This window comes from Protopterus annectens, chromosome 2.part2 (assembly GCF_019279795.1).
Source record: "Protopterus annectens isolate FY-2018-M chromosome 2.part2, PAN1.0, whole genome shotgun sequence".
Classification (NCBI taxonomy): domain Eukaryota; kingdom Metazoa; phylum Chordata; order Ceratodontiformes; family Protopteridae; genus Protopterus; species Protopterus annectens.
The window spans coordinates 183,438,806-183,510,894 of record NC_056730.1 but is presented as its reverse complement, the minus strand read 5'-3'; positions in this window follow the sequence as shown (position 1 = coordinate 183,510,894).

Below are 72,089 nucleotides of genomic sequence, written 5' to 3'. Positions count from 1 at the left end.
ATCCATCTGGCACAGTCAACCAATATACACCCATGAAGCAATGTACCCATGCATGTCAGTACTGACACCCTGTGTCTGTGTGTGCGGTGTATGATGCCTATGACCACATTCACACTCACTACAGCCCCCATTGGCATACAAAAGTATGCTGTCTGATGTCAGACACCTCAACATGCCCTTTGCCCATATAACCTCTGTATAACCCCTATGGTGCATGTGATACCTGCACAGTACTGTGTTGTGGCAATCTCACTAGTGATGAGTTATATCCCTAGCCCTGCCAAGTGTGTCAATGTGTGTGTGTCCCTATGAGAGTGTGGCTGTGTTGACACTGACATCTGTTCATGTGGACAGGCACGTGTACTAGACCTACCATGTAGCTACCATATCACTGTTGCAGATGTCACTCACCATCACATATATGTTTGGAGGACTCCTCAACATGTGACGTATGTGGCGCATCCAATGACTGCTTAAACATGTGATAGCAGTACATAGTCAGTCAGGGATTTGATACCCTGGACTGGTAGCTGTGTGACACAACCATGCTTAAGTTTTACTCTCCCACCCCTCCCTGACATATCTTTGCCTCTGTCTGCCTCTCTCACTCCCTCTTTGGTGGATGTGGAGACTTGCACCTGCTTTGCTTAGGCAGAAACATGTGTACTGTTAGTGATGCTCATGATCAGCTGATGGCCTCTGCACAAATTGCAGCCCTCCTCTAGCTGATTGCATGTGGAACAGCTGTGGTAACATTCCCATAGCCAATTGCATGGCAACATACTCCAATATCTAGGAACATCATGTTGGTGTTGGGCCTTTGCATTCACTGTGAGTAGGAACTAGATCTGTTGTTTGGCAAACAGCATCACAGATGGATTGGGGACTTACCTCTGACAACATACACTGTGGAAAGGAAACAGGCCAACACACAGGAGGGGGGTGCCTGTCTTGACTACAGACTGTAAGTGCTGCTATACTGCAGTTGGGGGTAATGTTGGTTTAACAGGGTGTGTGTGGATATGGCTGTCCTACATGTTTTAATACTTGTCATGTCAGTGCTGTGTTTATGAGGAATCCCCATCTGTAGGGTCATCTACAGACTGGGCAGTGTGTGGTGCCTTGTGTTCCTTGTGTTACCCACAGAGCACCTATCTGTCAACTGCAGAAGGTAGTGTGAGGATTGCAGTCAGTAGATGGTGACAGCCGAGAGAGTTATTGACTTCATATCCCTCATAGGACATATGTTGCAATAAACCCTGTTACGACAGTAAATGTATGAGGTTATCACAGCAACATGTCAATATTGGCCCTGTGTTTGTACCTCCAGCCACAACTCTGTCAACCTTTGTACATATGTCATGCAGTAGGGGGTGCATATGTTCTGTAAACCATATTCATTGACAGCATATCTGATAACAGGTCAGTGAGCTATCACACTGCTACACATGTTATGTATAGTAGGGGTTATATATGAGGACATAGCCTGGGCATTCTGTGGCTGTGTGTACAGCATTGAGGTAGGTGTAATTCTGGTAATTGTCGACAGTGTGTGTATAGTGAATATGTACCTTGGCCTGTGCAGAGACTGTGGTAGATGTCATTGTTCTTGTTCCTGTTCTATCTGATGTTAAATGCTGCTCCACTGTATGTTACTCTATCAGCTTACATGTTTGTAGTGGCATACACACACATGTCCCATACTATAGACAGGCATCAGACCACACTGTGTAGCGGCCCAATATATGTAGGGTTGGTGTGTGAGTGGCACATATGAGGATGGTGTTGATTAGATTTTATTCTAGCTTACCATATGTGGCTGTGGCTGTGTTCACATTGGTTGTGGTTATGCACTTTCACACAGGTGTCTGTTACTCTGTGATATGACATGCCTGTAGAGCCTGCTATCTATGCAGGACATGTGTATTCCCACATAGGAGATGTAGGCCAGTGTTGAGTCAGTCTGCCAGTAGCCTGCACTGTGCTTTGTTACACGCCTAGCAGCTTACTGTACTTACCCAGTGAGATGTCATGTCAACATACTTGCCAGATGTACTACTGCCGGGCCACTATAACAGTCATGTATGTCAGACAAAGCAGTCTGATGCTGTACATATGTCTGTCACTAACTAGTGGGTAGTATGTGGCCATGGCACCACTGTACCAGCAGTTATTATGTGTCAGGACAGACAGGAGTGTATGAATGCATAACCTATGGGGGCAAATGTATACCAGTATTTACATGATATACCCATCTACATGGCTGTTAACATCCACATTGTCAGGCTTGGTCCACATGTCTTGTATGCAGGGGTTTAGTGTATACCCCTGGACTGACCAAAGTGTGCCAGACTGTACACATATATTGGCCATATCTCAGCTGTAGTCCACAGGGGTATTACTGTGCTAGCAGTGGTACTGTACTATGATGTCCTCAGGATGTCTGTCAGTAGTCCAATGGCGCACATGTTAACAGCAGATGTGGCCTCCCACACACACCATTTCTGTGAAGACAATCCCTATTACAGTAGCAATAATCTACAAATATACCTGCAATACATACCTGACATCCCCTTGCACTGAGAGGTTGGGACTACTGGGGCTGAGGTAGGGTTTCACTCCATGTTCAGGACATGGGGCGAACATATATGTATATATAATTATACATATATCCCTATAGATATATACACTTATACATATCTTGCTTAGTGTATGACAACAATTTTACACATATGTGCCTGTGTTCCAGCCTCTGTCCTCCACCTACATACCAGGCTTTGAACATATGACATGCTGTCAGGGGTTGTTATGTAGTGGGCTGTATGTATGTCATGCTGTCATTCCTGCCATAACTCCACTACTATTGTGTCCCCCATATATACTGGGGTGTTGGAGCTATATACGTGTGGGCTTCACCTACACAATACATGTGTGCCCTAATTCACTTCAGAGGCCAGTGTATGTAACAGTGGTATATGGCCCAGTATTATTGAGTCTAGGGGGAGGTGCACCATAACTAACATAAGCTTGTTACAACATGTGTGGGTATCAGGGGTAAGCTGCCTTAAGGTATCTGGATGTACATTACCATACAATCCACCTTGGGTAAATGCAGGCCTACGGCCTCCTGCCATACATAATGTTCTGTTTGTCATTGTGATTGTGATGATGTCAGTTATGCCTTGTTATGTAACAGATACATCCCATTGTGTCAACTGGGGTCTTTACCCCCTAGGGATTGTGTACAGAGTGTAGATAGAGGCTGCTGAACTATACATCTGCATTACGTACTGTTGATTGTTATGTATGCTGTGTCCCAGTCTGTCTTTACTATTGTACTACTTGACAGTCTCGGCCTGGACAGCAACATATGTCAACCTTTCCAGACTACTGTATTAGTACAACTGTTTCACAGTTGCATTACTCTGTTCATATGGATGTCAGTGTCTAAACAGCTATATGACATGGCATATAGAACTGTCATAGTACACACATAAAGCTTTCCCAATTATGCACACCCGTGTGTGGTGTTATATCCTTTGATATATCTGTGGGTATATTTTGCAGGCAATAAATGTCATTTGTATGGGTGGCTCATATAGTCTCCAGTTGGTAAGGTGGTAACTGTAGGAATACTGGCTGCTCCATATTGTGCGCACATACTACATATGTATCTTATTGTACATATCTGTGTGTGTGTATATGTGTAGTTACATAAATATATATATATATATATATATATATATATATATATATATATATATATATGTATATATGTATAGATATATATGTATAACTGTACCTGCATATATATGTCTGTGTATATGTATCCTAGAGATAGTCATGTCGTGTCTGGTCCTGGTTATGGGATCTGCAACACTTAGTAGTGTATTGCAGGGGGGACGTGTTTGGCTGTGGGGGGTATACCTATTTGTACAAGACGTATATCGTTTGGGGCCTCTCAATCCCATTAACGTTGCATGAGGACATATATGTTTTTGTTATTTCCCCATTGTTATCTACAGATGCATGTCCGTATATATATATATATATATATATATATATATATATATATATATATATATATATATATATATCTGCTGACAGAAATATATATCTATAGATATAGGGATTTGCATGTATATATGTTCATATATATTTATATATGTATATATTTCTACAGATATATATATATATATATATATATATATATATATATATATGTATATGTTGTATCTGTTTAGACATTAATATATTTACTCATACACATACAGCTACATGTTGGAATACATTCTCTGTACTGTTGAATGACTGGGCTGGTTGATATGTTTTGAATACATCAGGGCTATGTATATTTGACATGGCTTAGTGGTAAATCACTTTGGCTATGGTGTGCAGAGTCCTAGGTTCAAGCCTAGCAGAGGCTGTTTATTTTGTTGCTAGGCAGAACAAGGTCCGTTGGATACAGAGTGGTTAAGGCACTTTTAAGCAGTTGTAAGCAGGTTTTCACGGGTTTGCGTGATGGTAATCACTGCTAACTTCCAGTTACTGTTTCTTATACTCAGTTAGCTCTTGAATTGCTTAACCTGCGTAGGCATTGCTTACCCCTGTGCAAACAGGCTAAAACCCTCTTACTGCTGCTTAAAAGTGCTTACACCTGCTTACCCCCGCGCTAATTTCTTTAAAAGAAAAGAAAAAGGGGTTGATAGGAAAGTAGCGAAAAAAGGGGCACAGAGAAGGAAAGACAGTAGGGAAAATAGCCAGGGATGTGCAGGAAGGGTGTAGGGAAGGTCCATAGCTGCCCATTTCTTCTACAGCAAAGGCTGTGCATATGCACTGAATTTGGAGGTAGATTTGGACACTCCAACCCCTGGGAGTGGACGAGGACAACAATAATTCATTATGATGCCAATTAGACCAGATCAAATGTGTCCAGTGGACACGTGTGTGAAATGGACAGCTATGTATGGGGCAAGATTTTTCTGTGGGAACAGATTGCCCTTTTTGTTTTTTCAGGTGAGAGTGGGATGTTGGGGAGGGGTAGTAGGTATATTTGGGGAGGTGGGTTGGGTAGGTTAACAGACAAGACAAACAAGATGCATACAGGGGCAGTATATGACACATGTGGGGGGTAAACACCTTGGACGGGGAGGGGTGTTTGGAAGTCGCAAGCCCATGAGCCCCCAAATGGAAACAGTGGGACTGAGGTCCCCACCCATGGGCAGTCACCACTGCACCTTCATGGCCCCAAAGGTGGCCATGCTGGGGGCTGGGTAGGAGGGGCAGGCTCACCCTCTAATTGTGCCACTTGGCCCTCAAGCTGGCGTAGCTGGTCTCAAAATGCCTTACTGATCTCCCTACACACCATGGCTCGGACCTGATGATGGGTGACAGGTTCCTCTCCACCCCCGCTCCCAGGGGAGGCCGTGCTCCATCCCCTGTGGTGGTTCCACCCTAAGGTGGTGCAGGGCCTATGGAGGAGGAGGTCCCAGGCTGGGCCCCAGATGTGCTGGTGCCCTGACCAGCTGAGGTGGGACAGGTGGGTTCACTGGGACCGGCCTTCCCATACGAGCTGTGATGTTGCAATTTAAGGACAGATATGGGCTAGTAATTCATTCAGGATTAGTTATAACAGCATGCATAGGTATATCCATTAACCCAAGACACCAAATTTAAACCAGTTGCATAGCGAGCAGAACACATGCATATATGGAACAGCAGTGGCCATTACAACAGCATGCAGGTTTTATTGATGGCAACAGGCCACCAATATGGGTGTATTTTAACATGGCACATGCAAAGAACCAAATGTGGATATTTATGAACCAATAGGAAATATGTCCCAACATAAGTTTGGACAGTAAACATACCCATTGAGGTGTATAATTGGGTTAATGTTGCAGATATGATGGGGGCAAGAGAGAGAGTTCAGTTAACTGATATATCCCTGTAGTTTTCACAACTTTCTTAGTCACTGCAATGATCTGTCCCTTACATGTATTATTACACTACCCATTGGCCTTACTTTATACAATGGTATGTTTGTAGATTAGTATATATGTGGACTGTGTCTAATGTATAGTCTACACCTTTTACTTGTTATAGCTGTTGAGAAGATCTTTGTTAACAGTACCTGGCAATTTCTACACATACTCCCAGATTCCATGTTGATGTTATACACATACCCCGCAAGCTGTTATTGCACTCACTCTGGTTGAAGCTTGACAGGATGCAGGTGTTAATGCGACATATTATGCAAATTGTTCTCATAGACCTTGGGTGTGATGCTATAATGACAGGATTGTTTTCATATACATTCTCTGACTATGTACAGGTGTGACTATCGGTTATATGTCATCATAGGCTGCCTACATTTCTTGGATCATCACACTGATTTCTCAGGGGAACAGGGTGCCAGGCAGCAGATTTGGGCTATTTATCTGCACATGCTGGGCAGATCGGAACAGTTGAGGGGTATGACTATGCACACAGCTTACTATCTGAACATTCTGATGCAGTCTGTACAGTTGATGGTTATGATTATGCTTACAGCTTATTATCTGAACATTCTAGCAAAATCTGTACAGTTGTTGGGTCTAATTATACATACAGCTTTCTATCTGGACATTCTCACAAATTCTGTACAGCTGTGGGGTATGATTATGCATACAACTTACTACCACTGCCAGGATTCAAACCCCTGCTGTGTGTGGTAAAAATATTACAGTTAACATCACAGTACACTGTGCTGTCAGGGAATTGGTGTAAAGTTTTCCAATACTTTTTCTCTAAGTCTCCCTCAGTTGTACAATATGATTAACCTCTTGTTATACAGACTTCCTACACGTTTTATCTGTGTACCACAGTGTGGGTAACACTGCTTAATACAACAGTACTATTTTTAGCAAGCAACACTACAACATATTAAATTAGAGTATACACACGCACTCCAGAAGTTATACCTTTATTCACAGGATATGACAGTTCATGCAAGATTCTTACTAACCTGCCTCGCAACGCAGCCTTTGCAGCCTAGTGGCATGGGCTTGCTGGTTCACAGCCCACTCATCTGCAGCTGTCAGAGAAATACAGTGACACTTAGCCATAACTATCCATAGTATACATAAGCGAGGCAATTATTATATACTTAGTAGAATGGGTACTTAGTCAGTACTGGGGCATCAGCCATCTGCCTGGTCTCTTGGATCCATTGTTCCAGTAGCTACCCCCTACACCGCTTCAGATCAGCATGGTGATGCCTGACCTGCTCTCCAGTCTGGGGGATACGTGTGGCACTAGTGAGGTCACAGGCGAGACTGTCCCAGGCCTCCGCTTTATACTGGGAGCTCTGGTAATGGCCCTGCAGGAGTCTCTGCTCATGGTGTTTGACCAGGAGCCACACCATGTATTTCGACTCATTAATGCTGCAACGCTGCACTCTAAATCGAGTGCCTTCTCCAACTTCAGCCATTCCCCGCCTGTGGGGTTTAAATATGCCTGATTTCCTGCACTTTCCGTGATTGGATGGTTTTGAAAAAGCTAAGCTATGGCACACCTGCTTACCTAAGGTTGGCATTGTTTAAAGGGGCATACCACTGAGCAGATTGAGTTAGCTGGCCTACACATTGCTTACACCATGTAAGCTGACCTGTGCAATGCTTAGCATTGCTTAATATCTAATTAGCATTATATTTTCCTTTTGATATTGATTTATTATTTGTTACATGTTGTATCTGTGTCTGGTATCTGTGATTCATGTGTACGTATACTGTATGGGGTCCTGGGCAATTCAACACTTTATTACAATAACACCTCACATCTGGCCTTACTGCAGTACTCCAATTCACATATTTATGTTATGTAGCAGGTTATACAACATCACACTGTACATAGTTTCATTTCACATGTTCAGTTTGATTTTACTATGGTGAAGATTTGTTTGTTGAAACCTAACTCCTATGTGTTGCTATGATGGCTTAGTGGTTAGCTACTGTGACTGTAGTGTACAGGTTCCTGGGTTTGAGTCCTGTAGAGGCTGTTTATTTTGTTGCCGGATAGAACACGGGCCATTGGGTACAGAGTGATTAAGGCACTTTAAAGCAGTTCTAAGCGGGTGTGCAGGGGTTTGCATGGAGCTAAGCAATGCTAACCTCCGTTTACGGTTTCTTACACTCATTTAGCTTCTACTTTGCTTAATCTGTGTAGGCAATGCTTACCCCCATGCAAACGCACTTAAACACATTTACTAGTGCTTATATATGATTACTACTGCTTATTTGTGCTTAAACCTGCTTACTAGTGCCTTATTCATTATGACACTGACACTTCACATGTGCACTGAATGCAGTACTCCAGTTCACATTTAAATGTTATTTAGTAGGTTATACAACAAAATAATGTTCATATACAGATTTCACATGGAAAATATGTATTGCAGTGGGAGTCGAACCAAGAATGCCTGCTCGTGAGGTGGATGCTCTGCCCACTACACTATTGCTATGTTGCTTCATCTGCATATATCTTCCTTGTTATCCTCTTTAGCCTTTTAAGCTGCTTTAACCGTAGCTAAGCGATGGGCACACCCACGCATCTACGGTTAGCTGTACCGGATTTAAAAAAAAAATAAAGGGGTTTCTTCAATTTATTTATATGTACTGTTGCTGCTCTACACATGGGAGACTGTTGGTGGGGAAATGTGGGCAACTATGAGTGGTCTCGCTCATTTATTTCCACTTTCTGCTGTTCTACATTGAAGGGCACATTTATTCTGAGAGCTCTGCTCTCAGACATGCCCCCTGCACTTGTACATGCTCTGTGTAAGCCTAGGAGGTTGGGCAGTGTGCCTTCATTAATATGCATGGCGCGCTGCCATCCTCCTCTTACACGGGCACTTCCATGCAGGACTAAGCTAGTCCTGCATGGAAGATTAGTGAATCCAGGGGTTGATCTTTTAAATTATCCCCTCTGGCTTACAAAAGATACTTGTTCCCTTATGCATCAGGCAGATTCTGCCTGGAAAACATCCCTTACTCAACATCAAAGTTTCAAAAAACTTGGAAACTGTACAAAAAACAGATCTACAATGACAAGAAATAAATTTTACTATAAAGCCAAAACCAGCCATCACTCTAATCCTAAAAAACCTCTAGAGAACTAACATCTCTATCCTTCAACCCAGAAGCCCTCAAACTCCTAATCCATACCAATTCAGCACAGGACACTGCCATCCTCCTCAACCATTACTTCATTGATACTATCCATAAACTGACCAATACTGACCAGAAGTCCCACTCCACTATCTCTCCCCAAACACCTTCCAACCAAACCCTCTTCTCTCTTAAACCTATCCTCACCGCTTATATAAAATCTCTCCTCCAAAAACTAAAATCATGTTCTCCTTCTACTGATAATCTACCCCTTTTTCTCAAACTTGCAGATGACTCTATAACCTATCCAGTCTCTATACTTATCAATAGATAAATTCATGAAGTCACTGTTCCTGATGTCTGGAAATCTTTCTATGCAATACCTCTACACAAAGGAGGCAACTCCACTGATCCATCTAACTTTAGATCCATAGCTATTCTCTCCCCTCTATCAAAAATCCTTGAAAAATGTACACACTCACAGATGCTCAAATTTCTTATCCAAGAAAACCTTCTTCCACCTACCCAACATGGTTTCCATCCAAACCATAGTACTGCTATAGCCTTTTTATCTTTCACTTATACAATAGCTGAAGCCCATGATAATAACAAACTTGTCTCATGTCTATTCTTAGACCTGTCAAAAACCTTTGATGCAGCATCCCATCCTAAACCCTTAAACAAATTAGCCAATCTATATCTCTCAGCTTCCACTCTTGAAAGGTTCTCCAGCTACTTCTCAAACAGATTGCAATCTGTCAGAATGCAGTCCTCCTGATCCCCCTTCTTACTCAACCATACAGTTGTTCGCCAGGGCGCTATCCTGGGACCCCTTCTTTTCAACATCTTCACTAACGTCCTCTATACATCTTGTTTTCACTCCACTCTCATTCAGTATGCTGATAATTCTACACTCATCTCCACTTCTGAAAGTATCTCTCAACTTCACACACTTACCCAAAACTCTTTTCTCTCTGTAGAAAACTGTCTCACCGAAAATCAGCTAATTTAAATCCTAAAAAGACTAAACTTTTATTATTTCTCCCCAAATCACTATCACATCTCAAACACACTTTTACCATGTCATCCTTAAATAAGACCATCATGAATGCAGAATCCTACACAAAGCCACTTGGAATGATAAAAGATGATCAATTAAAATTTGACCTCCATGTCCAACAATCCATTAAAAAACAAACCAAAAACTGGGTCTCCTTTATAGCAACAAAAAATTCCTGACTCTAGACTCTCCTTGGCTCAAGCTTATCTACTCCCAAGCCTTCTTTATGCTGCTCCAATCCTTACAAACCTTCAGTGTTCCTTAATTACTAAGCTGGAACAGGCATACAATAAAATTGCAAAATTTGCTGCAAACCTACCACATACCCCTCACCACTGCTCGGCACTAAAGAATCTACAGTGGCTTGAATTTCCCCATCAACTTCAACTTTCACAACTCTGCATAACTCACTTCTTACTCAACAAATCCTCAGCCTACCCCTCCCTATCCAATCTTGTGTCATACTACACCCCTACACGCCCACTCCTTAGTACAGACAAACTTCTTCTACGAATGTATAAACCCAATAAAACTATTGGTAAACTGAAATTTACCTGCAAACAATTTCATAATGTTAAGGCTTAAAAAGATCTCAAGACAACTTGCTAGAAGTCTAAGTGGGGAAGAGGTAAATAGCATGGTTGAAGGTTAAATGGGGGAAGAGGTGTGATATTTGTGTTCAAATTTGCTACTTTTTTGGTTAAGCAATAGCAAATCTATGAGCTGCACATAAACAGTTCAAAATCTTTAATATTTTATTCAGGGATAAGGCATCAGAGCTGTCAAATGTGAACTGTATGTATGTGACTGAAAAGATGTTTAAGATGTGCTTGTTTTTCTGTACAATGTATGCAAGAATTATATCTATATCTTATATATAAGATATCTAAATCTATCTATCTATAAATATACCTATATGCATATCTCTCTCTGTCTCTAAGGTCTTCACCTCCTATGCACAAGGTACAAGGTTCAATCCTGACTTCTGGTCAATTCATGTGTGGAGTTTACATGCTCTCCCTGTGTCTCTTTGGGGTTCCTCACATCTCCCAAAAACATACTGGGTGTTTCCACTTCATACTCACCCAACAATGGAGTTGTGGGCAGCAGTATACACTCTAGGTGGTGCCTATTGAGGTAATAGATCAACCGCTTTGGAGCATCAACTGTGGTACACAGCATCCTCTGGGTAGCAGAACACGGATCACAGGCTGTGTGCCATGTTAGGGCTGTCCATTTGATGGTGTAAAAACTGGCTCTGCATGATTTGGTTGCTTTAACTATTGTTGCCAAAATGGGCATTGGTATTTGCTGCTATGCCAGGGAGAAATGCTAATGGCAGGAGGGGTCTATGTGCCCCTATTGGCCTGCCATAAAACCCCAAGTCAATATGCTACTGGCTTGTGATATCTCTGTTGAGCAGTTGCATAGCAAACAACAAGTCATCACAGGTACTCTACCAGTCTCTGGAAATTAACTCAGTAGACAATACAAAGAAACTATGTCAGTTTACAAGGCAAAGACAGAAAGATAAAAGGATGCCGGCAACAACCTGCTCATCTGTCCACAGGACATTAAAGACATACTCTCTAGCCTCGTTACACCTTATAATAATCTCAAGAATCTACGCTCTTCAAACAAACTTCTGATCAATACTACCAAATCCAACAACTTAGCAGGTGACTCCCTGTTCTGGAATAAACTACCCTCTGAAACCACATCTCAGACTTCTCTCTCACTTTTTAAAAACTATTTCTCAATAAACACTGGCTGTGCTCCTGTACTAACCCTGACTAACTTTTTTCCTTTACACTAATTTTCAACCTACATCCTTTATAATCTTCCCTTTAAAGTTTCAATAGACTATATTATTGCATATAAAATGTATGTATATATGTATATTGTACCTTCTCACGTAATCACTATGAGTATTATAATTTGTACTTCTTAAAAAAAAATACACACTAATGTTTTTATGTAACTATTGCTGTTTTTTATAATATCTGTCATAACTTCTATATTAATTTTGCATGTTTTTCTTGGAGCTTTTCTCCCCGGGCCTCTTCTGAAAATGGACATGTATCCAGCTAGACTAGCCCGGTCAACAAATGTAAAATAAAAATAAAATAAATAAATAAAATAAAATAAATAAAATATGGAAGGAGCATTTACAGCAACTTCTGAATGAAGACAACCCCAAAGAAGCTGCACTTCCCCAGCCACAGCCTACAGTGAAACAAAAAGAGGGACCCACCCTAGAAGAAGTAAGAATAGTATTTAAAAAAAAGAAAATTAAAGCAGCAGGCTCAGAAGAGGTCACAGTAGCTATGAAGACGGTACTGAGTAAGTTAGGGAAGAAATAGCTCTAGAGGGTACTCATAGCAGTTTGGAAAGCAAGGTGTATTCCAGATTAGTGGAAGTAAACATTCCAGTGCCAGTGTATAAGAATGAAGAGGGCATTCACATCTATGGTCAGTACAAAGGCATTAAACTCCTGTCACACTGCATGAAAGTTCTGGAGAGGGGGAGTTCCATCTGTGTCCCTATTGGACATGGGCATTAGGTGCTGATCATGGAAATAAGGGTTGAATTTGGCTAGGCTTGCATTAGCCTAGTAACTTCCTATGACTGATAAATAAATACACATAGTAGTAGAAAGTAAGATATAAGATGAGCAATTTGCATTCAGATTGTGATGCTGCACAACTGACGTGATGGCTTACAGTGAGACAGATAGTTGAGGAGAAGCTAGAAATGATCAGAGTCCAACTGGACATTCCTAGACTTGGAGAAAGTATATGCTGAGGTACCAAGAAAGTTGATTTTGGAAATCCCAGAAACACTGGTAGAATTAGTGCAGGCTATGTAAAAGGACCCAGTAATGCAAGTACAAACAGTGTTTATTCTCACAGAGGGGTTCTAAATGGGAGTGGGTGTGAACAAGGTTTCAGCTCTGAGATTACTGCTGCTCATGTGGGTGGTCTACTATATTAACAAACAGGTCAGAGGAGACAGCTCAACAAAGCTGCTGTATGCAGATGATGTGGTATTACAGGCAGACTCTGAACAATTAAATCAGCAAATTATAGGGGAATGGAGTATAAAGCTGAAGGCACATGGAATGAAACTGAATAAAGATAAAACTGTTGTAATGGCAGCAAATGGGTGAAATCAGAAGAAGATCAGAAATGAGACAGAAGGGAAGATAGTGGAGCAGGTTAACAGCTGCTGGGAAGAGTGGTTGACGAGAAGGAAGTCTGAATGAGAAGATTAAAGTTAGACTTGAGGCTGCAGCCAAGTGGCAGAGTTACAGGGGTTGTGTATGACAGAAGAACACTGAAAAGTAAGGTATATAAAACAGTAGTGTGACCAGTACTGCTGTATGGTACAGACAGCTGGGCAGTGAAGGCCAAGCAGTTGAGGAAGCTAGAGGTGAAGAAGATGAAGTGCATGAGACAGGTGGTAGGAAGCACACTGTGAGACAGATGAAGAAATGGTGACATCAGAGCAGAAGCCCAAGTAGCTCCTATCGCAGAGAAGGACAAAGAGAACAGATTATGGTGATTTGGGCAGATGTGCATGAAAGCAGAAAACAATTTGGTAAAAAAAACTTGGGACAGACAGGAAGAAAGCAAGAGGAATTGTGGGTGTCCAGCAAAGGGATGGATGGATTGTATGAAAGAAGAAGTCAGACATAACTGTTGAAGAAAGTATGAGCATGCCATTGAATCGAGAGAGATGGTGAGAGTTGGCACAACATCCCGACTCCATGCAGAAAGCGGGAAAAAGGGGGCTTTATGATAATGATGATGATGATGACGATGATGTATAAAAGATACACACGCACACACGCTCACACGCGCATGTGTGTGTGTGTGTGTGTGTGTGTGTGTGTGTGTAAATAAGGTTTGCAACTGTATTCTTCTGTGAAGTAACTATTTGTACAATGCAACATATGCAGTAAGTACATAAGAATGTATGAAAGAAAATGTAACTATTTTACTGATCTTCACTGTTAAACGTAAATGGAAAGACTTTTTGAGCTAGAAGGGCAGCTATGCTGAGAAAATAATTGATTAGTCCGAATCTATATAATTTCATCTTTTATTTCTGTGAGTGGGTTGTTAGCCAGAAGAAAAAATGCACTCATTATGTAAAAATGGACAGAAATTGTTTCTCCAAGACATTCCATGGAACGTATCATGAACTGTGATTCAGTGAGGGGAGAGGGGTTTGGAAGTCCAGTGTTAATGCCATGCCTCCATTTGTAGATATATTGCAAGACATCCCTGCAGAGGTAAATTGGAATGACCCTCTCTCCAGATATGGTAGCCATTGATTCACTGTTTTCAGGAGTTTTCCCAAGACTTTGCAGAGAGTGGTCTGGTTTGCTACTCTGTATTAGTGAGTTTATTTCTGCATTTGTTCTTCTGCTTGCTGTATGCTGAAAATTCAAATATTATAGATAGGGTTCAGTAACTCTTTCCAAGAGAAGAGAAAGAGAGTGAGAAAGTTAGGAAATATATAACTGACTAGACAGATTCATCTTTCAAGCATCCTATCTTCTCAAACTGGTTATTTTTCAATTTTTATTCTGCAATGAGATAGAAGGGAAAATAGTGTAACAGTTAACAGCTTCACGTATCTGTTTGAGGAGAAGGTATACCTGAATGAGAAGGTCAAAGCTAGAATTAGTGGGGCTGCAACTAAATGACATAGAGTGTCAGGGGTAGTGTTTGACAGAAGAATGCCAAAGAAGCTGAAAAGTCAAGTGTACAAAACAGTGGTGTGATACTGTATGAGTCTGAAACCTTGGGAATGAAGGCAGAGCAATTGAGGAAGTTAGAGGCAATGGAGAAGAAGAAGTGCCTGAGATGAGTGGTAGGATGCACACTGTGGGACAGAAGTCTTAATGAAGACATCAAATAGAAGCCCAAATAGCTCCAATTCCAGAAAAAGGTCAAAGAACAGTTTACAGTGGTTTGGGCACGTGCAGGAAAGCAGAAGACAATCTGGTGATGAAGATTTGGGACAGACAGGAAGAAGGCAAGAGGAATTGAGGGCATCTGGCAAAGAGATGGATGGATTGTGTGAGAGAAGACCTGTGACAGTCAGGTATGACTGCTAAAGAATGTAGAAGAGTGGCACTGAATTGAGAGAGATGGTAACAGTTAACAAAACACCCTGACCTCATGTAGAAAATGGGAAAAAGAGCGCTGATGATGAATGGTAATGCTAACTGTGAATGGTGTGAGTTTTATTTTACACACTTCTAATATTAGTATGAGCAATTTTCAGTCCATTAGTCTCTGAACACTCATTCCTTGAAGGATCCATGGTAATGTTAATCATCTGTATTAATTAATTATTATGTATAATTATCTGGTTTAGGCCATATAGATAGTATGTTACAGTTCTGACTGCAGCCAGAGACAAAACGTCTGTGAAAACCAGGACTAGGAATCCTACTGTATTGTCCTTAAGAGTGAAATAGTTCCTACTCTGGAAGGAGAGAAGTTTTGGAAATGGTTTTATAGCTTCCAGAAGCTATGACACATCTTAGCAAAACTGTGTGTGTGTGTGTGTGTGTGTGTGTGTGTGTGTGTGTGTGTGTGTGTGTGTGTGTGTGTGTGTGTGTGTGTGTGTGTGTGTGTGTGTGTGTGTGTGTGTGTGTGTGATAACACATATGTGCAAGATTCTTGTTCAGTTTCTAGTAAAGGGGATAGTGTGGGCACTAGAAGTCAGATGACCAGCTATATGTGATGTCATTCTGTAATCCAGCACTGAAATTATGTTTTAATACTAGATGAGACAGAAGTCTCAGGGCAGTCTGTTTGTGAAATCTGACAAAGAAGGACCACTAACCCACTTCATCTTGCCTTGCTTTAGTAAGTAACCAGGCAATAGTAATTCTTTAGATCAGTCGAAAAATATTGTGAGACTAGTTAAGTACTGTTTTCTTTGTACCTATATGGATCTATCTATCTGTGTTACTTTTAATATTCCTGTGATTGATACAGTAGGATTTCTAGTCCTGGTTTTCATAGACATTTTGTCTCTGGTTGCAATCAGAACTGTAAGATACCATCTATATGGCCTAAACCAGGTAATTTAATTTCAGACTATTTTTCAAACTTAGCTGGACTGAGATTAACCTCTTCTCTTCCAGCATCCTTTGTTACAAGATATTCATTTCAATGGTACAATACAGTCCAACATACAGGTGTATTTCTTTTCTATCCAGCAGGATTCATTGTTGGTACATTTTTAACACAAGCGGCTTTACAAAGACATTTTCAACACCAGTACCTGTACAACTCAGTTTGATATACAAATGACAAATAATTCTCTACAAAACTCCAGCTAAGTTAACCATACTGGCATATGTTATACATCCACTGCCCTACTCCTCCTGTCATAGCTGGCACTACCTCATTGTCACAGATGTATCCATGGCTGGTGCGTTTTGTTCATGTTGGCAAAGACTGCGTGATCAGACAAAGCTACCTATGGGTAAATCCTGCATTACCCACAGTTGAAATTGAGTTATTACTAGTATACAATGACATTATTGAAGGAAAAACTTACTTCTTGTAATTAATGGCATTGTATAAAGAAAACCGAATTCACATCTGTGGCTTCTTGGCCCCCCCTGTTATAGAAGGAATTAGCAGTCTACAAAAAGACAAAAAATGATTGGCCAAAGAAGAGCCATAAAGATGATAGAGTGGACTATTGAGGATAAGAAAGAAATTATATATTGTTACTATTATGCAAAAAGCCAGGAATTTCCAGACACAAGATATACAAAATGATTAACAGAGAAATTAGAGGAAAGAAAAATACTTCCACAGGAAAAACTGTCAGAAGCTTCAAATAAAAATTTACTTTCATTAATACAACAGATTTTTGAAAAACAATATATAGATCAAGAAATTTTGATCTGTTTGGAAAAAGAAGCATCTGAGGAAGTGAGTAAATATAAACAACAAAACCTAGAGATATTTGAAAAATATAAAAAAGAAATATGGACATGGGAAAGAGAGATTTGATATGGTGCAATATTTATGCAAATGAGAAAGCCAAGTTAACTCATATATATAAAAGGCAGTCTCAAAGATATTTGAAAAGAAATACAGGCAAAGGCATCCTGATATGGAAAATTTCACAATAAAAAGATTAAGAGCACAACGATATAATGTAGAAAAGGTGATTAGTAAAGCAGAAGTTAAAGAAATAGAAGTTGAAGTTATGGAGTGCCTGCAAAGTGAAGGATTTAATGTAGAAGGTCCAAAACAGACTATATGACAGCATGATGGAGTGAGTTCCCAGAATAAGGAAAAGCAAGAAGATTAGGAGACATGTGAAGAAGAAATATGGACAGGGGAAAGGAAAAGAGATTTAATATGGTGTAATATTTATGCAAAGGAGAAACCAGAACTAACTAATACAAAAAGAGCAGCACCAAAGATATTTGAAGAAAAATATAGGCAAAGCAATCCAGATATTGAAAACTTTACAATACAAAAAATAAGAAGACTAAGAGAAAAAGTAGAAAAAGAAATTAGCAATGGAGAAGTCAAAGAAATAGAAATTGAGGTTATGGAACAGCTGCAAAGAGAAGGATTCAGTGTAGTAAATCGAGCACAGAAAGCACCACAACAGGATAGAGCAATGGATATCCAAATTAAGGGAAAATCAGTGGAACAGGAAGCAATTGGTCAGGTGCCATATCAAGATATTTTGCAGCCTTCCACAGGAAACCAGTATAAACATTCATTTGAAGCTAAACAGCAAGGAAAGGAACAGGAAACTGTGGAAACTCTGATGCAGTCAATGTTGAGGAGTCATAGGCCAGTGAGTTCCCATATGACAGAACAACAGATGACACAGGATGAAATTGAAGAAAATGTGCCACAGGAAAATGCTATAGCACTTTCTATAGAATGTCTGCAGGAAACAGAAAACAAAGGATGTGCCCTCAGTATGGAAGAAAATGAGTTAAAAGAAGAGTTGTTTGATTTAATAGACAAAGATAGGTATATCAAGATCAATGAGCGAAATAGACCGCAGAAGGTTAATAAAACCCCAAAAGTCAGAAGCTTGATCAAACAAATGAACACAGTAATTAGGACTGTCCATAGAGAGCCATGCAATATAACAGAAGTAAACAGAATATATTACTGTGCTGCTAAATTAATAACTGTTAAAGTTCTACCACAGGAACACAGGGCAGCAAAGGAAAAGAGGGGGCGAAAGCGAATACCATCATGGAAATATCGAATAGACAAAACTATAAAGCAGCTAAGACAAGAAGTGTCATTGTTAGAAGATTACAGAAGAGGGAATAGATCAAGAAAAATACTAAGAAAGATAGATGTGATAAAAGCAATGTGCAGTATTAGAACAGACCAGGATCTATTATATACTATTGGAGATAAACTAAAAATTTCAAAACTGGCAGAAAGACTTAGAAGATACGAAGATAAATATAAGGGAAAAGCACAAAATAAACAATTTATTGATAACCCAAAAAAGTTTTATAGGGAATTGGGAAATAAGGTAAAAGGAATTGAAAGACTGCCTAAAAAAAGAGGAAGTAGATACATTTTGGAGAAGTATCTATGAAGATCCTGTGGAACATAACAAAGATGCTAAATGGATAGAAGAAGTAAAAGAAAGAATACGAAGTTTAAAGGTACAGGATATGAACTGGGATGAAATAACAGCCAGCAAGATTGAAACAAAGTTGAGAAAAGCCGCTAACTGGAAAATCCCAGGCCCAGATGCAGTACCTAACTTTTGGCTTAAAGTATTAACTTCTTTGCACGAGGACTTAGCCATGAATAAGAACTATTTATATGCATACCCCAAACACACACCGCACTGGTTAACAACAGGGAAAAACAATGCTCTTACTTAAGAGTGAACCTGCAAGCTACCCTAAACATTATAGACCAATAACTTGTCTTCCAATGATGTACAAACTATACACGGGAATTGATGCTGACAGAGTTTATAGTCATTTAGAAGAAAACTCAACTATGGCAGTAGAACAAAAGGGCAATAAAAGAAAGTCATATGGAACAAAGGACATTTATTGTTACACAACGTTATAGTAGAGAAGTGTAAGAAGGGGAAGAATCTAAGTATGGCATGGATTGACTACAAAAAAGCATTTGATAGTATTCCACATTCATAGATAAAAGAGTGCTTAAAAATGTATAAGATACACCCTACACTGATTGACTACATTACAATAACCATGAAACAGTGGCAGACCACTTTGCAATTAAGCCATGATAAAGGAGAGATTATTATCCCAGGGATAAAAATTCAAAGGGGGATATTCCAGGGTGACTCTCTGTCACCGCTGCTATTCTGCCTTGCCATTAATCCATTAAGCTGTTTACTTAACAGTTTAGGCCATGGCTACAATTTGGCTTCTAGAAAACAACAAAGTCTAATGACTTCTCATCTTCTCTTTGCCAATGATTTAAATCTATATAGCTCATCAGACGAGGAACTGAAAGCACAGCTGCAGGTTGTCAAAACTTTTTCAGATGATATTGGAATGTCATTTAGTCTTGATAAATCTGCAAAAGCAACCTTTAAAAAAGGAAAACTGCAGCACCAGGAAAACATAAGTTTGGGACAAGAATGCAATATAAAAGAACTTGAGCATGAGGGAGTGTATACATACTTGGGAAATGATGAAGGATCATCAATAAAACATGAACAAATGTGAATAAAGCTCAGTAAGGAGTACTTTAGAAGACTTAAATTAATCCTGAAAACAGCACTGACATTTAGGAACAAGATCCAAGCCATAAATCAATTTGTTCTTCCTGTTCTAACTTATAGTTTTGGAGTGATTGACTGGCCCCAAAAAGTGTTGGATAGATTGGATATTAAAACAAGAAGGAGGCTTCATGCTTACCAAATGATTTATAAAAATCAGTGTATACCAAGATTATATATTCCCCGCTCCGAAGAAGGGATAGGCCTCCCTGAAACTGATTACATGTATAGATCTGCAATCGTGGGACTCCACACCTATCTGCTGACCTCACAGGATCCAAATGTAATGAAAGTTTTGAAACATGAGGAGAATAAATCTAAGATGACATCTCTGCTTAATTTAGCAGAAGCATATCGATGTCAAGCAGGAATGGAAATTATACCAGAAAAGTAGATAAACTCCAGGCAGCAAATGAATGTGCTAAAAAACAAAAGAAAGAATATAAGGTGAAGAACCAGATGAGAAGGCAAGAAATGTGGAATAAACATAAATATAGTTGCAAGTATAGAAAACTTCTGGAAGAGCCTTATGTTGATCAAGAATGAACACAGGAATGGTTAAGGAGAGGTGAATTCACATCAAGAAATGAAAGGTTAATATTGGCAGCCCAAGATGGTGGGCTACGTACACACTGGTTTACAAGGTCTATTGAACATGTGGGAGAAACAGACATGTGCAAGTTTTGTAAAACCGAATTGGAAACAGTCACACACCTTGTTGCTGGTTGCAATGCACTAATAGCAGAGGGACTGTATACTGAAAGGCATAATAATGTGGCGAGACTGTTACACTGCAGATTGTGCAAACATTATGGTACTGAAGTGGCTGAGAAACACTGGAAACATTTGCCACAAAGAATCATAGAAAATAATGAAGTTTATATCATATTGGATCACCTAATACCAACAGTTCAAAAGATAGATGCTAGAAAACCGGGTATGGTGGTTCAAGAAAAGAAGACAAAAGTAGCACTGATCATTGAAATCGCCACACCTAGTGACTACACGCGTGCAGAAACACACTAAGTTATAAAATACCTTGATCTGCAGGCAGAAATGAGAGTCATGTGGAAGAAAGATACCCAGACAGTTTCAATAGTAGTAGGAGCAACTGGTCTTATAAAAAAGAATTTACAATCATATTTAGATATGTTACCAATTCACTTAACACCATACAAATTGCAGGAGGAGTCATTACTGGGCACATTGCGGGTGCTGTGAAGAGCACTACTGGCTAACATCAAAGATTGAAACAGTATTAATTTCATGAATTTTAATCATACTTTGACTTAGGAATGGGGTCCATTCCTGCCATGGTATTAGAAACCCAGCAGATTTGGAGAAATTAAAACAGGTAGATGATACCTGAAGCATGTATTGCACATGCACTGGCCATGTAAGTATTATGACTGTACAGTAGGTAGTTTTTCTGCCTATTTTAAAAGAGTCAACAGGGTGTATTTGTGGTGCTGTTTAACTGAACACTACTGACATCTTGATGTGTGAGTTCTTTTCTTTTTTAATTTTATGTATTATTCTACTATAAGGAGCAGATGAGGTAGATAGGAAGATGGGTTACTAATTTTTAGATTGAATATGTTTTCTGTTTAGTGGCAAGAAGAGAATGAATTTACTAACAGGATTGCTCCCTGTTGACAATGCACAGTTTTCAATGGGCCCACTGAATGCTCTGTCCAATTAGTGTGGACATTTTTAATTATAAATGAGTTTTAATTGTAGAACCAAGGATCGATAAGGCCACCTAGCTTATCAAGGGAGTGGCTGGAATAGGTGAGGTTAATAGGTATGATGTGTCCAAACTTTAACACCTTGGCACGGATGTCCCACTGTATTTTTTCTCTGTCTCAGGACCCAGTGAACAGGTGCGGTACTGAAAAGGGCATGCTAGGGGTAATGTGTATTGTATGTATGTGATGGTTGGTGTTCAGGAAAGGAACAGGTAGGAAGGAAGTGCTCTGTGAGCCAGAATAGAAGAATATTAACCAGAGATCCAAAGTGGTTTACAGGTACTGATTATTAAATTATCCAGGCATCTCACACCAAGTTATGTGGTTTGGGTCCCATGTTTATATATGTTTATTGCAGAGATCTTTATTGGTCTCACTAGGCATATCTAATGAACTTTTATCAAGGATGCTGCTATAAACTTAAGAGAAGGCAGCTTTAGTTATTAGGTATGTATATGCTTTAGAGAATCAACCTACTGTTGAACTATATAGTGGGATACATAAATAATTCAAGAGAACTTTTTTTTAATCCTAAATTGCTGACATATAGTGCATAGTGCAGTACTGAGTAGCATGTATATCAGCCATGCTCAGAGTATAGATGATTTTAAGACAATGCTAATACTTATTTTTTAACTGTAAACTGCCTCATGCAGTGAACAGCTTGAACATTCACACTGTTGGCACACACAGCCCTCATCTGTGAGTCCAAGCCCATGTTAAGAATTTCCTAAAAACAGCAGAATTTTAACAACTGTCTAGTGAGAAAGTGATGTATAACAGATTGCAGAGGAATATTTCTATAAGTTCATATACCAAGAATAAAGTTTCCTTTATGCTCATTATGTGAACATAAACACAAAGAGGTATAATGCTAAATTCTAATATAATCTGTGTGCTACATACATAAATATTGGAACTGCGGACAGAAGACTGTAAATGACTAAACGTAATATTATAAAAATATGAAGGATAACACTAACTAACAAGGATGAAACTGTTTACATTAAAATGGAAAAAAGGAGTTGGTGCACCTCAAAATAGTATAATGCCTTTCTTAAAATAAAACAGTGAATTACAAAAGTGACAATATAATTAATATTGCATTACAACAGGGCTATATGGAGTAATCTATATAATTTTAGCATAAAATATTGTTATATGTCTTGTTGATAACCTCCTCTTCTTGTATACCAACCGAGTTCCATGACAGAAGAAAGAGAACCCCTCAGAATGAGGAGACCTCCAATCATAAACAGTGCCATCCACTCTATCTGCAGTTAGCCAGGGTAGCTAACACCAGTGATGCTACCACAGAATCCTGGTGGCCCCGCATGACTACTTGAATGAAGTTAGTTCTCTGAGTTTGCCCCAGTTTGGATAGCTATAACCAGGGATAAGTGTGTTCTGGACATGTCAGCTGCTGCTCCAGAAGGAGCTCTGCTAAGATGGCAGGCAGTCTCCACAGAGCTCTTGGAGCAGGCCCAGACTTTACCTCTCAAATGGGCTATAGAGCCTGCTTCTCTTTCAGAGAGAAAAAGACAGATGGTTCTTTTCTTTTTTCTCTTTCAGAAGTGGAACTGGAGGGTTCTACCCATCTTGACCCTTTTAATTTCAAATAGCACATCTTGTATTTCAGATTGTGGATGGTAACTTTCTAAGGCAGTCACAGTCCTACTACTGTAGGACAGCAGGATGGTGTCGATATGAAGGATGTCTTCTAACACATCAGTGTTTGTGGTTCATATGGGACATTCTTTTCATTCTGAGTTGACATGACAACTTTCACTGCACCACTGCTGTTTGGGCTGTTCTTTTCATGAGTGTTTAACAAAGTACTTGTCATAGTGGTGATGACCTTGTGGAAGTGATTTATTTTGCTCTGTTACATTAACAAATGGTTTCTGATGGCATTGACAAAGGTGTTCCTGGTACAGCCTCTTACCTGGACTCTTCTATAGTTGCAGACATAGAAGGGGAACCATAAACTGGAAAAAGGATTCTCTCTTATCTCAGGCCAGATGATTTCCTTCCTCCCTCCCTCCCTCTCTCTCTCTTTGAAACTGGACACTGTTCAGTATCAGACTATAGCTCTCTTAGCCTTCATAGCCTGGATCAGGTTAAAGGCCTAGGAATACACAGCTTTGGCAACTTGGTGAGGATGCAAAGGTGGCTGAAGCATGGACAGCTCTTTTCCTCTTGGGACTTAAAGGAGCTACTATTTTCTAAATCACATTCATTCATCTACGGTTGAGGGTTCATCAGCAGAGAGAGAAATATGAATGGTGGCAGAGTCCTCACACTCTCAATGTCCTTCTGCTGGAATTAGACCCCTGGCACTGGAATCTATAGTGGTTAAAAATGCCTATCAGCATCAAGTCAGGTATGCAATTCTTGCTGAACCCAATGCAGTCTTTGATGATGAATGCTTCATTTGAACATTAGGGAGTTTAGACTTCACTTTGTGCAAAGAAACTGGAACACCCAGGAAAGGGGGGTTCATATTAGCCTGTTCAAGCTAGGGCAGTGTTTCTTGCCCTTCAAGCTCTGAAGGGAGAGTTGGATTGAGACTAGATTCCTCTTGCTTCAGTCAGAAAACCAGGCTGTGTTGTGGTATGTAAATGCACGCATAGTGGTATATTCTCAAAACCCTAGTACAGGTGACCAGAGAACACATCATCTTTGTTCTACTTGTTCACATCTATGAGAAGTGAATATGCTGTTAGACTGTCTCATTTAGAGTTTCAGACAGACAGTGCTTTGGACGATGGAGTGGTCAGGATATTCTAAGAATGGGGTATGCTGTAGACTGATCTGTTTATCATAGTTTCTGCCCAGTGTTCTGATGCAGTTTTTCCCAGGTTTTCTTTTATTTTCTTGATGGTGTTTTTCTCATGTTATATTTGCTTGACGCTATGCTTGGTCTCTGTTGGTGTGCTGAAGTTACTGTTACTATTGTTTTTCATTCCTTGTAATGGCAGGTGCTGAAGAAAGACTAAAAGTGAAATATGTGTGCATTTTTCCAGTTTTTCTTTTTCTTGATTTCTCATGGAAAGTACTGTTTGTTTTAGTTCAGTTTACTTCTGTTATGCTATATGAAATTCTGTCTCAACTGTCTAAGACATGGACATGCTTAATTTAAAGAAACAGTGTTCCAGTGTTATAAAAAGGGGAGTTACATTTGGAGTTAACATAATGGAAGTGCTCAGCACTTACAAAAAAGTGATGCTTTCCCTGCTCTGTTTGGTTCAAAAGGGTTAAGTGGGAGTTGATAATGGAAGCATTCTTCATGCATAGGGAGAGAAGATGCACCTTTACTGTTCCATCGGATTCCAAGCCTTCTATCAAAATAGGCCAGACGTTTGGCACTGTGGCATAAAAAGATGCTGTCCTGAATTTCTCTACCATCTCAGGAGCTGGAAGGAATGAGAAGGGGAGTATGGGAGTGAGCAGCCTGCTGGTTAGTTTTTAGGTGATTCTGACCTGTCTCCTATATCATTTTGACTTAGGTCTTAATTATTCCTGGTCAAAGTGCTTGTTTCAGTCATTTTGAAATAGTGCAACTTTATGGATGGCAGAAATGTGATACTTGTCATGCAGTTCCTATAGGGGTTTCTATATCTTAATCCGTATTTATAGAAATATTAGTCTTTGCTTTTACTTGATCCTCGTGACTGACTGTTATGACTGTCTTCTTCTCAAGTCAATCAGTTCAGATTCTCTGAAGTTCATCTACTGGAAAATGCTATTCTTGTTGGCCATTATTTACATCCTTAGAATTTTAATATTGCACAACTATATTTGCTGGGGACCATATTTTACATTCATAAGTATCAGGTATTCCTAAGGACTAATCTAAAATTTCTTCCAAAATGATAAATTAGTCAGTTTAAGTTCTGTTTTCTTCTATGGGCAAAATCCAGAAAAGAAAGATTATGTTAAACCCTTGATGCATACATGCAGCTCAGGCTTTATCTGAAAAAGGTGCATGAGCTCAGGAAAACAAACTGGTTGTTTGCCTACTTTGTGTTTAGTAGAAAAATGATTGCTATGGCTAAGAAAACAGTGTCTAAGTGGATTGTGTATTGCACTGTCTTTGCAATTAGGCAGCTAACCTCCCACTGGAAAATAAACCTTTCAAAGGCTAGTCCACCAGAGGATGTGGATAGTTTCATTGCCTTTTTTAAGAGTTGCTCAATTTTGGATATTGTTTGATTACCTTGTTCTCAATGTACTCCTTCATCAAACATTATTGCTTTGACCATGATTCTGAGAGTTGGGTCTTATTTGGCACCATGGTGCTTTTGGAGACATTGCCTTTTGTCCTTCCAGTTACTGTGGTTTCTGATGATGGTTTTGTTTTACTGCTTTGAGTTCTTCTCAACAGTCACTTATAACAGAGGATATCTGAAGTCAGACATAAGGTAGATGTAACAGCTACACACTCATCGTATGAGTAGATGTGTGAGAAGACCTTCAGCAGCAGGTGCTTATTACAGTCCTGTTGTCTCCACGTGTTTCCACAGCTTCTACAGCTTCTGCATTCACTGGTTGCAAATGGATTTTCAAGTATAACATTTTTGATTCTTATTTATGTATATGTTTCAGGTGTAAATGATAAGTGCATGGCATTTAACCAGGGAGTGTGATCATCGTAGAACATACTGGATGGGCATGCCCACCTAGGTTGGTGCGTGCATTATGGTATGCAGTGGCAGAAGTATATTCCCCCTGAGTATGAGCAGTAGAGAATTTCAGTAATGTGCCAAGATGAGAATACCTGAAGTGGAAATCCCAACAGTTTCCTAAAGCAGAAGGTCTTATTGTATATCATCTAACATGCTGAGTACATATTTATTATCTCTCTCTTTTTTCTCCCTTCCCATGTGTCTCTTTAATTTGAATATTAAAAAATAAGATTTTAGGATCTGGCACCTGACTATGTATATTCTATAAATGTAAAACTGTTTTTCTAAGATATGGCATTTTATATTATTAATAAACAATTCCATTTGTAAACATTAAAAGAGATTCAATAAAATGCAAATATTTCCTGCACTAAGGTACAATCATATTACATATGGGGTGTGAGTTTATAATTTATATCCATACAATCCCACGGACTACTGCATAACATAATAAAGTATAAGAAGATTATGCCATTCATATCCACACAATCCCACGGACTACTGCATAACATAATAAAGTATAAGAAGATTATGCCATTCATATCCACACAATCCCACGGACTACTGCATAACATAATAAAGTATAAGAAGATTATGCCATTCATATCCACACAATCCCACGGACTACTGCATAACATAATAAAGTATAAGAAGATTATGCCTGCCGTGGCACATAAAAGAGTGCAGCACAGCAGAATACAAATGAGCATTTCCCTGTACTATATTAACCCCTATGCTTGATTCACTGAAAAAAAACAGATACAGTACTGGGGCCAGTGATATGCCGTAACAATAGCTACATGAATCTCCTGTGTATCCTGGATACTGCACTACTTCTTCTTACCAGAGTGCATTGCTGTCACTCACTGTTAAAATACATATAGGCAAAGTGGGGTGGAGGAGGTACACAGAAGCATAAGGAAGACCAAGACCCAAAATTTAAAAACTAACATTGTTTGAGGCTGATAACAAGAACGGATATGTTAATTATTGTTAGTGTCAAACCGTAGTAACTTGAGGAGAAACAATAATTAAGTAAGAGGGCATCATTGCTGGAGCCTTCCTGAGTCCTGACAGAGTGCTCTTCAAACTATCTGGAGATATACAGAGCTGAGTATATTTTTCTAGCACTTCAGAGTTGTGCACTGGTAATTGTTGTTTGACTAATTTTATATCATTGCTGGCTGACTTCTGAGTTGTGCACTGTTATTTTTGCTTCACTATATAGTTTTTCAGATCTCTGCTGAAGGTGTTGGTTTTACCATACGCACCCTCCCTGTTCCTGTGTTGTTGTTTAAATTTGGAGGCTTTTGCAGTTGCCCACCCCTACTGTAGATTTGATCTGGGATACTCCCCCCAGTCCCATCTCTTTACCTTATTCTACCTAATAGACTCCTTCTGCATTTGTTTTTATTCGTTTTTAATTTAATTGCATTTTTTAAACTGTTTGGTCTAACATTGCTACATACTCGTGTGCTAGCTTGCACTGCATTTGAATTGTTTTGACTGCTGTTTTAGCTACTTTTCTGTATATATATATATATATATATATATATATATATATATATATATATATATATAATACCTTTCCTATAACTAGTGTATTCCAGATTCAGATTTGCTGTATCCAGGACTGTATGTAAGCTTCTGAGCCCCCCCCCCCCGCCAAGTTTCTGTGTTGGAGGGAAGCCTTCTAGCTTATCAGTGGGAGTGGTAAGCACTAGGTAACCTATCTACCACATAAGGAGTGGTTCTGGCCCAGAAATTGTCTTTGGGCAGTTTTTCCATCTCTCTCCACTTTCTGATTTAAAAGCCCACATTTGCACTTGTTTCCCCCTTTCCTGTAACTAGTTTAGTCCAGTTACAGATTCTTAATTTTAGCACTTGAATTTGCTTATTCATGATCAGCACTTGTTCAGAACTTGTAAGCACTAAATAACCTACTAATTACTACAGCACTCAACCTTCCTTATTACCTAGAGGAAAACAGTTTTGGTACTTACTTTCCTCACTTGCTTAGAGAAAAACAGCTCTTGTACTCACTTTCCTCACTAATCTAGAGGAAAATAGTTTTTTATTCAGGCATGTCCAAGGGTCAGATCCAAGTGTTCTCTCCTGTCTATCTGATGAATCTGGGCATCTTGGGGCAATGTAGAAATTGCCTCATGTACACAGACAACCCTCTCCTCCTACCACCCAACACTACAACCTGTGAGAGATGCACTTATCTAGCCAAACTGGAGGTAAAGCTCTCTCCAATCAAGACTGAACTTGACAGTCAAGAGGAGAAGGTAAACACTTGCACCACACCACACTCATCACATAGTCTCACTAAATTTACACCACCAAAATCAACTCATAGAAACAGAAAAACATTCGCGGGAGGCTCTCAATAATAATCTGCTCAAGCAACAAAGAACTCCAAAGCAGAAATGCAGGCAACCTCCACCCCCCCCCAACACAACCCAAATGACTCATAGCCCACAGACTCAGTGTGCCACTCAACCACAGTCAATAAGGCAAAACAACGTACCCAACACACTAGTCATAGGTGACTGTATAGTCAAGCACACTGATGTCCCACTCACCATGCTAAACAAGGAGAAGGTTACTGTCAGCTGTCTGCCAGGTGCCAGGATCCGCCACATAACCCACACACTCAGGTTACTCCACAACAAGTGCAAATATGACTCTGTCATTGTCCATGTTGGTGTGAACGACCTGAGACTTATCTCCCTGGACTACATGAAAAGGGACATGGAAAGAGCTCTCCGATCTTGTAGCCCAGGTAGGTATGACCCTAGCCCTGAGTAGCATTCTGCCATCACCCAGAATGATGCCGCAGTACAAGGACAAAATGATTGACTTCAACAATTGGCTAAGCTTCTGGTGCCATTCTAAAGGGATCCAGTATCTGTCTGCCTGGGATGACATGGTCGACAGACCACGATGCTTTGCCAGAGATGGCCTGCACCTGTCACCCTTAGGATTCCAGATACTGGCTAAGGTTCTTGCTGCCCCTATAGTGCCTTTTTTAGACAAGGTTCAAATGACAAATTCACCACCATAACAGGAACAGGCAAGCAAAAACTGAGCGTGATGCTACTCAATGCTAGAAGTCTAAATTTCAAAATGCACTCACTCGAGGCACTCCTTAAAATGGAGAGCATCGATATCTGTGCAGTGATTGAGACCGGGTTCAAGGCTCCAGAGAGCACCCCTGCACTACCAGGCTATAACTCATACCACACTTTTCGGCCATGTAACCTGGACCGGAACACCAAAGGCGGAGGTGTGTCCATATTCATTAAGGATATCCACACCTCCAGGCTAGTTGCTCAGCATAATGCAGCCGAGGTTATCCAAGTGCAACTAACTCTGGGCAAAACTGCAATCCAAATTGTAGCTTGCTACAGATCACCCACCATGCCCCAGGATTCCCACTCCTCTTTTCTTGATGTACTGGAAAATATTAGGGTTCAACCAAACACCCTAATAATGGGCGATTTCAACTACCCCACCATTAACTGGGAAAACTACTCATGTACCAACTCCTTCGCTCAATGCTTTCTGGAATTCATAAACTCCAATGCCCTGGATCAACTTATCCACACCCCACCAGGGGTAACAATATCCTAGATCTAGTCATTACCAACACGAGTGACCAATGTTCCACCCCTGAAGTCAACGCCTCATTGGTCCGATCCAACCATAAGCTAATTACCCTAGATATCCACATCCTGCCCCCACCCCCCATTAAAGAAACCATGGTAAAAAATTTCTCCAAAGCCAACTTCATGCTTCTTAAGACAGAAGTGATGAACTTCATGACACCCATGCAGATGGACAATACAGTTATGACTACTGAATCCTACACAATTGCACTTTATAAGCACTTACATGAGTGCATGGATTGTGCTATCCCAAACAGAACCAAGACACTATCCTCCAAAAAAAGGAAGCCAATCTGGTGGTCCCCTGCCATAAACAAACTGTACAACAGAAGGAAGAAACTGTTGCAAAAGAGAGTAAAATCCCATGAGTGGAGGAGCTCCCTGGTCAGCCTCAGTAAGAAGCTGTGATCCCTGATAAAATCCTCCAAAGTTAGTTACGAAAACAAAATCACCACTGATTCTAAAGACAACCACAAAGCATTCTATAGCTATGTCAAGAATCTCAGTGGCAACACTCAGATCTGCTCTGAGTTACAGCACAATGGCACTAAATATACAGACCCAACTGATATTGCCAACATCCTGGCAGATAGGTTCAATGCTAACTTTACCCCCCTCTCACCCCCTAAAGAGCCCATCTCTATACCGGAAGAATGCAAAGTTCCTGTAATCATGGCTGCACAGGTAAAAAACACACTCTCCAAAGCCAAGAACACAGAATCCATAGGACAAGACAACATCCCATGCTGCGTTCTACATGAACTACAGAACGAACTGGCACCCCACCTAAGTACCATGTTCAATCATAGCCTCACCTAAGGCTTTGTGCCTGCTGAATGGTGCACAGCAACGGTTATCCCACTCCATAACGGGGGAGCCACCGCGGACCCTGGGAACTACTGCCCCATTAGCCTGACGAGCCTGGTCTGCAAGGCAATGGAATGTATCATCATGGAACTTATAAACAAAGACATTGGTAATCTCCAGACTCTGGACCCCACCCAGTTCGGGTTTGTAAAAGGCAGATCATGTCTTCTAAACCTGATAGACTTCCTTGAAGCAGTCACCAAAATCATAGACGAGGGTAAGGTGTTTCACACAGCCTATCTAGATCTTGCCAAGACTTTCAACACCATCCCCCACTCTGGAATTATAGATAAACTCACTAAACTAGGTATAAATCCCTATGTCACAAGATGGGTTGCCAACTGGCTCACTGACAGAACCCACACTGTGAAAGTAGCAGACTCCAAATCCGACTTCAGACCAGTGACAAGTGGAGTACCACAGGGTTCAGTCCTGGGTCCTCTCCTGTTTGGTATCTACTTCTCTGAAGTACAGGCTAACACAGAAGGTCATTGGCTAATGAAGTTCACAGATGTCTGCAAACTAGGAGCCATAATCAAAACTCCTAATGATGGGGACATCCTACAAAAGGGCCTCACTGAGACAGATGCCTGGTGTTAAAGCCATGGCGTCAAGCTCAATGCCAAAAAGTGCATTGTCATCCCCTTTGGTAAAAACTCTGTACCCATGAACTACAACATAGGCGGTAGTATACTTACAACCGAAAGTGTGATAAGAGACCTTGGGACACAGGTGGACATTAGTCTCTCCTTTGATAATCACATTGCCACAGTAGTCAGAAAATCCTTCTACGTGGCACATCTCATCACAAAAGGTTTCTCATCCAGAAAAAAAGAGGTCATTGTTCCCCTCTACTCATCACTCATTAGACCCATTATAGAGTACAATGCCCCTTTTGGTATGTACCTCACAAGACATCTACAACAACTGGAAAGGCCGCAGAAATACCTCACAAAGAGGATTACCGGCCTCAAACAGATGCCCTACGCAGACCGTCTCAAAAAATTCCAGGTTTACTCCGTCGTATATCGCCTACTCAGAGGTGATCTCTGCCTAACATACAAAGCTATGTCAAACTCAGAGCTGTTGGACATGCTCCACTTAAAGAAATCCCAATCCCTCCAAGCTACACTCTTTAGGGACCTAAACCTTGTCACCACAATAAACAGAACATGCCGGAGGGATAGATTCCTGTCCCAGAGACTTCCCATACTCTGGAATAAACTACCTATCTATATCAAACAAAGCTCTTCATTAGCACTCTTTAAGAAAAATCTTGATTATTGGATGGGAAATAAGAAATTCACCCCGGGGATCACCTCTGTGGCTCTGCTCGACAGTGGCACAGGAAAATAATTTTCTTGGGTGGCAAAAGCCAGGGTACCTTTTTGGCTGGGCTTGTATAGGCCCCAGGGCCAATAGCCTAGTACCTACCTATGAACCTATGAACCTATGAGGGCAAATTCCCCTGTACATGGGAGTGCAGGGAACATTAACAGTAATTATAAGGTTATATAATTTGAGTGGCTGGGAAAGAAAGTGTGGTATTCAGAATCATGGCTTTCAGATTATTATACTATATCCTTGTTGTATCTATGGATGTTTGTGTTACTTACCCCTCAATATAACAGGCTTTTTGGCTGTCCTGCTTCAGTTGTATTGATCATACTTGTATGGCATTTTTGCCATATACCTATATCTGTACCGTGAAATAGGAGATTTCCCATGTTGGCATCATACAAAAGCTAACTCCTTTAAAAATAGAGCCATATGTAGTAAGAGGGATGCAAACTGACTGGAAGACAGAACCTGGTGTCGGCATAGTGTGAATTGCAGGTGCTTCATCAGAAAGTGTTAAAAGTCAGCAGTGATGTCCCTAAGAACTTGGTAATGGGACCTATCCTTATCTGCATTTAGTTCTTGGGTCTCCAAGCAGACTGCCAAAACCTCTGGTAATGAAATTTGTTGATTACTGCAAACTGGGGTTTGTTGCTAAGTCACCTTTGTATACCCAAACCCTCCAAAATGAGCTTTCCCTAGTATACTCTTGGTGTAGTAAAAATGAGCTGAAAATATGTGCTAAAAAGTGTCATATTACTTTTGGTAGACAACCTCTCCTCTCATTGTACTGTATAGACAACATACCACTACAAAATTCAAATATAATCAGCGACCTAGGAAATTGCATTGATAACTCCCTCTCTTTTGACCACCAAGTGACAACAGTTGAAAGGAAATCCTTTTATTTATCACAGATAATTGCCAAAGGAATATTATCAAGGTGTAAAGGCTTAATCACTCCTTTATACTCAGAATTGATCAGACCAGGTATTAATTACAATGTCTCCTTCAGGATGCATCGTACTAAACATATCATACAAAAAAAAAGAAATATAATTTTGGTCCACTAACAGAAAGCACAAAGACACTGGAACAAAGATGTGATGCAATACCTTTTATTGGCCAGCTTTTGAGCTGGCATGAGCCCTTCATCAAGAATTATAAAGGTAAGGATATTGGATACAGTGCTTCAATATTCTATTGTGCCTGGAAAGGAAGTACTTCATTCATTTCCAATTGGCTAAAAAAAGAAAACTTGAACAATGCAAGTGTGGAAAGGAATGTGTGGCTTCATACTACACCTCAAAAACTGTTGTGTGTGTGTGTGTGTGTGTGTGTGTGTGTGTGTGTGTGTGTGACAGACAGAGAGAATGAAACTATCGAAGACAGGATCATGCCCTGATCATTGTTGATTTTTATACCAGGGCATGACCCTGTATTCTACAGTATCAGTCATTCTCTGTCTCTGTCTCTGTCAAAGACACACACACACACACACACACACACACACACACACACACACACACACACACACACACACACACACAGGTTTGTTTTATAGAATATTTTAATCTTTCCACATATGTTGTATCGATATGTTATAATTTTGTTGAGACTTAATCCTCACATTACATAATGTGGTTGTCTCAGAACAATATCCATTTCTATCCTGTGTCTGCCCAAACACAATGTTCTGCATTAGAAGCAATTATGTAAACAGTATTCATGGTAATGCACTGAAAGCTAATAAGTAATTCAGGGTAATTGCTGTAGAAAACAGCTGCATTGAGTAGCAGCTTCTCTCACTCACATCCACATGTCAATGCATAAATAACACATTACCTACCCTGCTTAGTTTTGTTGGTTCTGGAATGTCTGCCCTTGTGTGTTAGGATGTGTCAGAGCTTATTTGATTACCATACTGACCTCCTTCAGAAAAAAAAGTGCTATGCATAAACAGTACTGTCATCCCCAGGATCCAAACTGAACGTATCAGCGGTTGGTAAGTACTTCACAGTGCTGCAGTATGTAATAGTTGCATGGATTACCAGTCCTTCCCCACACCAAAACATATGGTAATGAACATACAGCACATACCAACCTCACCAGTGACCAAATATGTATTCACTGTCTTCTTTTTGACAGTATAGTAACTGTGTGACACATACTTGTGCCTAAGTAGCACAACTCTCTGTGAGACCACCATAGTGATAAATGTGCATTAAGTCAGCAGTCCACATGGCCCTGGTCATACAACTTCCCACAAACTTGCATGCTAATACAATAGCATTACATGTCTCCTTAATGTTCCATATCATGTCTCTGTCAATTTCCATTGAACTATAAGGCCAGAAGGAGTGGTCATCAAACATGCCTGAGAATGCAGATGTAGCATGAAATTAAAATGTCTGTACTCTAATGTCAAATAATTCCTCAAGTGTCCTGTTTGACAGAGTGTGGCTGATTCTGTTTCATAATTTAACATTGTGGTGCTGTAGGTGACATTGGCTGGCAAAATATTTAAGTCTGCATTACGTAATGACAGAATGAATATTCTGAAAGTCATCATAAAATTCATACAAATACATTTTTCTTTATACAAACTGGCCAACAGCCATACCCAAAATGTGTCTTTGGCCTTTGCCTTTAGTACACCATGACTTTTGGCTCTTGAGCCTCTGCATTGGAACATAGAGGTTCATTGCTCTATATGGCAACCTGTATATTTTTTGTTATGACGTACACAATTTAATGCTTCATAAATTTTTTATGTCTCTGTTCCCTGGTCTTTAGCATCACACCACATCTGAACATGTAAACTACAGTAGAAACATTCAATCCATGGGTTTGCATCACTGGGAGGTCTAATGACATTGTACTAAGTTGCACAGCAAAAATGAAAAATATGATTATGATCATTGTTATATTAATGCAAAAATTATTGCAATAAGCATATTGCATTGGATAAGTGCATGCAGACATAGTGTCTCGAAAGTGAGACAAATGCAGTTAATGTCATAACTATACCATACGTACAGATTGTTGCTACAGTAGCACTCACTTTCCTTCCCAGTTAGGTGTTTACTGCATTGCATAAGTGCATATAGATGTATTCATGAAAATGAGATAAAAGTAGTGAATCTTAGAATTGCAGCACATATACAGACAAACTGTTACAACCGTAGTTCTCATAGTTCACTTCCCATGCAAGAGGACTTGATGATATACTTATTTGTAATTACAAAGGATTTTTGCAGAGTATTGCAAATTACGTGTGCCATTCATAACCACAGAGTTCATTAATTTTGTAGTGGCTTGGCAATTGTACACATCATGCTGCAATGTGCACATTTTGTGCATGATATGAAAACTGACATGTGGTTATAGTATACATATGGTCATGAAACTTCCATGCACCCTTATCTGCATATGTCATAGCCATACCATATGAAACCAAGTGGGAACTCAGAACATGTAAAGGCAGGCAGTTTTTCACACAGCCACTGTTATGCATTCTCTGATAATCTGTCTAATTTGAAATACCATTGTCATCATTACTTCAAATTCAGAATATGAACTTTACTAAACACATACACAAAACACCACTACAACTAAGTTTCATAACGGTGTATAATCATACCGCGTTGCAGAATTCAGTATCATTGTTGGGGCTTATGCAGTATGCAGACAGAATGTAAATGCAGTTATCTTCATTGTTCCCTTCCTAGGGAGGTGTACTTCATGGTACAATTGTAAGAGAGTCGTGCAGAGTACAGCAAAGTATGGGTGTAAGGATTAACAATAGGTTGCATTACTTGTGCAGAGGCTAAGCAAGAATACCTGTCATACTGTATCATTCACATGTTAAAAGTAACATAATAAGTACCCAGTATCTATTGCAGATAAAAATGGCTAGAACCACTTTTGTGGTCAGTGTATTGATTGATCCAATTTAGACCACTGCACTCCAAGACAAACAGCCAAAGTCTTGAAATGATGATCTCTAATACATCTACCCTAATTTAAAAAGCCCTTTGGGTTAATGTTTTTTTTTTAATTTGTGACCTTGACTGATCTAAGTTATCCCTGCTATGTTAAAGGGTATCAGTCAGACTGACTAGCTAGAGACAGAATATAGTCCAACAATAAAGATGAAAAATCTCAATCGGCCAAATCAAAGAATTTCTGAAAGAGCCAAGACACAGAAAAACAGTTTAGAAATAATTAAAAAAAAAACTGCCAAAGAGAATAGCACAGAAAGAATTCCTCCAGAGTCCTTGGCTGTTTTTTTTTTTTTGTTGGGGGGGGGGGGTGCTTACAAGATGCACAAGTGCTGCTCAGTGAAATACAGTGGTTAATGTTGGTTGGTCAATTGGTTAACTTATATACAGAAATCTCACAGGAGGTGTGGGTGGATCCTGGGTTGTGCCCTTTCTTTATTGTTCTAAACAGGAAGTGGGGGCTTGCCAGTCTCCTAATTAGTGGGTGTTTATAGGTTTATAGAATAGTACTAGGCTAACTGCCCTTGTGAGCTATTTTTTAAGCCTAGCCAATTATCCCTTGTGAGACTCAAACCCTGCACTTTGAGTTTAGAAGGCAAACACCTTAAACATTAGGCCACCCCTTTGTACATGGGAGTGCAGGGAACATTAACAGTAATTATAAGGTTATATAATTTGAGTGGCTGGGGAAGAAAGTGTGGTATTCAGAATCATGGCTTTCAGATTATTATACTATATCCTTGTTGAATCTATGGATGCTTGTGTTACTTATCCCTCAATATAACAGACTTTTTGGCTGTCCTGCTTCAGTTGTTTTGATCATACTTGTATGACATTTTTGCCATATACCTATATTTGTACTGTGAAATAGGAGATTTCCCATGTCGGCATCATACAAAAGCTAACTCCTTTAAAAATAGAGCCATATGTAGTAAGATGGATGCAAACTGACTGGAAGAAAGAACCTGGTGCCGGCATAGTGTGAATTGCAGGTGCTTCATCAGAAAGTGTTAAAAGTCACCAGTGATGTCCCTAAGAACTTGGTAATGGGACCTATCCTTATCTGCATTTAGTTCTTGGCTCAGATGTTGTCTTTCATTGGGTTGGTATGGTGTCATATTCCACCTCAGGCAGTGGGGCTGGTTTGTATTGTTACAGATGTATTTCCTTTAACATGTGTGGTTATGTCAGGAGGAGGGAAAAACTGGTTCTGCTACACTTTCATCAAAAGTTTCACCAGATCCATCCTGATCTGAAGAAAAAAAAATAGTACCAAGACACTCTCCATAACACAGAAAATCAATAAATGTCTAAAAACACTTCTTAAACCTAAACAGTAAACAAAACACATATATTGGGATAATCATTCACACCATTCATAATTATGTTGCTTTACATCCATCATGAACAGAAATAACACTGGTTTGTGAACTTAATGATTCTAAACCAAAAGGGTTGTAGGGAAACCTGCTCCCTGTATGAAAACTTCAGAGTGCTTGGGGGAATAGAGGGGGGATCCACAATTCTATGTGATTAAGCAGTAGGTTGTGTTATTGTGGCTGGGGCAATATCCCTGCCAAAGTCCCTTGTCCCTATTACTCAGATCCCAGTCATGAACTAATGAGGCCTATGAAAGTGTAAAAAATAGAAATTAAATTTAAACTTTATGAGGTTAAAACAAAAAAAGTGGAATTGTGAGATTACGGTTTAGAGTTGTCAGCTGCAGCCTGGAACAAGTGCTTGTGATGCTGGCTCAGCCTTGATGAGAAAGTCCAGCACAGATCTAGGAAGAGATATTATTTTAGCTGATTTATGCCTGAATTAGCTTTTGACATGAAGATTATAAAAACAAATCACCAGGTGGTGTGACCAATAAGACTGGAAGTCCCAGAAAATTTATAACACATTTAATAAAACAAGTGTTAAAAGGTTAAGCTCTTTCATCAAAATGACTTCATCAGAACCATGAATTCAAAAGACCAAACACTTAAATATCTAAAATGCAATAGTCGTGATTACATAAACATTAATTCTTAAAGGATATTATCCCATTTTATACACACATAGCTTTTCTCTCAGGAACAGGCATAATAGAGGTACTGTCATTTATCCCTGGCTCAGATGTTGCATTTGATCTTAATTGCCATTTGAGCTCACTCTCCTCAGTTTTGTTTTCCCAGTACCCTCCCATCACATCTTTCATAATTCTTTCTAAAATGCCAAATTTAAAGTTGTTTCCTTGGCAAGATCCACTAACATGTCTGAACAGCGCATTATTATTGTCACAATTCTTAATCACATAAAGGTGTTCATAAATATGTTTCCGAAAACTTCTAGTTGTTTTCCCCGCAAAAAAAAATGCAGGTTTTGCAAACAGCTATATAAACAATACTAACAGTACCACAATTCCCTGGACTCAGGAAAACTCTCCTTGGGGGGGGGGGGTCTCCAATAACAATTCTACTGTCCTGATTAATGTGTTTACAATAGTTACACATATCACATTTTTTAGTCCCCCTAACCTGTTGTCATCAATATGTTTTGTAATCGGATGTGCTAGTAAGTAAGTTGTTACTTGTTTTAAAAATAAATCTTGTTTTTTCCCCTTGTTGTTCCATAATTTCTGCATTATCTCTAAAGATGGTCCAGTTTTTTTTTCAAAATGTCTTTTAGGACATAATTTTTATCATCACATTTGATAAACATAGAGTGGGGGAAATTTTCATGAGTGTGGTGTGTGTGCTTAACTATCCCATCACTAGAACTCAAGCGGGGAGTGTATTTTGAACCCCACTCGTGCAAGATATTTTCCCCCATTTCCAAAAGAAATTTCTTCAGGTACCCCCTGTCTAAGAACATACTAATTAAATTACCTAGTTTAAATTTAAATGCGCTTAAATTAGAGCACATTCTGGCAGCTCTTACCATTTAGCATTTTACTATGTTCTTTTTGATGTGTGTGTGTGTGTGTGGGGGGGGGGGGGGCGTTGCCTGGTGTAGTCCAAATAACTGTTTGAGAAGGTGGGCTTCCTATAAACTTTACAGCCAAACATACCTTCTGCCTTAATTTTAAAAATAGTCACATCTAAATAATCAATCGAGTCTTCCCAATGTGTATGTGTAAACTTAAGAAATGAATTCACATTATTAATGTAGACACCAAGGAATCTTCATATAAAATTAAACAGAATAAATTAAGACAGCTCAGTGGAGCTAGCAATCTGTTCCACCGAACAGTTGAAACAAAGGAATCAGTACTGGCTGACTGAGATTTTTCATTTTCATTGTTGGACTATATGCTCTCCAGATGATTAACCTCACTGATACTGTGTATCATAGCAGGGATAACGTAGATCAGTCAAGGTCACAAAAAAATTAAGAAAGAAAATCAGTAACCATTGTAGACATATGATCATCAAACCACTACATAACCATATTTTGTTGTATAACACACATCTGATGACCCACAGCCATACTGTAGAACCATACATTAGGTCTATACAGTTAAAGTTTTGCAAGACCTCACACAACTGAGCAAAGCAGTTCAAAGGAAAATTAAATTATTTGAAATTATATTGTAAATAAGAATTCAAATTTTGACTATGACCATGACTTTACAACTACAGAAAACTCACTGTAAAGTATATAACAATATTACGTACTTGAATACATTATCCATGCTGGCAAATCCGAATAGCATGACAGAGTTACAGCATTTCTGTAGAGCTGATAATGCAACAGCAATGTCCAATGTTCCATTCAAATAGAACTGGGCATCCCATTGTACTTAGATTGAATTAGAATCCAATCCTATAATTTATTGCAGAGTTTGCCTTCAGTAGGAAACATACTGGGTTGTACAGGGAGCAGACTGTATGTAGAACAGTGTCACTATCATCAGTAATCATCAAGTTGGAAGAGCAGCGTATAGTAGGCAGAACCCTTACATACAACTGTAGTTAATCACTGGCCAGCAACTTAATAGTGTCTGGCATAGGCTGATGAAAACCCATGCACCATGTGGCAGCCACTCGTTGCAGTAACCAAAGATAGCATGCCAGCAGTGGCTATCCAGTTCAAGAAATCACGTAGTTTCCTCAAAAAGCTATGTATGATATACAAAGATATGTAATCATGCTGCAGACTCAAGGTTTTCAAACCACTACATACCATGGCAAGCAATGTTTTATTTCAAATTATTGCACTTGAGTATGCAGTATATACCTGTGCAATAATACAATGACAGGAAGGTGCTGGCCATCGATATTCATGCATTATATACTATTAGATAGTGCATATATGTACCTGTGGCTACACACCAAGGGTTCAGTACTTATTTATATGGCTCCCTGATGAATTGTCATCACTTGAAATGCTGATTGCTGATAACTGAGAAAATAAAAAAGACTGAAAATCACTTTTCTCCTTTAAACGTCTATTTGCAGGGAGTGCAAGTCCCCCTACACACTCCTATGCAGCAGGGGCAAACCCCCTACACCCAGCAAACTTATATATACCAACTGTGAGATTGCCATATCTTAGAGAAAAGGGAATATTCAGAGAAATTAGCATCTCAGACTTAGTATATGTAAGACTGTGTTTTGGCCATTCATTCTCTGCATTTTGTGACTTGCTCTAGTCTAGCAGGTCTTAACACTACAGTTACCTTTTTATACCACAGCTCACACTTGACCATCAGCCATATGTGTGAATTGTCATGACTGAATTTACCTGCCTGTCTACCGCTATTGAATCTGCTCCTCATCCTAACACAGGTGGGTACAGTAGTCATACCTTCTGTTCGTCATCACGCCGTACGATGGGATGGACTTCTGTAAGGCAGACATAACAGCTGCCAAAATCTTCAAATACCATGAAGTATGCACAAGGCAAAAATGATTGTATCTGACTTTGATCTTGATTTTATTGCATCAACATCTTTTAATGTACCATTTTTACTAAATACACGAATTCTGAAAATGTAGGTGGCACATTTGTTTCAGTTTTCTCAGTTATTTATTTACATTTATTTACTGGGGTAATGCACTGATCTCAGTGAACCATTTGCAGGCACAGCCTGAGTGAATAGGATCACAAAAGAAGGGAACAAAGCAAGTTTATATACAGAAGGATATGCTAAAAACATTTACTTACAGATGCAAGAATATGCTACAAAGTTAAGTTCAAGAAGCAGTTTACAATATTAAAACATGGCTGGAAAAGTGGAATTATTCTTAGCCATTATGCTTAGCCAAGCTTTTTGTTTAAGATGGAGCCATAATGACTAAGATGGTTTATGCCACAGGGGTATCTACAGAGCATGATATAAAGAAGTATGAAGACATAAGAGGTAAGTGTGAATGGGTGCATGAAAACATGCCATGAGGAGAAGGCAGAGAAATGGTGAGACAGGCATGCAGAGGAAATAGGAGTAGAAAGGAGAGGAAGTATGACAGATGCAAAGAGAAGAGGGAGGTAGGATGAATAAGAAGCACTAAGGGGCTTACAAGATGAGATAAGGAAGGATGAAATAGGGATAAAGGGCTGTGAGAGAGCTGCAGGGTTCATGGAATGTGACCTGTATGACTGCAACTGCACTTTGGTCGAAGAGGAATACTTTTCTTGCTATTGTTAACAAATACCAGAGAAGGTTGGTCAGTTTTATACATGTTAGTACTGGTGCATTATAGAGAATTGTAGGGAAATGTATCTGCCCAAAGTGCTCAATAGAATGCTTGCATTTTCCCCCAATGTTTGTATTATATGCCATCACTTATAATATGGTGCCAGTCTAAGTTTCTGTATTGTATTTCAAAAATGCATTATCATTTGATTTTATAATTTTTGCAATGCTACCTAATGATAAAATGTTCCATGTATTGTTTTCCATGTGTAAATCTTCCAAAGTGAAACAGACATTTTATTTTTTCAACAATTCAAGAGTTGTTTTTTCATCAGTTTCTGTATATCCCCAATAACTTTTTCTGGAATATAGATTTCTAAAATGAGTATTTAACATTTTCGGATACTATTGTTTTACTTTCTTTATTTTTGTATAATATGTTTAGATTTTCAAGTACTTTGGTAGTTTATCAAATGCACTAGCTCCATATCCTTGAATTCTCATTTGAATAAAATGTATTATGCCGTGAACATGCAACAAATCTAATTTATTTATTGCAAATTATTTTATTATTATAATTTTTTCAGTCTTGTGTATTATGGAAGCAATTATGCCATCCTTAAAGTATTTCTTTTCTATTTTATCATCTTTTCTCTGTTTATTCCTTGCATTAATCCTGATGTTGTACAAAAGGATAAAGTGCCCATATACAGTTTTAATTCTATGTAGTATAAATGAAGTAACTAAACGTCTTTATTATAGTATTAATATAATGTGAGCAATTTATTAAATTGGAAGTAATGAACTAATATTATCCACATTTTACTGATTGTTAATACATTTTGCTCCAGTAATGTATTTTCTTGTAGATATTTCCAACTGACTTTGTAAAAGTAATCTAACCAGTGTATGATCACCTTAAACGTTGCCACTATTTAGTCTACTTCTATATCTACTAATTTCATTCTACCTTTTCCTATTTTTCTAATTTGAGTTTTATAAGGTGCTGTAAGTTTTGTAACATACCAGAGTAATGCTAAATATTTTATTTATCTTTCAGATTTGATCTTTATTTGGTGCCATTGCTGTAGCTAAAGTATCTTTGGAAGTATGATCCTTTTAATCAAGTATAATCTGTTTTCAAATCATCATCATCAACCCACTTTTTACTAATTTTCTAATTTGCTACATAATCAGGATGTTGTGTTAGCTGTCACCATTTCTGCCTATTCAATGCCACTCTCCAGCCTTCTTTTACACTCATGACTGGTTGTTACAGGTCTTTTCTTGCACAACCCATCCACCTCTTGGCTGTACACCCTTGTTTTCTCTTTTATTCTTCCTCTCTATCCCAAAATCTTCTTCACTAGATTGTTTTCTACTTTTCTGCACATGTACCCAAACCATTGTAAACTGTTCTCTTTGACCTCTTATGCAATTGGAATGACTTTGGCTTGTGTCCTGATATTCCCATTTTTTCATCTGTCCCACAGTATATATCCTACCAACCAGCACTTCATCTCCTTCACCTCTAGCTTTCTCAACTGCTCTTCCTTTACTTACTTCCTCATTCAGACTTCCCTTCCACTCAACCTTCCCTCTCAGATACTTGAAGCTGTTAACCTGCTCCACTGTTTTCTCTTCTATTCCAATTCTCAGCTTCTTCTGATTTTCCACATTCACTGTCATTACAACTGTCTTATCTGTACTCACTTTCATCCCTTGTGCCTTCAGTTTTGCATTTTATTCCCCTACTATTCGCTGAAGTTCTTGCTCAGAGTCTGCCTGAAATGCCACATTGCCTGCATACAGCAGCTTTGTTGATCTGTCCCCTCCAACCTGTTTGCTAATGTAGTCTATCACCAGTATGAACAGCGGGGATTCAGAGCGGAACCCTGGTACACACCCACTCCCACTGGGAACCCCTCTGTGAGACCAAACACTGTTCATACTTGAGTCATGGTTTCCTTGTACATAGCCTGCACTAATTCCACCAATGTTTCTAGGACTTTGAACCACCACAGGACTGCCTAAATTAGCTTTCTTGGGACCTTGTCATATGCTTTTTCCAAGTCTAAGAATGCCCAGTTGGACTCTTTCCTTATCTCTAGCTTCTTATTAAGTGTCTGTTTCATTGCAAACATCAGGTAATTTATGCTGTATCCTGATCTGAATCCGAACAATCACCTTCTCTAGAACTTTCATGTAGTGTGATAGGAGTTTGATACCCAAATGCTGCCCCAAGTTGTGAAAGTCCCCTTTGTTCTTGAACACTGGCACTAGTATGCTTATTCTCCTGTCATCTGGGATCAGCTTTTCTCTTCATACTGCTATGACTACTATCAGAGGTCATACCTCCTCTATCCCACCCAATATCTTTATCATATCAGCTGTGACCTCATCTGAGCCTGCTGCTTTCTCTGGCATCATTTTCCTTAGTGATGTTCTTACTTCTTCTAGGGTGGACTTCTCTTCTTCTTTCATCATAGGCTGTGTCTGGGCAGTACAGCTTGTGTGGGTTTATCTTCATTCAGAAGTTGCTGATAATACTTCTTCCATCTGCCTCTGATGTCCCGTAGACTGGTGAGCAGATTGTTGCTGTCATTCCTTATGAAGGGTGTCTGACTATCTTCTTTATATTTCTGTCTTTGCTTTGCAGCCTGATATAGTTTCTTTATGTCATCTACTGAGTCACATTCCAGAAGCTGGTAGAGTGGCTCTGATGCCTTGTTCTTTGCTATTTCAACTCCTCAGGCATCTTTGTTAGACCACCAATATTCTTTCCTAGCCTGGTACATAGTTTCTATTTCCCACTTTTTCCTGCACTACTTCTTTCTTTTGATGACTTCCTGGACTTCTGCATTCCACCACCAGATTTCCTTATGTACCTTATTTACATACCTGGCTCAGCCGCATATCTGTTCTGTAGTCCTCAAACATACTGTTTTGTAGCACTGACATTTTTCTTCAACTCTACCTATTTCTTGAGGCAGTAAAGCCCTGAGTAATTCTTTGAACTGTTGTGCTTTCTCTTCAGTCACCTTTCAGATCTTCAGCCTCATCTTTGCTGGCTTTAGAGCTTTAACAATAATAACAACTTCACTAAGCAGCTAAATGGATCCCAACAGCAAATATGTTAAAATCCAACAGCAAATAGCCAGCAATCCGACCATCTTAGAAATACCTTATTCTGCAAATAACGAACAAGCAAAGCTTTCAAGTCAAATCAACTTTTTATCAATGTATAAAATAGTTAATTACATCACTTCAAATGCAAGTATTTAATCCAAATGCCAGCTTATCACAACCTAATTTTAAATCCGGGCTATGGTAACTATTTTATAATATATAATATATAATATAAACTATTTTATAATATTTTACAATTAATATGCATTCTGCTTTATATATGTATTGAATTAATACACACGTGTATGTATATATTTTTAATTTTATTTTTGATCTTATATATTTATATGCAGCTGCACTTTATGTTTTTAAAGGTCTGTTGGATTATGTCATGCGATGTGGAATTAGATTGTGATGGGCTGGCATTTGGATTAAATACCTGCATTAGAAGTGATGTAATTAACTATGTTTTGCATTGATAGAGTCTATTTGACTTGAAAGCTTTGCTTGTTCATTATTTGTGGAATAAAGTATTTCTAAGACGGTCTAATTCCTGGCTTTTTGCTATTGGACATTGGAGCCTTCTCTGATTACTGCTTGTAGCTGATTATGGCTGTGGGTCAACTGTTTCACTGGGTATGAATTTGCATTCACGGATTCTACCTGACTGATATTTCTTATTAGGAGGAAGCCTACCTGAGTTGCATGTTGGCTAGTCTTATATGTGATCTTGTGACTGTCTCTCTTGCTGAACCATGTGTTGGTCACCATCAAGGCATTTGCCAGACAAAAGACTAGAATGGCCTCTACTTCTTTAGTCCTGTTGCCCAACCCACATGGACCCAGGCAGTCCTTATATCCTGTGATGTCTGTCCCAATATGTTAATTCAGATCACCAGTTATCAACACTAATTCTTATTGTCCTGATATTGTGTAGTAGGTCCTATAACTGCGGTCTCAATGCACTGTTTTCCTCACTATCACAACCCTGGTATGTGGCATAGGCTGAGATTATGAATAGTGCTCCATCCTTACACTGGAGTCTGACTGCCATGAGTCTGTCACTACTTCTGATGACATCCCTCACTGTTTTCTGAAGAGTGTCCCTCACCACAATTCTAACACCATTTCCAACCTGCCTTCTAAGGGTTCAGCTATGTTTTATTTTATTATAGCCCTCCAATGGGATGAACCTGTGTGGCTCATTTCAAATAATATAACAATGAGCATTCTTTTATACTGCCCTTCTGTCTTGTCTACTGGATACACAGGATACCCAGCCTCCTTCTTATCATCATGGCATCCACTTCCAAGTTGTGTCCTGTCACAGAACCTACTCTGAGTGAAGCAATTCTTAGCTCATGTTTGGCAGGTTGATTGGTTTTGTGTCCTGCTTTCACTCAACAGAGCTATCCTAGATAACCTAGGCTGGGCAACTGGACACCAGCCGGCTGGTGGCTTATTGATCCAGGGCTGCTGGGACACATACATCCTCCCACCATTAGCAATGGCCTCGGGCATAGGTAGGACTAGGCATTAGATCCTCAAATCATTTATCACCAGCAACTACTCATGTCAACATGACCAAATTTGTGATCCGTGTTTTCCTATCTTGAGGGCACTGTGTACTACAGAAGATGCTCAAAGCAGTTGGTCTATAAACTCTTCCAACTATGGGCACTATCTAGCGTTTGTGGTGTTGTCCACAACTCCATACTTAGGTGAGTCCTGTTGCCCAACCCACATGGACCCAGGCAGTCCTTATATCCTGTGATGTCTGTCCCAATATGTTCGTTCAGATCACCAGTTATCAACACTAATTCTTATTGTCCTGCTTTGTGTAGTAGGTCCTATAACTGCGGTCTCAATGCACTGTTTTCCTCACTATCACAACCCTGGTATGTGGCATAGGCTGAGATTATGAATAGTGCTCTATCCTTACACTGGAGTCTGACTGCCATGAGTCTGTCACTAATTCTGATGACATTCCTCACTGTTTTCTGAAGAGTGTCCCTCACCACAATTCTAACACCATTTCCAACCTGCCTTCTAAGGGTTCAGCTATGTTTTATTTTATTATAGCCCTCCAATGGGATGAACCTGTGTGGCTCATTTCAAATAATATAACAATGAGCATTCTTTTATACTGCCCTTCTGTCTTGTCTACTGGATACACAGGATACCCAGCCTCATTCTTATCATCATGGCATCCACTTCCAAGCTGTGTCCTGTCACAGAACCTACTCCGAGTGAAGCAATTCTTAGCTCATGTTTGGCAGGTTGATTGGTTTTGTGTCCTGCTTTCACTCAACAGAGCTATCCTAGATAACCTAGGCTGGGCAACTGGACACCAGCCGGCTGGTGGCTTATTGATCCAGGGCTGCTGGGACACATACACCCTCCCACCATTAGCAATGGCCTCAGGCATAGGTAGGACTAGGCATTAGATCCTCAACTCATTTATCACCAGCAACTACTCATGTCAACATGACCAAATTTGTGATCCGTGTTTTCCTATCTTGAGGGCACTGTGTACTACAGAAGATGCTCAAAGCAGTTGGTCTATAAACTCTTCCAACTATGGGCACTATCTAGCATTTGTGGTGTTGTCCACAACTCCATACTTAGGTGAGTTTAAGATGGAAATACTCAACATGTTTTTGGGGTGGAGGAACCACAGGGAGAACATACGAAATCCATACAGGAATTGGTTAGAAATCAGGACTGAACTTTGCTCCTTGCATATGGAAGGCAACAACTTTATCCAGTATGTTAACTGGTCTCCCAGTCTGTTTTCAAATGTAAAACTATATTATTTCATTTAATTATTAGACTGTTTATAGTTTTTATAATAAAATCACAATTTCATTATTATAAAAAAATTGAATTTGTTGTGATTAATAATTTAATTCTTTGCTATTCCAGCTACATTTATAGCTAAATAACTAGTTACAATCTTTTGTCTGATGTAGTATCATAATTTGATTTCATTTCGTCTTAAATAAATGATAGTCCAGATATTCTTACACTGAATTTCTTGTACAGAGCTACTAATGTCAGTTATTGTTAATATATCTTTTGCAAACAATATTTCTGATTCGTACTTGTCATTTTTAACACCTATAATATTATTATTTTGCCTTATTTGTTAGCTAGTGGTTCTATAATGATAGCTAAAAATAATAGGCAAAGGGTGCATTCTTCTTTTAATCCTTTCTTTGAAATTCTTGCTTGAGACAAAACTACTACTATTTTTATAAAAGCCTTATCATCAATACATAACATTTGTATAAAAACAAACTTTTTCTGGCAACCACAATGTCTCTAATATTTTATATAAGTATTCCCAAATAACTGAATCAAATGCTTTTTCTGTGTCTAAGTTAATAATAATTTCTTTTGTATTGTAGTCTGCATAGTCTATTTGGGTTAACACTATTTGATATTATCATTGTCTAACAATTCTTTGACTTTATATATCTTTCCAAGTGTCTATGACTGTTCTTTACTTATCTTCTATACCTTTCATACTCATTTTTCTCACATTTCTACTTATCCTTTCTTCTTTCTGTTCCTTCTTTCATTATCCCTTTTGTCTTTTGTATCATCTCTTTTACTTCTCATATTCTCTGATATTATCTTTTGACTTCTCCTAACATTGGTCTTAACAGAGTTAAACTTTTCTTATCCCCTGTTTCTCATCTACTAACTGTGCTATTGTCTTTTTTTCTCAATTTGATTTATGATGCCAGAGAGGAGAAGGACAAAAAGTTAACATATTATTTATATCTCATTTATAAGTTATTGGTTATATCTGATACATAATTGTAAGTCATATCTGCTTACTTTGTATAGCTGTTTGTTAAATCTATTATCATATATTGTCATTTATTTACCTTTCATTTACTCATTCATAATTTAACATATTACCATTGCCTCGAACAAGGTAAGCACATTCTTTATAAATTATAAACATTCATGTACAAAAAAATCATTTTTTTCTTCTTATTTTCCTATTTCTCATTTTCCCTGTTTTATCTCCTTATAAATTATAAATCTGTATATGTAGTATGTATCTCATCTGAGTTCTAAAACATGTTTGTATTATAAAATATTCTTCAAGAAGTAATTGATTATAAATAAGTTTATTTTGTACAGCTCATAAGATTCCAAAGTCTACTTACAAATATATTCACGGTGTAGAATTACTGAGTGCTTTAATATTGTTGGTTCTCTCTTTTTATGTCTCTTTTCCTCCCCTCCAAAATCCATGTATTTTTTTTGTTCCAGTCCAGTATAAAGTGGTGAATATTTTATGTACTACAAATTAGTAGGAAAGGATTAATAGGAAAACATTCATATAAACATTATTATGGTATTTCAGTAAATGTTGCAATATGTATAAGTGTGTGTGTGAGTGTGTGTGTGTGTGTGTGTGTGTGTGTATATATATATATATATATATATATATATATATATATATATATATATATATATATATATAAAATTATTTATTTACATTTGTTGACCAGGAAAATCCAACTGGGCAGAGAAGTTTGTCAGCAGAGGCCCAAAGAGAAAAGCTTCTGGAGATATATTTAATATACTAATGACAAAACAAGTCATTGCAAAGATACATTATATAGAAAATTCTAAAGGCATCTAGATAGAAACAGATTATTCTATAGTGATACTATATCTAGATAGAAACAGATTATTCTATAGTGATACTATATCTAGATAGAAACAGATTATTCTATAGTGATACTATATCTAGATAGAAACAGATTATTCTATAGTGATACTATATCTAGATAGAAACAGATTATTCTATAGTGATACTATATCTAGATAGAAACAGATTATTCTATAGTGATACTATATATATATATATATATATATATATATATATATATATATACACACACACACACACACACACACACACACACACACACACACACACACACACACACTTCTTTACCTCTAATAATCTAACAAATACTGCTTCTTCTTCATTCAGATTTCTATATTTTTTCATCCTAGTAACTTGAATATTTTAAAATTTATTTGCAGATTATTTCATATATTGCATATGTTATGTTTATGTTTCATATGCTTTGCATGTTATGTTGCATGCTTTTCATTGCTAATAATAGTAATTCTGTAATTACTGTAGTTATTTTTCTTTAAATATTTTTTATTAATATTTCTGTAGTAGCCTTAAGCAATGTACATAGTGCTGTATAACTATATTTAATTATACTTACTGTATATTTTCTTTGTCTCACACATATCAAACTTATTGTCTCCAGTTGCTAGTAATCATTACAGGCAGTATGAAATAAACTTATTGGCTGAGATTTGTTTTCATCTTGTTCTTTTAATATCTTTAACACCTGTCCAAATGCACCATATCAGAAGACATATAAAAGTTGCTCCTAAGCCATAAATCCTTAGCCAAATCATTGGTAAAATATCTGAAAACACAGCAAGCAGAATAAAACTAATAAAGCTGTTTTAATAAACATAAAACATCAGAAACATCACAGCTCTTTCATCAAAAACAACTTCATTAGACTGTGAGCAATCTAAAGAAACAAAGAGTTAAATAATAGTTTTAGTTGCATAAAAAAATCACATGATCTAACACTTAAAAAAATCACATGATACATTGCATAATTATAGATTATGCTTCAATTGTTTCCTCATTAAAAAGAGTTTATGATTTTATTTGTCATTAATGCCTATCCAAAAGCAAACATATAAATGAACTTGCAGTTAGGTTCATCTATGGCCTCAAATGTTTTATTAATACATATGATAGAATTAATAATATGAAAAATGAAACTTTTACAATTAGTAGACCCCCACAACTTATTGTTTATGGCATCATTAATATCATTTTTCTCACTGCATGCATATATCAACAATTCTGTCTTAGAAAGCCGTAGTATTGTCAGTATAAAATGCTGAACAACAAGTGTACTCAGCAGTGTATACAATAAATTTACAATTACATTCAAATGTACTAGGTACAACAATCTCTTGGCCTCTCAACAACATAAAACTTCTTACATGTGCTGCATATTTGCACTGGTTGCATGTAAAACACCTACAAATACCAGACTTGTGAAATTCAAATTTAACAGGAGACACATTTAATTGCATTTGAAAAGTGTTTTTTTAACTACTGTCTTCCTTTTAACAAATGTAGGGATTGTATCACCTTTTGTAATAGTGTTAGGAAATTCTTCCAAAAATATCAAATTTCCTCACACTACTTCCCCAGTACTGTTGGCAGCTTCTGAATTGTTAATTAACTTAGGTGCTTTATAACCTTTTTTATTCCTTGTTTCTATGAAGGACTCAATCTTAGATATTCAAATACAAACTCGTTTTGATGGCTTTAAAGATGAGAATTAAATCTCCACTCAATCCCCAGTAATATAACAAATACTGATTTAAAGATGTTAATCTCTTCCTGCACATCAAATTACATTAGCCATATTTTATCTTTGTTATTCTTCACTGAACTCTTTTCAGTAGTCAAAAACAAGTTTTCCATTTAGTGACGAGATCTGACAAGCATATTTCCAGTTAGATCTTATAATACTAGTAAAGGGAGTGATTATCACCCAGTTTCATCTAGCCTGTCTGTTAATACAGCCAATCATTTTTAGGCCCCATTAATACTGACTGAATAAATTAATCTTAAAAGTTAAATTCTCCTCTGCAACAACTCTTAAATCATTGAAATTTGATATGGTTTTGATATTATCACTTGCCTGATAAGATATGAAGTCATGTTTGTTGCCAAAATTCATACATTTGGTCTTGGCAACATTCATTTTCATATTATATAACTTCATTGCACAGTTTGTGTAGTAATATAGCCATCAATATGTGGAAAAACACAGAGTAGCTTATTGCTTTTAATTTAAATGTGTAACAGTTTGAAAAAGAGGCTTGCATCCAATTAATTTTGTGAGCAACAACGTCTCACTCAAAAAATGCTGACAATGCTGGCAATATCAGAGCACTAATTTAAAATTCCACAATGACTGGTGTAAGTGAGTGAGTCACAAACTGCTAAATTAAAAAAAAAGAACTGGATAAATATTCAGAATGTGTTCACATACTCAGATGAAAAATATATAAAACTATATGTAAGATTAATATAAGAAACAGGAAGGCAATACACACACTTTGCTACTTGTGTTATTTGTTTAACAATTGTCACTAGTAACAAACAATTATATTATCATGATAAAGGTTATCAGTTTGAATTATGAGTTACTAGTGCCTGTAGTTCATATTACTCGGTCTTACGAAATTCTTGCTTTGGAGTGAACTATGTATGTATGTAGATTTCAAAAACAAATCCCAACCCACAGCATACAATCACACCCCTGCTCTTTGTTTTATTTTCAAAAACATTTCTGATCGTACCTGAAAATCGTGATATGTAACCTGTCATTTTGTAAACAAGCGTTCCTATGCCATCAACGATTAAAGGCAGTTATTGTAGTCACATACTGTATTTTACCTCACAGAATGCATGTTAATTGCAATCTTCTTATTGTATCACATTCTAAACTCAATCCTGACAATATTTAAACACCTCAGTCCCTTATTGTATACAGAAACTTTGTGAGTTGTGAAACAGAAAACATATGTGCTATTGCTGGCAATTACAGTATGAAAATAAATTTAAATGAACAACCTTATTTTTTCTAAAGCTGTCTAATGATATATTTTCAGGTCTTTCAGATACCACCCATTTCTTAAAAATTGATGAAAACTATTTTTCAGTGTAGTTTTCCCCACCATGCCTGCCCTGATACATAGGTGAAGCATACAGAAGAGTTGAGATTAGATGGGAATGAGCAATCTTGGTTCTGGCTGCTGGGGTTAGGAAATGTTTTATTCTATATAAGGAGCCTATTTTTCTGTTGACTGTTTTAATGGTGTTATTTATATGGTAATCAAATGTGAGGTTATTGTCAATGGATATTCCTAACAGTTTAGTGGTAGAGTCTGGGAGAATAATCGTGCCATTATTTGAAGAGACTGAGAAGTCTATGGGGGAGGACTTGGTAGAGGGGGTAAAGAGAAAGAGTTTTGTTTTTTTGGCATTAAGAAGGAGGCAGCATTTTGTAAACCATGTTTCTACAGTGTTGAAAACATTTTGAGTAAGAGAATATAGTTCTGATGGAGAGGTTGCTTAGCATATTAGTGTGGAATCATCTGCATATTGAATGCAGGTGGCTTGCGGAATTGCTACACGGAGATCATTGATAAATAATGAGAAAAGAAGTGGTCCAAGAATGGAGCCCTGAGAGACTCCGATGGTGACTGGCAGAAAGGATGAAATTTGATTTTCTCAGAGAACTGCCTGTTGCCTGTTGCTGAGGTAGGATCTGAACCATTTAACAGCCTGAGAGTCAAAGGAAATGGATTCAAGAATATTGATTAAGAGGGTATGGTTTACCATGTCGAAAGCTTTAGAGAGGTCAATAAAGAGTGCAGATGAGAGGATGTTTTTATTACGGTTTTTATTGATGGTATCTGTAAAGGATAGAAGGGCAGTAGTGGTGCTATGTGATGGTCTAAAGCCATGTTGACAGTTTGCTATTATGTTATGTTGAGATAGATGATGTAAAAGTTGTTGCTGAATGCATTTTTCCATAATTTTTGCTAAGGGTGATAAGAGAGCTATTGGCCAATAATTAGAGTAGTCATTTGAGTTCCCACCTTTATGTAAGGGGATAATGTGGGAGATTTTCCAAATATCTGGAATGGTTCCTTCTTGGATTGTCTTATTTATAAGGATGGATATAGGATAGGCAATTACTTTGGCTGCTTTTTGGAGATATTGGGAAGGTAGATGGTTAGCAGAAGGAGTACATGGCTTGAGTTTTTGAATAAATTTATAGATGAGAGTAGTAGAGATGGGTTGTAGCTTGAATTTAGGAAGAGAGTCTGGTGAGGTGATTGGAAGGCTTGAGTTATCTGGGATAAGTTGACTAGCTAGAGATTGTATGGTGTCAGTGAAGAAAGAGTAAAAGGGATTGGCAGTTTGATGGGGGGTATTTGGATCTGAATCAACTGGGGTGGGTGTTTGAGAGTTTCCTGGGGAAAGGAGCTTATTGATACTAGACCAGAACTTTTGAGGATTATATCATTCTGCTACATATACTAATCCAAACAGTTTTATACCTGTTTTTGCCACTATATTCGCAGTCTTTTTTGCAAAAGAAGCATGAATATTATTTTGCTGCTTCCATTCATATTTATAAATGTGCCTAAAATGTAACAGTATTCTTTCCTTTAATGTACTCTGTGCACATGTTCTTTAGTGCAGTTTTGTTTGACCTGCATTTTGCACTCAATTAGGCTTCAGTGCTACCACTTTTGTGTGCCTTTCAGAAAATCAGCTACTATATTCAAATCTTTAAATGCCTTATCAGTTTCCTCATATTTCACATGAAGTGTTACTGGAAATGTCATAAAGTTATCATTGTTCAGCTCACAGAGTTCAGTTTACATTCACTTGATATCCGTCTTATCTTTTAAATTTCCAAGGAAATATTTAAGCATTTAACTCCTTTGTTGTTGACAAATGTAGGGGTTGTATCACCTTTTGTAATAGCGTTAGGAAATTCTTCCAAAAATATCAAATTTCCTCACACTACTTCCCCAATACTGTTGGCAGCTTCTGAATTGTTAATTAACTTAGGTGCTTTATAACCTTTTTTATTCCTTGCTTTTATGATGGTCTCAATCCTAGATATTCAAATACAAACTCGTTTTGATGGCTTTAAAGATGAGAATTAAATCTCCACTCAATCCCCAGTAATATAACAAATACTGATTTAAAGATGTTAATCTCTTCCTGCACATCAAATTACATTAGCCATATTTTATCTTTGTTATTCTTCACTGAACTCTTTTCAGTAGTCAAAAACAAGTTTTCCATTTAGTGACGAGATCTGGCAAGCATATTTCCAGTTAGATCTTATAATACTAGTAAAGGGAGTGATTATCACCCAGTTTCATCTAGCCTGTCTGTTAATACAGCCAATCATTTTTAGGCCCCATTAATACTGACTGAATAAATTAATCTTAAAAGTTAAATTCTCCTCTGCAACAACTCTTAAATCATTGAAATTTGATATGGTTTTGATATTATCACTTGCCTGATAAGATCTGAAGTCATGTTTGTTGCCAAAATTCATAAATTTGGTCTTGGCAACATTAATTTTCATATTATGTAACTTCATTGCACAGTTTGTATAGTAATATAGCCATCAATGTGTGGGAAAACACAGAGTAGCTTATTGCTTTTAATTTAAATGTGTCACAGTTTGAAAAAGAGGCTTGCATCCAGTTAATTCTGTGAGCAACAGCCTGTCTCACTCAAAAAATGCTGAAAGTGGGGAAGTTTCTACTTGTTGGGAATATCAGAGCACTAATTTTAGATATCCACAATGACTGGTGTAAGTGAGAGTCACAAACTGCTAAATTAAAAAAAGAAGCGGATACATATTCGGAATGTGTTCACATACTCAGATGAAAAATATATAAAAGTATATGTAATATTAATATAAGAAACAGTTGAAAGGCAATAAACATACTTTGCTACTTGTGTTATTTGTTTAACAATTGTCACTAGTAACAAAAATTATATTATCATGATAAAGGTTATCAGTTTGAATTATGAGTTACTAGTGCCTGTAGTTCATATTACTTGGTCTTAAGAAATTCTTGCTTTGGAGTGAACTATGTATGTATGTAGATTTCAAAAACAAATCCTAACCCACAGCACACAATCACACCCCTGCTCTTTGTTTTATTTTCAAAAAACATTTCTGATCGTACCTGAAAATCATGATATGTAACCTGTCATTTTGTAAACAAGCGTTCCTATGCCATCAACAATTAAAGGCAGTAATTGCAGTCACATACTGTATTTTACCTCACAGAATGCATGTTAATTGCAGTCTTCTTATTGTATGACATTCTAAACTCAATCCTGACAATATTTAAACAGCTCAGTCCCTTATTGTATACAGAAACTTTGTGAGCTGTGAAACAGAAAACTTATGTGCTATTCCTGGCAATTACAGTATGAAAATAAATTTAAATGAACAACCTTATTTTTTCTAAAGCTGTCTAATGATATATTTACAGGTCTTTAAGATGCCACCAGTTTCTTAAATATTGATGAAAAGTATTTTTCAGTGTAGTTTTCCCCACTATGCCTGCCCTGATTAGACATGCTCATTCATTACTTTTACCCATTGATTTCACCTTCTATCATGGTGACAGCTGCATAGGCGGTTACCCTTCAGGCATCCACAAAGGTACTTTTTGAGCTTGCTGGCAGTTTGGCAAGGAGGGCATATACTGTCATCTAACTTGAACCACTGGATGGGATGAATGGATGATCTGCATCATAGCAGAGGCTCACTATGCCTTCTACATTTGAATGTATACCCTACATATCCACTTCTGCATTTATATACCTGTAACTGTAACTTTATTAAACTGCATTTGTGTGTAACAAAATTGTGTTGACAAAGACCCCATTGGTCTAGGTTACCTGCAGGCCTATTTTACAAAAACAAAAAGAAAAACACATTAATTCCTTCTCCAATTTAAAGCAGGGTCACAAGAACCCATCCTGAACGGACACACTCTCTCTCTCAAACACCTACACAACTTAGGAGATCACCATCTTATCTACTGCAAATCTTTGGGAGATAGAAGAAAAATGGAACACTTAGCAAATTCCACAAAGACTCAAGGAAGACACACAGAAGATCCACCAAAGGTGTATGAGTGTGGTTGTGTATAGATTTGATATTGCTATTTGAACTTTTTAGTACAGGGTTCACTCATCAGTGCATTCTCCATATTTTATTCTTTGATTACACACACACACACACACACACACACACACACACACACACACACACACACACACACACACACACACACACACACACACACACACAGTAAACAGCAAAGACTGAACTACTAATATGACATATGCTTGATACATGCATACCATAGCAAAGCAGGCTGCTCTGGATAAATTACAGTTAAGCCCCTGTAGTGGAATCTGTGTATTCTTAGCAGTTTTCCTATATAGATTCTGTTCAGCTAGTTGCTCTGTCGTCAGGGCCGGTGTTAGCATTTTGGGGGCCCCCCCCAGAAATGTCAAGTTAGGGCCCCCCTCAGTCTAAGTATTACCCTGTCACTGCCACTATTTCTATCCATATTTTTAGTTCATGCTGCAGGCAATTATCTTATTACAACAGGCATACATACCACACTGTGTTGGCCCATCTCACAAAGGGACATTTATGACCAAGTCAGCATAGTAATAACCATTTATTAATCCAAAAGTGGCCTAAACAAAAATTGAGTAAGGAAAAAGAATGTCAGTCTTTTTTCTTTCAATGAAGACATAAGTTGTACCCAGGACTTAAAGTCAATTGTGAGGATACACAGATCCTGTATGGGAATACTGCCTGTCTCACTAATCCTCCCAAAAAGACAGTCACTGCCTATGCACCCTCTGGTGTTAGATTGGGATGAAAGCAGAGGTTCAAATGGCCACAGTCATGTATTTCAAGTGACTGATGAAATATATGTACATAGCGGCCCTACTTACCCTCAATCCTAACCCACAAAGGCAACCAGCTGTATATGTGCCTGATGTTTGATTGTGAGGAAAGTGAAAATAAATAATGACTGCAATAATGTATTTACCAGGCAGTACACTGCCCCTACAAGAGCTAAAGTAACCTTCTTCTTATACCTCTGAGGTCTGTTAGAAAAAGAAAGGAAAGGATGACTACACAATTTTCAGATTTCTGTACACAAACATCTGTGCAGGGATGTTTTAGAATGTTTTTTTTCTGCTCATTTTTCCTCAACCAAAAACAGCTTTTTTGGGGTCCCCACAGTCAAGGATGATTAAGGGAGCCCCCTGTATCTATTTATACAGTCTAAGCCACCCAATACCTAGAAGATCTAAGTATCTGAATGCCTAGGACATACATTATGCCTTACTTTTGAAATATAATCACTTGTTAGCTACATTTTTTTACTGATACCCAGAAGAATAATGTAGTGTTCGGCGTGTGTTATTGTGTGGATTGATACACACACACACACACACACACACACACACACACACACACACACACATGCCACAGCAATGTTAATTTTGTACTTATTTCAGCAAATACCAATACATTATACAACACTACACAAGATCAGTGACAACTGTTTAGCAGTCATCAAACAGCAACAGGGATATGACAATTTTATTTACTTCAGTAAGTAGTAAAATAATACCTATTACTATCCCTGATTTCACAGATCTTCCTGATTTTGTCTCATAATTTTACTCTGTCACACTTAATCAAGTAGAGTTTTACACTTATTGTCTAAAAAAGCATGTTGATGCAAAATGTGTTATTCTAGTAACTTTTAAGTGAATTAGAGTAATATATAAAATATGTTCCTCATTTTGAGACTTTATTATACTATTATTTTTATCACTGAACAGAATTCTTCAGCAAAAACGTTGAGTTATAGTATCAGTTGTTCTGCCAGTATATATAAAAACCCTGAAGAAGAAACCATCCCTGAAGATTAGAAGCTCTAGTGCTTACTTTGATTATGTTCATTACAGCTTTGTCCTAACAGGGTCATATTACAGTCCTGTTCAGGTTAAAGAGTGTAACTGAAAATTAATACATTTTCTCCTCATTTTTCCCCAACCAACAGCAGCTTTAGTGAAGAGGATGTCCAACAGCAGGGCTTAACTAGGCTGGAGCATTATATCATTGGCAAAATATTTAATGAAATTGTAAAGTTTGTTACTTGAAAAATACTGTTTCTATAACTAAAGATCTTTGAATTTTGAAGGAGATTTTGTTGGTTTGACAGACATGTTACAAAATATCAAAATAATGCCTAAAACCGGCTATGTCTGTCGTTAGCCTCCAGTAAGATATATTTTTGGTTCCCAAGACATAATTTTATTTGGTACTTGGGGGATATCACAATAACTTCCTATATATTTTCACTGGACATCTCTTCGGTGTTTGTAGTGCACATTTTGCTTGGTCATGAACTTTTCTGCTTTTGATCTATTTATTATAACTTCATTCATGGGGATTGTTGAATTAGAGCACAGTGTGTGTGACTTATTTTGACGCTTCTTTGACAAACTGAGCAACATGGCTTTGTGCACTATGTCAGCCTAAGGGTATCAGTAACATGAATGTGAATCCATTCACTACTGCCATTTTTGCACTCTGCTCTCTTTGTCTTCTGACAGAATACAGAGTGCAATAGCCATTCCGTGATGGTATTTTTCTTAGTAGTTTGGGAATTACTGAAATTTCTATATATCTTTTGTAGTTTACTGAATTGTAAAATACTATATAATGAGTTTACTAAATTGTAAAATATCATATAATGATTTCATTTTCAGCAGTTTCAGTCAAATGCTCCAACTTCTTTCTCCTGCTTTCTTGGCAGTTTACTGCCTTCCTACATATTTTTCAAGACCCAAACAAGGCTACAGTGTGAAAAAAAATATTATCTCTGGGTGCTCCAGTTTCCTCTCACATTCCAAAGGCATGCAGTAGGTGGATTAGACACTGTAAACTGGCCAAACATAAGAGTGTGTGTGTGCAAGTGAGTGGTATGAATGAACTACAGTGGCAAGGCCAGCCACCCGGCAGTGTAAACCTTGGCTCAAGATGATTGTCATTGCTGAAGTGACACCCTGACCCCATGTGCAAAATTTGAAAATGGGGTTGAGGATGGATGGATGGATGGATCAGCAGTGGAAATTTCATCGACCAGGAATGATACTCGATCACTACTGTCCCCTTGACCTAGTTTCTCCCTGGGTTTGATTCTCTTTTTAGATGTTTCTACATAACTTGAAGTAAATTCTTACCCAAAGCCTTTGCAGAAGTAAACCAAATCCTATTGAAATGAATGGAATACATGGAGGTTTGAGTAGCATGATTAATGAATATCTTGAACTGTAGGATTAGAAGTCTTGTTTTTTGTCTTTGTTTTCTAAATGTATAATACAAAATATTTCATATATCATAAGTTCATACATGCCTATTGGGATGTTGATTAGGAAAGTCATTTCTAGCCTAGCCTTAAGATCCAAATTCATAAATATGTACCTTGCAAAATGAATAACTGCTGCCTAATTTTGTCCGTTTTGAATGACAGAAAGAAGGGCTACAGATGGGAGAATTTACGATTTATCATCAATTCATCTAAGTTACAGAAGGTTAAAGAAGGTCAAGGAGCTACTTTTTTTTTACAACTAAGGGGACTCTGTTCCATAAAGGTGGATCCTTTGATAGAGATATTTAGCACAACAGCAACTCATATTTATGCTGCAGTGGAAGTTTAGTTCCTTTATGCAGGTGTTTAGGGTGTTGTTTGCTTTTGAAGGTGGCTGGAAGGATTGCTTATTTGTTAATGTGTATATATATATATATATATATATATATATATATATATATATATATATATATATATATATGGGTCTACCTGAAAACACAGACATGCAAAAACACAGTCAATGAGATAACCGACACCACAAAACCGAAAGTTCAAAAACACGAAACTTCACATGCCCGACAAACCACAATCCCGACAATCAACAAAACAAAACAAATACCTTTTCTGTAGAACACACACACAACACAAGCACACCAAAAACCTTACAAACCTACACTAAACCTTACATATACAACTATCTATGCACTAACCTTAACCCAAACGCTAACCCTAAGGTCCGTCACTATCGCACACTCACCTAATCTGCGCCCTAACTCACTTAACCCGCCCCTAACCCTAAAGTCTGTCACTATTGCACACTTACCTTACCCGCACCCTAACCCTAACTCACTTAACCTGCCCCTAACCTTAAAATCTGTCACTATTGCACACTTACCTTACCCGCACCCTGACCCTAACGTCCGTCACTATCACACACTTACCTTAACATGTCGGTGTTCTCAGTGTCAGGATTTGCAGTCATTGGTCATCTCAGTTGTCGATCTTCCAGTGTCGGTTATCTCGTTGTCAGCGTTGTCAACATTCAGTGTTTTCAGGTAGACCCATATATATATATATATATATATATATATATATATATATATATATATATATATATATATTCATATATATAGATAGATATAACATATAGTGGTTACACTGCATTTGGTCAAATGTTGGTCAACATGTTCAAGCTTCTTATTCAACGATTGTTTTGTTTATTGGGTCTGCATAGGGACAGGACATGTTCTCCTTGCAGAACCCATGTTAAAGCTCTTTCTAGTAATAGTGGATTACATACACACATACTTACACAAATATTTCAAGCATGAGCAGTAATACCCTTCTAACTTGCCAATATACCAAGATAGTTGTTCCCATAATATGTATCCAACCTGTTCTTAAAATTATCTAAACTAGTGTTTGCTTTAATGTAATTTGGTAGTTTATTCCACACATCAGCTACTGTCTCAGAAAACCAATTAGTGCACTTCTCATTGCTATAGAATCTTCTGAATAGGTTATCTGATGATTCTCTACTACTTTTTGATAACCCCAAACATTCGCAGAGGTGGTTGTCTTTAAATGCCCTATATACCTGAATACGGACTCCTCTGTAATATCTATGTGAGACACTGTACAATTTCAGACATTTTAGTCTTTCATACTAACTTAAATTTTCACATCCATGGATGCCCTAGGTATATTTCCAATGTACTCTTTCCAGATTACTAATGCTTGTTTTCTTATAAGGTTTCTATATTGTTATTCCATACTCAAGTTTGGGTCTACTGTAACTAACAAACAATGACTTCATCATTTCTGATTTCCTAGACTTTATAAATCTTTTTATATGACCTATACTTCTATAACTATCATTAAGCAATTATTTGATATGATTAGAACAACTCCAAGCTGGATCTACCAATATACCCAGGTCCTTTTATGAATCTACAGTTTCAATCAGTGTGTGCTGTATTATATATTCACCTTTCAATTTATGTCTCCCAAATCTCATATGCTAAGTGTTTGATGTATTTATCAGAGTATTTTTCTCCTGTGCCAAATGATCACTTTAGTCAAGTTCTTTTGCAGACATGCCCTTTCTGTAACACATGCAATCAGTTTACTCATTTACAAGTCATCTGTATATAGACTGTAGAACTCCTTAGAAATAAAAAAAAGCATAGATCTGAAAGATACAGTCTAAACAGTTATGGACCTAGGATAGAACCGTGTGGAACACCCTGACAGTAACCTTGAAATTCACCTGTCTAATCGCTGCATGATACTTGCCATGTCCTATTTGTAAGTCATGCAGCTTTCCATCTTATCAAGTGTACATCAGTACCTAGTTGTTCCAATTTATTGATCAGTGTTTTGTGTATGACCTTATCAAATGCTGAAATTAAATCTATATAAATTACATTACAGTACATTTTTTCATTCATAGCTGTTATTATATTGTTATAGAACATCATGTCATTGGTAACAATAGATCTATTTTCAATATATGCATGCTGATCTATGGTTTCAAGTCCCAACCTTTACAGTTCTAACAATAATTTATCCAATATAGCCTTCTCCATTATTTCCACAACATTAAAGCAAAACTGTGGGGCTATATGACTCTGGGTTTGTCCTACTCCCTTTTCCCCTTAAAAACTGGTTTAACAGGTGCAGGTTTCAAATCATAAGGACTCTCCGTATTTATACCACCTAGTAAATAACAGATATAATGGTACAGTAAGTTCATGCCAAAGTGTTCTTGGGTCATTATTACTAATTCCATCTCCTCCCTTTGCTTTGTTTGGATCCAGTCTGCAGAGTTCTTTTTCATTAGAATCCATTTTGATTTCAGTATCTGAGATTACCTAAACATCACTAGGACAATTTATCATTCCCTTTGCAGAGCCAAACTGCTTTGCAGAAGATTTTATAAATACATCTATAATCTGTTGTGTCTGAGAATAAATTTTAGAAGTGATACACAGTTTTTCAAATTATGTCTTTACTCCTACCACATAAAATGTTTTCATATTATGCTCAATGCATTTATATACATTTTCTTCAACGTTTTCTTGGTCTTGGCTCACCCCATGTTTAATTTGTCTGTCCAGCTTGTTTATTTCAGTTTTCAAAATCATAGTTTGACTTCTTTGCCATTTCTTATATTTTTATCTCTCGCCTTAATCAAGTATCTTATACTAATAGAAATATATCCTCCTGACATTGTGTGCCCAGATCCTGATGTTAAACATATTTTTGATTCTTTGCATTCAAACAATTTCTCTTTCAAAACATTCCACATTCCATCTGCAGTTTTTCCCACTGAACACATCACTCCAATTAGTTTTAGATAGTAACTGTTTTGCTTCCACATAACCAGTTGTTAATCTTTTGTGCCTTGGTTTAGATTTTAGTTTGGCAGAATTATGTAACAAGAAATTAACCTTTATAACACCGTGGTCACTGCAGATCAATGGTGGTAAAATGTGACATGAAAAAATAGTAATTTCTTTATGAACACAAACATTCTAGTATGTTCTTCTTCCCGGAAGTTTTTTTTAAAAATCTGAAGCAATTGTTGTTCTTGAACATATGTTGTAAATAATTTCCTTATTAATGTTATTGAATCAATATTATTCCAGTCAGTTTCTAGTAAATTTAAGTCCCCAGCTAATATTATTCTGCCCTCCAGTGTTTCATGCAAGAAATGTATGAATTCCTTTAGGTCATCTACATGTAACTTTGGTGGTCTATACACTCCAACAATTGTTATATATTCCAGGATTGTCTTTATTGTCACATTTATACAATCTACGGCGATAGTGTAGTGTAATGGCTCACCAGATGCACAGTAGCAAGCATCGCCCAAAACCCTCCCCCGTTGTTGTACATCAATTGGAAGTATTCAATATCCATCTGGTGTGAATGAATATTTATTGTTTCCAAACTGTACGATGCCACAATTTTTTTATTGCATTATATAATAATATTAAGTTGTTTATATTTTAAAAATAACTTGGACTACAGGAAGTAATTTAGGCTATCCTATAGATTACTATATTTTGGTGATTACTTGATCAGCACTAAATCTTTCAAAACAAAAGGCAGTCAAGGACAACGTGTATATACAGACATAGTGCTTGTGAGATGGTGTGAGCTTAAGAAACATCAAGGTCATTTTAAGGATGGCAGAGAGAGCTAAAGGCAGAAAAGTTGGCCAGTCAGATGGCATGAATTCAGCCTTGGTCTCCAGTCATCTATTCTGTGTAATTTGCAAGCTTTCTTCATGTCTTTGTAAGGTTCCCCCAGGTACTTCTGTTGTCTGTCACTTTCCTGGTGCATAGATAAGTAAATTGCATAATGAGCCCATCATGCTAGATGCTATAGATTTGCTCCCGGATTACACAAATCATAGGGAAGTCACCTCAAAACATCCATGGTAGGCTTGACAAGAATATTTGGGGAAAATGGTTGTGTGTGTAGTTATATGTAACTAATGCTAACTCCTGAAGTCTGTGACATCCTAACAGTTGACACAGAACTCTGGGACAGTGATGCCCTATCACATCACATCAGATCAAAAACCATTTACTGTATGGTCACTGAAACGTAGTACTACATGAATTTTTAACTTGTTCTCTTGAATATTCTTCTTTACTGTCTTCTGTTTGCCAGACTTTACCATTTTTTCTTTTGAATAATAAAATGAACAGTTCACCAGGTGTACTCTAATTTATTTTCATTTATATTTTGTATACTTCAACTGGAAACCAGCTCATTTTCTGAGAGGACTGAGTGGAGCAGCCCTAAAAGAAGAGTTACAATTTGCTTTTTTGTGTACATAACCATGTATATATAGTGTTGAAACTTGCATATTTTGTATGTGTTTCAGCCACATTAACTGTATGCATGATGTCACTGCCTAATATGAATGGCATGTCAATCATGCCTCATTTCATATGCAAATTTTCACGCCAATCACCGGAGCCACGCCCACTCCTGCACAGAACTGAAGGTGAGCCAGTACACTACACTATCGCCCAATCTACAATATTGGTCTTATCACTGAACATGTAATAGTTACAGGTTTCATAACAATCTTTAATCCCTGTCATAACACCTCCACCTGGATTTTTGTTACTATGTCTGTTACATTGTTCTTTAGCCATGTTTTACAAACAATAACAACATCAATCTTACGAGAATGTAACAAATTTTCCAGTAAAAAAAAACTTTATTATTAATTATCCTAGCATTAACAAACATCAGAGATACATCAAATCTTGCTATCTGTGAACTGTTAAATTTTTGACCTGACAAAAATTCTGCCTCGTGTTTGTTAAATATTGGAAAATATCTGCTGCAAAAATTATCTTCCCTGATCTTGACAACTGCACTCTATCCTGTTTAATCACGTGTGCCCAAAATTAGGTTCAGATGCTCTACACGTTTCTATTTTTTTTTTAAACAGTGATTTTTTTTTCATGTAGGTATTTACCTCAAAAATATTTTCATTCATGAAGACCTGACTTTCCTTTCTATATGTGATTTGTGAAAAAAATGCTCCCTAACACCTGCACAAGCTATGCCATCTAAGAGGAGTGAAAGTTCCCTACTAACAGTAAAAGAGTTCTTGTGGATGAGATCATTTGTACTAACTTGAATAAAAATGCATCCATACTCTTTACATTAAGGCATTTTAAGGCCTTTCTTACATCCTGTATTTTTGCTCCTGGCAAGCATAACTGTAATGTTCATTATCTTCTCTGTAAATGTAAGTATCAGTTCCTCTAATAGCTGAATCTACTTACAAGAAAATATTTTTGACCAGATCTGAAGAATCTTTAACTGCTAATTCAATAATATCTGCTCTATCAATTATTACAAAGGAATGATTTTCATCACCATTAGTCTTATTAATCCCACTGTTTTCATTGCATATTACATTTGTAAGCATACAATTCTCATCCAGCTGGCTTAGTACATCCACAGCTTGAGCCATGTTGTCAGCTTCTGTCTTCTCTTTTTCCTTACGGTAATGTTCTTCAGTACTTCCGCATTCAGTTTTGTTTTCTTCCTTTTCACCTGCCCCTTACCTATTTTTTCTACTTTCTCTTTTGGAAACATGATGCCTTTTTCTGTACACTGAAGGTTTTCTGATATAAAAATATCATCATTCCCTGTAACCTGTGTGTTACATAACAAAGCAGTGTCCTTTTTACTATGTATTCTCTTTCCTTTACAGTCATTAATCAGTTTCTTTTTCTTCCTTGTTATTTGTTGTGAATGTCTTCCTTCTTTTCTTTTTTTATTTTCTTCTATATGTTTTGAATCATCAGATTGCTGCATAGTTGTAGCCAGAATTCCAGAATTGTCATTGCTATTATGTTGTTCAATAGGGAAGGAGTGATCTTTACTGACAATAGACACTTCCTTTACAAAATGTCTTGTATTTGCACTTTTCCTAACATTATTTATCTCAGCATTCCAGTCATTAATATATATAACAGCATTTCTCCAAGTTATGCCAATTGCACAAGTGCAAATGTCATAAGTAAGTCTAGATTTACTACTAATAACAGTAAGCAAATTTTCCAACTTTTGACCTGAGGAACACAGATCACCATTGCTATAAAGTGTTACCTTTAAAATTACATAGCATTTAGTACACTGTACAAAACACTTACTATAGTGTAGCATTTAGTACACTGTACAAAATGCTTACTATAGCGTAGCATTTAGTACACTGTACAAAACACTTAATACAGCATAGCATTTAGTACACTGTACAAGATACTTGAACTTTAGCAAATCATTAATGGCATACTCATTTAAGGAGTCCATTTTCAGCTGAAAATGAAGAAAAAATTCTAAAAGAAAATGATAAAATTATTAACCACCGAATTCATAGAGATTTTAAATCAACTTCTTTGAGAATGATCACACCAACAATATACAGCTAAATATTAAGTTAAGTAGAATAAAAGCATTGTTCTGACTGCACCACTTGTGAAGGTCACATAAAAGCTGGAATTTCTTTACCTTGCTCGCATATCAGAGCAGCAGCATCTGCTCACTATCATTTGCAGCCGCACATCTTTTAAACAGTAAAGATGATAGGTTCATAGATTAGTACTAGGCTAACTGCCCTTGTGAGCTATTTTAAGCCTAACCAATTAGGCCTTGTGAGACTCAAACCCTGCACCTCGTGTTTATAAGGCAAACACCTTAACCATTAGGCCAACCTCCTAACCCAATACATTATAAACCAACATTCTGCTAAATCTTCTTGTATATAACTGCCCCTTACCAGACAACTGCACAATCAGTCAATCACAAAGCAAAACAGGATTGTTTAGATAAGCTCTGCCTTGTCCTCTCTGCAGTCTGAGTGACTTTATAGCTGACTAGGCCCATTGTGATTGCTAGAGTTTTCCTGTCTAAAACCTATCCCTTGCTAACAACAAACATTGAAGCTTAAAGGTAAAACAACAAAATATAAATCAAAGTAAATCTTCTTATCTGTAAGCTATCCCTTTCTTCCTACAAACAGTGAAAAACAGTTGCAACAAACATAATCTAAATAAAATTAAATCTTCTCTTACCAGGCAACTGCAATCACAACCAACACAGGATTGTTTAGGTATGTTCTGGATTGTTTTCCCTGCAATCTGTGTGGATTTATAGCTAACTAGGTTCCTTGGGATGGTCAGAATTTGCTTGTCTAAAACCTATCCCTTTCCAAAAACAAACAGTGAAAATTAGAGGTGAAACAAAACATATAAATCAAATTAAATCTTCTTGTCTATAAGCTATCCCTATCTTCGTACAAAGTGTGAAAAACAGTGGTAAAAATAAAATATAAATAAAAATATATCTTCTGTTACCAGGCAACTGCACAATCACAAACCAACACAGGATTCTTTAGTTAATGTCTGGATTGCCCTCTCTGCAGTCTGTATGCATTTATAACTGATAAGGTCCATTGGGATGGCTAGAGTTTGCCTGTCAAAACCTGTCCCCTTCTAACAATAAACAGTGAAAATTAGAGGCAAAACAAAGTATAAATCAAAGTAAATCTTCCTGTCTACAAGCTGTCCTTTCCTTCATAAAAACAGGGAAAAACAGAAGTAAAAAATACAATCTAAATCAAGCTAAAGCTTCTCTTACCATGGCAACATTAGGATTCTTTAGATAAGTTCTGGATTAGATTCTGCTTGGAGAACAGATTTTGCATCCCTGGAAAACCACTGTTAAAGCTCATTTTGCTTTTTTTTTATTCTGAAGGACCAGACTTCTCCGTATTTGTAAGTTTTTCAGTGGCTGAAGTGATCATTTGACCAAAGCTAATAGACTTGATTATCCTTATATACATAAAAATACTGTGCAAAAGTGATGCTTGGCAGGTGCAACTCATCATGTTTATTTCTGAAAACATAGTTTTTACAAGTGTAACAGGGTATAACTATGTATCACTATGCAGTATCTGGCCAAAAGAAGGTCTTCTCTCTCAGTATTTTATCACACTCGCCCATTATGAACACTATTATTAGTTTTGCAAAATGGAGATGAGTAATGAAGAAGTATTTGAAGCAATCTTTCAGCTTCCCACATAGCTACACACATCTCTGCCTTTTAGAATATTTAAGTACAGTACATGAAGCACAAATCTTGTGTGCTTAAATAAGGAGACCACCAGTTCTTCCAGTACTGGTTAAGTTTATTGTATGTATACTGCACTACAAGACATTTAATAAGCTGGGTACAGTAACCCTAAGAGGAAGTACATATTCTTGTTAAGTGTAATCACTGTAGCAGACGGTAGGTAGTGCAGGTGTCACTGTCCTTTCATCCCTGTGGACACCCAAAGAGAAACAGCTGACTTCACCACTCTGCACCTGTATCACCTCAGCATCTCCCCACAGCCATTGCTAGCTGGAAGCATTGACTTGAATAGATAGCTTCTCCTAAATATTTCAGCTGTAAAACCGGGTGCACTCACACCATACCATTTTTTTTTTATTTCAGTTTTAATATTATTTGAACCTACTTTAATCAAGGAAGAGAACATGAAAGTATGAAAATTCCAGTGACAGAACATTAGCACTCCAAATGGTTGTCCTCAGGTAGGTAAACCTTGCCTGCTCTGCTCTCTCTTTTCTCTCTCTGGTTTTTGACATCCATCCATTTGTTATTCTGGTTCTCTTAGTTTTCTGCTTCATTTATGGTTACAGAAGTGCACAAAGATGCCAAGAAGGATAGCTTTATCCTTCTGGATCAGAGTAAGTAAGTCATGGCAGTGATGAACAGCTGCTCTTTCTGCCATTGTTTTTATCCATGCATGTCTCATTTTCTTTACTACTGCCCCATGTGGGTTATTGATATTAATTGCTGTGGGTTCTCCCTCTGCTCTGAAGTTACTACAGCCCTGGCTGTGCACTAGGGCAAAAGAATTGCTCCAGTTTCAAGTGAAAGGCTTTAGGGAATCTGGATCATACTTTTAGGAGCATTTCTTGCTGTTTGCAATATGCATTCAACTTAAGGGTCAATTGGCTCAGATAATGTGAGTTAGATGCTGAATTCAGTGCCATAGCTGCTGAACGTAATACTGTAGTGTTGTCACTGTACAAGGAATGACATGATGATGATTTTATTTTTGACGTACGTATATGTTTGTGCTGCAATATTCATTCAGTGGATGAAAGCTGAGAATGTAACGTCATGATGAATTTCATAGCAGTGTATTGTATTGTGTGAGCCAGCGGTATGCTTTTTACTTCACTGTAGTGGAACTGTGGAGTTGGTATATATGATTTTGGGTGGTATGTGGGGGGGGGGGGCTGCCAACCTGTAGAAAAAGCCTTCTGTGTTTTTTCCTTTTTTGGCTCACCATTGTGGGCATTTGATTTGGAGTAAATGGTGAGCTGAACAAGCTTACTTTACATTTGCTTAAGGAAAGCCTGCTTCTCTATCATACAATTCTTGAGCTACATTTTTGTGCATTATAATGCTTTCTTTATCTTTCTGTTGAAGAAGCCACTCCAGATCACCTTTAAGTGAAAAAGGCAAGGAGATTTATTTAGGTTTCCCAGTGGAAAAAGGTCTGGGCTTTTCATTGCAACAGAGGCTGAAGTTTGTAAAACTATAAATTTGTTTGCGGGTTTACTGACTGCTGCTGACTTTGAAAACAACATAACAGGGGGATTCAATAAAGCTTACATGATAATTTTTACCACCTGTGCATTGCGACGCAATGTGTACACGGGTGTGAAAACTTTTAGATTTAGTAAACTCTGAGTAGAGAAGTGCACTCACAAATACGGAAATGTTCATGGCATGCAAATTGCAGAATAGGTAGCTGAATTTCTTGCTAATGAAGCAAATCAACACAGTGCAGCAATTTGACAACCTCTAAAGCAACTGTGTAGACTCCGTGTCGGTGTTGGCTATGTATTCCAAAACTTTCCGAATACAGCCACAGAAAGGAGTCTACACAGAAACAAGAGCAAGTAAAAGCTCTTACATTTGTACAGAACTGTCCTTAACATGTAACACCACACATATTCTGACCTAATTACACAGGGTGGATGCTATAAAATTAATGTAACTATCATGATAATTCCTTTTAAGTGCCATGACATAAATGCAGCTTTGCTCCCCCACCCCCAAATGAAGAATATTTGTTAGTAATGCAGGCTGCTAAAATGTGTAAATCTCCATGAAACAGGGTATTATATTGTAATGTATGCATATGCAGGATGTAGCTCATGCATTACAGTATTGCTCTGTGACAGCATTGGGCTCCCGTGCAGTTTCCCTGCCTACACGGTTACTAACCATGTAGTATCTAGGCTGTTAGCATGGTGAATATGTAAATGAGGTCAAAACTCATTAGAATTGTTGAATCTGAAAAAAGAGTAACTGTATAGGGATGTTCACTTTGTGTATGCATTTCCACAGTGTTCATGTTGAATGCATGGTAACAGTGAATGCTGACATCAAGGGGGTATGTCAGGTTGCACTTGCAGATGTGACCATATAGGGCTGTGAAAGGTGAAAGTGCATGTAAACAGTGCACAGTTCTTAAGTTCTGTGTCATCCTCTTTATTGTTGATTAAAATGTATTGGATCTGTCCGCAATAATTTAAAATTTATTTTTTCATTTTTGTCCTTGTTTGCATGATGTGGCGCTTAGTGCAACCACGAGAAACAGAGGAATGAATAGCATGTTTCTCTGTGTTGTTCTATAACTATTCCTGTGGCAGCACACATATGTATTGCACCTGAAATATAGATGGTCCTGGGTTCAACTCCAGGGTGTGCAACCTTTCTTTCACTTGTTATGGTCCATGTTTGCGCGATATCCTGAGAACAGAGGAAATATCAGTTTTGCCTCTGCTTACCCTATTTATGCAAAGGTGCACATAGGTTCACAAAAGTGAGCATAGAACACTAATGAGCAAGTAATAGGTGTTTTAATAAATGCTATTTATAGCATAAACAGGTGAATTGCATATTAATCAACCAATCCAACACAGTAAAGCTATTCAACAATGTATAAAGTATCCATGTAGTGTCTATCCTGGTTTTTCCTTTATCCTTCAATACACTGGAGTAGGGGCAAGGAAATTTAGCTGACACATGCTAGGGTCTGCTACAGATATTCTACATCTATATGTGCTAGAGGCTGAAGCCAATGCTGCTGGTGCTGCTGACATTATGCCTAGGCCAAGAAGGAGAAGAGTGTTTAGTCCCAGGGTAACTTTGCAGGTGATACATGAGCTGAAGATTATAGAGTGCTATAAGGTGGACAGGGACACATTACAAGAACTCTGTGAGCTCTGCTGCCCTCAACTCACACCCAGAGCCACCTGAGGGGA